At 43.0% G+C, this 70,023-nt stretch overlaps 3 protein-coding genes across 3 annotated transcripts; 1 reads left to right on the forward strand and 2 right to left on the reverse strand.

The window, feature by feature from the left end:
- Positions 1–557: 557 nt before the first annotated feature.
- LOC139473010 (insoluble matrix shell protein 5-like) lies at positions 558–11,274 on the forward strand. The gene is made up of 5 exons (XM_071255511.1): positions 558–681; positions 5,668–5,713; positions 8,942–9,075; positions 10,443–10,610; positions 11,145–11,274. Exons 2-5 carry the CDS (start codon positions 5,673–5,675, stop codon positions 11,204–11,206), a joined length of 405 nt encoding a protein of 134 aa, XP_071111612.1. The 5' UTR covers positions 558–681; positions 5,668–5,672; the 3' UTR covers positions 11,207–11,274.
- Positions 11,275–12,836: 1,562 nt separating this feature from the next.
- Positions 12,837–36,046, reverse strand: LOC139473004 (sodium-coupled monocarboxylate transporter 1-like). Its single transcript, XM_071255502.1, has 15 exons — positions 35,184–36,046; positions 31,287–31,352; positions 30,250–30,301; positions 29,377–29,444; positions 27,812–27,966; positions 27,313–27,453; positions 26,575–26,704; positions 25,833–25,921; positions 24,765–24,889; positions 22,095–22,165; positions 21,258–21,344; positions 19,983–20,203; positions 18,927–19,027; positions 17,271–17,380; positions 12,837–13,906 (listed from the first exon to the last, which is right to left on the reverse strand). The coding sequence occupies exons 1-15, from the start codon at positions 35,577–35,579 to the stop codon at positions 13,526–13,528; spliced, it is 2,193 nt and encodes a 730-aa protein (XP_071111603.1). The 5' UTR covers positions 35,580–36,046; the 3' UTR covers positions 12,837–13,525.
- Positions 36,047–49,035: 12,989 nt separating this feature from the next.
- Positions 49,036–66,767, reverse strand: LOC139473039 (sodium-coupled monocarboxylate transporter 1-like). Its single transcript, XM_071255554.1, has 15 exons — positions 66,049–66,767; positions 63,956–64,021; positions 62,862–62,913; positions 62,198–62,265; positions 61,290–61,444; positions 59,298–59,438; positions 58,744–58,873; positions 56,923–57,011; positions 56,350–56,474; positions 54,397–54,467; positions 53,703–53,789; positions 52,542–52,741; positions 51,259–51,359; positions 50,975–51,090; positions 49,036–50,065 (listed from the first exon to the last, which is right to left on the reverse strand). Exons 1-15 carry the CDS (start codon positions 66,391–66,393, stop codon positions 49,907–49,909), a joined length of 1,905 nt encoding a protein of 634 aa, XP_071111655.1. The 5' UTR covers positions 66,394–66,767; the 3' UTR covers positions 49,036–49,906.
- Positions 66,768–70,023: the final 3,256 nt, after the last annotated feature.

Consider the following 70,023-nt stretch of genomic DNA (forward strand, 5'->3'; position numbering starts at 1 on the left):
ACTCACTCAATCAACCAGACACTCACTCATTCAATCAACCAGACACTCACTCATTCAATCAACCAGACACCCACTCATTCAATCAACCAGACACTTTCTCATTCAATCAACCAGACACCCACTCATTCAATCAACCAGACACTTTCTCATTCAATCAACCAGACACCCACTCATTCAATCAACCAGATGCACACTTACTCATTCAATCTACCACATACTCACTCATTCAACCAACGACATGTTCACTCATTCAATCAACCAACCAGATGGTCACTAATTCATTTAACTCTCATTTAATCCCCAAAAATAATGTGCCATGTTCTTGCAGAATATATTAAAGTGTTCAAAGAATGCAGTCATTATATAACGATATTATTTATTTAACAAAGTTAAACACATGTTACTGTTGGAAAAGATAACTGAATTCCTACACAGGACAATAATGCTGACCTCAAACGAACCCTCTCACCCAGTGATCGCAACATCCACCCATCCCTTTATTACACGCTGCATCCGGGGTTCAAGAACTTTCCTATGAACACAACCACGCATTCCGACTGTTCCAAGTTGCCCAGGACGCACGACGTCAGACAGTCTGAAGCCTAGCCGCCTTATCGTGACCTAACAACCGTCGTCGCGGCATCTGTCTGTTCTCTCGCACAGTTTGGTCCTGATCATAAGGTAAGAACTGTGTGCTTATATGTTAGTTACCAGTGACACATTTGAAAACAAAGAATATTTATTGAGCGAAGGCATCAGATCCATGAGTATATGAGTGTCGTTACGCTTAACTCCGGCGTTTTCTTTGAGTTGTAATTTTTTTTCTAGGATGGTTTCCAATCTCAAGCATAACTGAGAAGTGTGTTTTATTTAGCTTAGAACGATCCAATATGTCAAATCAAACAGAAAAATATCTTAAATATCGAGCAATGGTAATACGTTGGTACCTTCCTCTCTATAAAAGTAGACTCTCCTCGACTCAATTTCGCACGTGCAGCACGAGTTTCTAGTTACATTTAAAGGCATGCAACTTTGTACAATTTAGATGACAGTCGTCAAGTTCAAATTCTTTCAGATGAAACCTCACGAAAACAATACAGAAAAGGGTTGGTGGGTAGCCTAGGGGTTCAAGCGTTCGCTCGTCACGTCGAATGGCCGGGATGGATACCCAAAATTTGTACACTGTTTGAAGCCCATTCTGGGTCCCCCGCTGTCATATGTCTGAGATTTTGTAAAAGTGGTCTGTAAATCTTGCTCACTCTCTCATAATGCCAGAATAAATAATAACATCTACAAAGAACGACTTCAAAAACATTTCCTCTCCAATCCCTGGTGTCGTGAATTTACATTAATTAAGTGAAAATGTCCTGCGGGTTCGAACGGAAACACTTTTTAACAAGTTAATGCAAGTATAACAGATTAGAATGTTAGAGGCAGAGGTATATTTGAACTTGGCAGAGAAGAAACATCAGTAAAGACCTACATGTATATCGGCGGAGGTACGGGTTATCATGACGTTATATATAACCTACTTGAAGACAGGCACACACTGAAGCAGCCAAGCAACAACGCAACGCAGGCCTGAGCGTTGTGGGGTTTTTTTTGGAGGGGGGGGGGGGGGGGGGGGGGGTGTTTTTATTCTAAAAAACACATTCAGGCAGCGTTTCGAAGCAGCGATATAGAAAGACATCATCAAATATTTTTGAAGGTATAGCTATTCAGAAAAATAAATCATCAATATATACTGTTAAGAAATAGTAGGGGATCATGAAATATAAATGTTACTGCCAAGTATGAGAACAAAGCTGAGTGTTGACAAACATCATAATGTGTACAAGAACAATGATGTCTGTAAAAGGTAACACGCGTAAACACATCTTATAGTTTGCACGTGCCACACGCACGAGTGACACACACGTGCGCTGGGTGTTATTCCTGATTTTAACAATTTTCTGGATGGTCGATTAATCTCTGTTCGTTGTTTAACGCCGCACTCCGCAATATTCCAGCTATAAGACGGTGATCTGGAAATAATCGAGTCCGGACCAGACAGTCAAGTGATTGACATTATGAGCATCGATCTACGCAATTGGGATACGACAGGCATCAACTAAGTCAGCGAGCCTGACCACCCGATCCTGTTAGTCGCCTCTTAAGACAAGCATAGTTTGCTGCATACCTATCCTAACCCGGATCTTCACGGGAAACACGATCATGCATTTGTTGCAGGGTCGTGCATGACACCACATACATAAAATACCACAGGTGTTCGGTACCACAGGAATTTTGCCCCTTAGTATATACGGGGTAGGCAGCAACCCATACGTGCCGTAAAAGGCGACTATGCTTTTCCTAAGAGCCGACTATGCTTGTCGTAAAAGGCGACTATGCTTGTCGTAAAAGGCGACTATGCTTGTCGTAAAAGGCGACTATGCTTGCCGTAAAAGGCGACTATGCTTGTCGTAAAAGGCGACTAACGGGATCGGGTGGTCAGGCTCGCTGGCTAAAGCATGTCATCGTATCCCAATTGCGTGGATCTATGCTCATGATGTAAATCACTGGATTGTCTGGTCCAGACTCGATTATTTACAGATCGACGTCATATAGCTGGAGTATTGCTGAGTGCGGCGTTAAACACCAAACAAACAAACAAACAAACATTGGGTAGGCTGTTTTGGAAAAATCTTGTTTTAAATTAGTTTTTTTCAAAACTGACAGGGTAGGGAGGTAGGCTCTTACTTCGTTTTTTCCTACATCAAGACACGTCTATACCATATGACTCCAAATACAAAAAGTCAAGATAAGATAAGAAAATTCTAGTAATTTCATAATTGTGTTTTTGACCCGGATCTGCCGACGTACGCTCGGTGGATAAGTCGTCTACGGCGCACAATTCGTTGTTTAGAGTTACGTCCCTTAGTTAGCCCCGTATCCTCTGATCGTGAGTTCGAATCCCATATTCGCCCTGGTAATGTTTCTTAGTTTTCTTGGTGTAAGGCCTACATCACGACGACCTGCCACGCTCATATCAATAAAATGTGATTAATGGCGCCGATATTAAGACCTAACTCACTCACTCATTACATCGTCACCCGTACCGCCTCTGTGGACCAGAGGTAGAGCGTCCGCCCGGAGGCGAAAGGTCCGAGTTCGATCCCCGGCCGCGTCATACCAAAAGACGTTAAAATATGGTACTTGTTGTTTCACTGTCTGGCGCTTGGCATTAAGAGGCTTAAACAAGTCAGTATACTGTGTCTGATTGGGGTGTTCATGTTAAACGGCGGCATTGTATCTCAGTGGGCTAGCACTATAACATGGCATCCGTCCGGACTAGTACAAGCAGCCACACACACACACACACGCGCGCGCGCGTGCGTGCACGTCGCTATATAAGTGCAATAATCTTGGAGGCGACGTTAAACCCAATGTCACCTAACCTCTCCTCACATCCTAACCCCGTTAGGATTAGAACTGGTTCTCAGAAATCTATGCCTCGTTAGGGGTAACTTAAGTCGTGATCTTGATGGATGACGTGTCATCGTACCCCGACTGTGTGCATCGTTGCTCGCACTATCAATCACTGGTTTATTAGGTCAAACTCAGTTATTTACATACTGCCGTTATATAGATGGTATATTGTTGGGTTTGGCTTACAACAACAAACAAATAAACAAGCTCTACATTCTAATGTGTACAGTAAGTTCGTAAAGATGTTTTCCCAAAATTCCAAATTATATTTTCCGTGTGCAGTTATGTAAATTGCGAGATTATAACACACGTCACGTTTTAAATGCCGCATTTAACTTCTGTTATCTTGAAATTTTTAAAACCTTCATCTGGATCTGGATAAGATAATAAACGACCAAAACGACACGACGTTCCTTGATTATAAAGAAGCAATGCGCCTTTCTTCCCTTGACTAGGGGACCGATTATTTAAATTATTGAAATATAATTTGATCTCAGCCCGCCCCAGTTTGAAAATTATAATTATAAAATTACTAATTTCAAAATGTTTCTAATTTTTAAACTATGATAGTTTTGATTTGGGAACCTCTTGGAAGTTAACAGGTAAATCGTGAAAAGCTGTAATATGTTGGCGGAAATATCCTTAAATGAAAAATCTAACATCCGAGGGATATCAATGCTTGTATCTGCTAGAGAAGAAACAAATATATGACACTCACTCAGTGTGAAATAAAGACACCAGGTGTGTCAGTTTTGGGGGGCAGTTCAAAAGTATTGTGAGTGAGTGAGTGAGTGAGTTGGTTTTAACGCCGCTTTTAACAGTATTCAAGTTATATCACGGCGTGCCGATTTATAGTGCTAGCTTACTGAGATACCATGCCGCAGTTTAACATGAATACCCCACTCAAACACAGTATACTGACTCCCAGCCGACCAGTCCTTGTTTTAGCCCCTTAATGCCGAGCGCCAGACAGGGTAACAACAAGTATCATCTTTCAACGTCTTTTGGTATGACGCGGCCGGGGATCCAACCCCGGACCTTCCGCTCTCCGGGCGGACGCTCTACCACTAGACCACGGAGGCGGTCTCATAAGAGGGTAAAAATACAGACAGAAAGAATGTGCCAAAAGATTGTAAGGACACCTTGATGTATACATATATTTACTTTCTGAACGAATCTCAAAAGCATATGGGGCGCGGGGTAGCCTAGTGGTTAAAGCGTCCGCTCGTCACGCCGAACACTTGGGTTCGATTCCCCACATGGATACAATGTATGAAGCTCATTTCTGGTGTCCCCCGTCGTGATATTGCTGCGTAAAACCATACTCACTCACTCACAATCATGTTAAGGTAAGGAATACTTTTATTGACATCGGACTTTTGAAATGGTCCCTCAAGTAAAAGGTATTGTTTGTGCCTAAACACATGGTGCTTGAATTATGACAGGTGGTGTATGTCGGCATGAAAAACTACAATTGACTGTCACCTTCCTGATCATGAATAGACAACATGCGTGCCGAATCGGGGTCAGAGAGCGGAACGACATTGTCGCGATTCGAGAGTGTGTGGCATTCTTGTCACGTACGATATGCACTTAAGTGACGCCGGAAATAAAAGAACAATATAATAATAATAATATATTTACAATCAATTTAAGTCGATATATCATAAATGAGAAGCTGCCTATGCTTATTATGTCCATACCATAGTTTAAGGAAACAATTAGTAGTATATGTTGTTATTGTTGTTGTTGTTGTTGTTGTTGTTGTTGTTGGCACCGAGCAATACCACAGCGGCCCGGGGTCAGATAAACCAGTGGTTATTGCTACGAGCAAGAACCAAGCTTAGGTAGTTATTTCAGGGATAATTAATTTTGACATTTGTCAAACACGGATCACAAGTCCCCAAACTGAATTATTAAATGTTATCAAACATACGCTGACAAACACTGAGCCGGACTGCTGAAGGCGTCTCTGCTCGCCTGATGCCGGAGACCCGCTCTACAGTCACTTAACAGCTGTTGTGCAACAAATTCCTTTATTACGTCAGGGTTTGTTTTTTTAGAAAAAGAGTAACATTTTAAATTCAGTGGCTTCTGCAACTTTATTGTATCATCCGCGTGTGAAATATATTTTAAAGTGATGAACTGACGCGGTTCAGAAGTGTTTCCCGACACTGAGCTATCTCTTGTATATTTCAGCAGTCATGTTGACTCTAGCCATTTTTGCGTCCTTTCTGGCAGTGGGGTGAGTTATCTACCTTTCATTTTGAATTATATCTCATATTCTCATACGTGTGTTTTGCTGTGTTTCACGTTCTAGTAACAATGTATTAATTGGATATTTCATTCACAAATACGGGTGTATTCTATTGTTTCGATATAATACCCGTGCCTGTTACCTTTCAGGTTCTTCTGCCTCAAATTTGATTATTTACAATGTACAAAAAGTGTATGGAATGTGAACACAGACAGGACATGTTTAGATCTAAACATGATGAGGAATGTGTATAAATACTAAACGGAATACCTATTTGGTGTGTTCTATCTAAACGCATTTAGGTCTAAACACATGAACTTAGCTATCATCTCACGGCCTAAACACCACCTAGCACAACATCCCGTAATTTCATCATGTTAAGTATTAAACACGTTGAAACATGTTTAGATTTTAAATACATTTGAACATGTTGAGAATTTAACATGTTTCGATTTTAAAATTTAAACATGTTTCGAAATTAAATATTTTTAAACCTGTATCAATAAAGTGCATACCATTAGGAAACAAGTTGAATATGGATAAGATGTACCATATATATTGAAATTAGATGTGCAAATCAGATTCACAGGCACATGCATAACACATACATGTATACCAACAGGACTTACAACGAACATGGTACAATATTAACATGAAAATGTACAACTTAACATACTCGGTTAATGGTGACTAAGAAAACTGACACAGTCTCAGGTAGCACAGGTGGCAGCGTAAAGGGCTACAAATCAAGAGGTTGCAGGTTCGTTTTCCGCCGAGGTTTAAAAGTATATGTGTTATGCGTTGTTGCTGTAAGACTAATAGCATTTCTCTAATACCATCTTCCCGAGGTAAGAGTTAACTGACTATGAAAGTCCAGTTTCCACCCTTGCCGAACTAGGCTGGTATTATGGAGTTACAGAGAGAGAAGAGAGAGAGAATAATGTTTATTTTAGTGTCACATGTTATATACACTTCGTACTAAAACACGTACACGAACAGTAAAATATAACATCCGACCAGGTATGGTCTACGAGACACTTAGACATAAAAGAAAATTATAACGCCATGATCTGGGTAAGGTAAAATAAGACATATACTAACACAATGTTTAAAATTAAGGTTAGGTTATGAACACGCACGCTCGCACGCACACGCACACACACACGCCAAATTACTTATAAAGTCACGCACACAATCATACACAAACACGTAGGTACCCACACACCCACCCCACACCATACCACGCACAAACACACACACACACAAGTACACGCACACACAAACACAAACACACGCACGCACACACACATACCATACGTACATTATACCATACACACGCACACACACCATACGTACATTATACCCCACACACACATACACACATACACACGCACGCACTCACGCAACCCCCCCCCCCCCCTCTCCACCCCCACACAAACACACACGCACGCACACATACACCATACGTAGATTATACGCCCCAACACACACACACACACACACACACACACACACACACACACACACACACACACACACACACACACACACACACACACACACACACACACACACACACACACACACACACACACACACACACACATCCCCAACACAGGGATGCATTTATCCTCACCGACACTCAACATAGGCATTACAAGTATAACATTGATCACAAGAAGAAATACTACAATTCGCAAGCATAATGACACACGTGCAGAAAAGCGCACACAGAATCAAATGAGTGACGTCTTTGGAACATTTGATCAATCACTTACAAAGAGTATAACACTCGTGTTCACATCTGAGTAATGTTATAAATTTCTCGGTTGAAGATAAGTTTTTAAAATCTGGCATACATTCACACATAGCGTTCATTACATCATGACGTAAATCATCATACATGTTACAATCAATTAAGAAGTGGACCTCAGTCTCTACTGAGTTAAAACAAAAAGGACAAGTTCTATCCTGAAGGGGGACAGGGGGACGACTGTACCTCATTTTTTCAATGTTAATGGGGAGGCTGCCACTGCCTTAACGTGCCAAATATTTTCTGGTGTTTCTATGGATATAATTTGATAAGACATATGGCTCAGGCGCTAGATCCTTCTTAAGCAAAGTTACATTTTGGCTGGACTAACGAGTCTATGCAGAACCTAATCAAAATCGCGCAACGAAATCGAAATCCGGTTCGTAAACTGTCATTCAGATTTCGGTCGATTGAAGGATTTGCAAAACATGTGCACCGCCACCTCGTTGTCAACAGATATTTTCTCAAACTTTTCATGTTTTTAATCAAGGTGCTCACGTGATTTGATGCACTTTGTGGTGTAAGACTCGTTTTATCACAATATAGATCTTGATTATCGATCAGATCGTCTTGACTGGACGCCGCCATTTTGTTTGAAGCAAATGCAAGTGATACTAGAGGCGAATCTGATTGGTCCATAGGAGAGGCATGGAAGGGACATAACTCGTTATAGCCACAGGTTTCGCTACGTTCGAACCCAGGAATTCCAGCCTAGTTCGACAAGGGTGGAAACTGGACTTTTAAAGTCAGTTAACTCTATTGCCTCGGGAAGATTCTCTCATACAGGAAGCTGACAATGAACGTATATCTGATGTTACTACGATAGAAGGGCGGTCGGGCAGCCAAGTGGTTAAAGCGTTCGCCCGTCACGCCGAAGACCCGGCTTCGATTCCCGACATGGGTACAATGTGTGAAGCCCATTTCTGGTGTCCCCCGCTGTGATATTGCTGGAATATTGCAAAAATCGGCGTAAAATCAAACTCACTCACTCACTCTCTACGATAGATCCTTACAGTTTTAGTTACCACCACCCACCCATCTCCAAATTAATCCATTTTTACTGCTACCCCCCCCCCCCCCCCCCCCCCCCCCCCCCACACACACACACCTAATTAAAACGCTAATAAAAACCCAGAAAGCACCCTTTTTTAAATGACCTCCAATTGATGAAATTCAAGGGGTACACACTTTCATACCCTAAACACGTTTCGCTAATAAACACAATCCTAAACACGTTGAGACCTGAAAATGTCACAATTACGGGACAATGTCCGAGTTCAAGTCTGTGTTTTGGATCTTAACACATTTTTACAGCGTAAAGACTGATGTCATGTAGCTGGAATATTGCTGGGTGCGGCATAAAACAACAAACAAACAAATAACAGCGGTGGTTTGTGTTTCAGACTGTGCTATCCATCAGGTCACGTGGGTGATAGCAAGGAGGCGAGAAGGTTGTTCAGGATATCAGATAAAGATGGCGACAATATTCTGACACAAGCCGAATTTCATGCCATTTTTCTGGAGTTCGACTTAGATTGTAAGTTGATGTTTGTACAACGCTTACCTGATACTGCAGTAATCTAGAATTGCCAAACTTTATAGACTTGCTTGGGCTGTATTGGATATATTTGTATCAGGGTCTGTATGACAGACTATCACCCCATCTACTTCGTACTAAAAAATATTTTTCGCCCTTTGTTGACGTGGGGGCACGGGTGGCTCAGTCGTCCAAGGCGCCGCGATTCGCTGTGCAGAGTTGTCTCCCTTGGGCACACCAGAAACCTATGATTGTGGGTTCGAATCCCGGTTCGCCCCGATTCTGTTTCTAGGTATGTCAGCACCATACCCGTGCTCGTGGGTTCCACCGAAGTTGTAAACGTCTGAGACCTGCATCACTTCGGGCTTTCCTCCAACATTAAGCTGACACGCCCTGATATAACTGGAATACTGTTAAAAGAGGCGTTAAACCCAACTCACTCACTCACCTTTGTTGACGTCATGCAATACCCACTTCCGTACCAAGACTTCCATACGGTCGACCAATTTTTTTTGGTTTTTTTGTTTGGTTTGTTCTTTTACGCCGCACTCAGCAATATTCCAGCTATACGACGGCGGTCTGTAAATAATCGAGTCTGGACCAGACAATCCAGTGATTTACATCATGAACATCGATCCACGCAATTGGGATCGATGACATGCATCAACCAAGTCAGCGAGTCTGACCACCCGATCCCGTTAGTCGCCTTTTACGACAAGCATAGTCGCCTTTTACGGCAAGCGTGGGTTGCTGAAGACCTATTCTACCCCGGAATCTTAACGGGTCCGGTCGACCAAGTAGCTCGACTACAGGCCAACGAGATATAACGATTTCTCACGCCCTTCACAGTCCGTTCAAGATATTGCATGTTTTCCATCTGTTTTTCTACACATCAAGATAAACATATGTTTCCATTTTCGTTTGTATCCGTTGTCTTCATTGCTTGTGCGACTCACTGTCATCGCCGCCCGATGGATAGCTAGCGATGGCGATCTTCACTTTAATGTGATGCATGACATCGTATCCCAATTGCGTAGATCGATGCTTATGATGCCAGTCACAGGATTGTATGGTGCAGGCTTAATTATTTACAGACGCTGTCATAGAGATGGACTATTGCTGACAACTAACAGATATGACATATTATTGTCATACGCCGGACTGTCGCAGTTTTAGTAACATATCAATACAATCATTCAAATCTAAAATGTAAAGCGCTGTGAAAGGCATGCGTTAGGCCAGTCACGTGATATGCAAATTAATGTTTGCTTTTGTTTTGTCTTTTGTTGTTGTTGTTGTTATGATGATGATGATGATGATGATGATGATTATTATTATTATTATTTGTCTTGATCTTTTCCGGTCAGCGGACCATAATATAACCAGCAATGAGTTTGTGACAGACTGGGCTATCAAGGACCTCGGGCCGCCAAGCGAAGCCATCGTCCTTTTCCACAACATCGACGTCAACAAGGACGGCGTCATCACCGAGGACGTGGATCTGCCCTACATCTTCCACTACTTCGACCAAGACGGTAAGCGGCCGGCCGTTCTGTGAGTCAAGGGTTTGTCAGTGGACGTTTTTAAATGTTTGCCATTAGCCACTGGTGTGCCTAGCACAGTCCCGATCATGTACAGACAGCTGTGACATAACCGACTGCGGCAATAAACAATATTCACGCACTCACGTTCCTGTCTGCTGTCAATATCTTGAGTGGACAGATGTGAAAATGCAGGAATAACTCTCCTCACGTTCGATAAGGAAACCCCTGACGGCCCATGTGAGTGAGTGAGTGAGTGAGCCACTTTTAATAGTATTCTAGTTATATGACGGCGTGTCAGCTTAATATGGGAGGAAACCCCAAAGTGATGCAGGTTTCAGACGTTTAGCACTTCTGTGAAACCCACGAGAAACCTAGAAACATAATCGGGGCGAACCGGGATTCGAACCGGGACGCAACTCTGCACAGCGAATCGTGGCTCCTTAGATGACCCGGCCACGACCCGCATCTTCACGGGCCCAATGATTGGTATACATTGGTATTAACTCGTGATACATTTTCTTTCAGAAAACAAGTCTGTCTCAGAAGCCGAGTTCGTCGTGCAGTGGGTGAAGATGTCTGTGTCATAGACCCCAGCAAGACAAGTCCCGAGGATGTCCGATCTAAGCTAATAAAAAATCACTTCGGTTAAAAAGAACACCTAGCTTTTTTCTTTCCACCACAATTCGTTTTCTGAGAACATGTATAATATTTTCACAGTTACAATGACGCAGCGAAGGGTGAGAGGGGGAGAGGTTGGGGGGGGGGGGATGTTTAACGCCGCATTCAGCAATATTCCAGCTATACGACGGCGGTCTGTAAATAATCGAGTCTGGAAGAGATAATCCAGTGATCCATATAATACAATGATATGCATCAACCAAGTCAGTGAGCCTGACCACATAATCCCGCCAGTCGCCTCTTACGACAAGCATAGTTGCCTTTACCACAAGCACAGCCGCTTTTTATCGACGAGCGTAGTCGCCTATTACGACAAGCATGCCTAGTCGCCTCTTACGACAAGCATAGTCGCCTTTTACGACAAGCATGGGTTGCTGAAGACCCAATCTACCCCGGATCTTCACAGGTCCTGTGGCAGAGGTACTGGGTCTAGGTTGACCGCAAGGAACTCTGGGTAGGAGAGTGTACAAACCTGGCTGTACTGACAATCACGTGACTCATGCGATAATGAAAAATATTCATTGTGGAATAGTATTGTAAGCTCAAACGTAGCCTTCATAAAGATGTTATCAATGTGAGTAGCGTGTATCGGTTTACAGGAGGTGGTCAAACGGAGGCCTGTCCACAAAACGTATCTAGCAGTGTGTACGGCTCTCTGTATCTACGGTTATATACTGGTATCCGTATCTACAAGTGCGTACGGATCGCCGTATCTGATATTGTATTCTGGCCCGTATCTACTATTGCATATGTGTCTCCTTATCTGCACGGAGGAGCACGGGGTGGCCAGTCGTCTAAGGCGCTGCTGTGCAGAGTTGCGTACCTGTGATTGTTGGTTCGAATCCCGGTTCGCCCCAATTATGTTTCTAGGTTTATCAGCACCATACCACCGAAGTGGTAAACGGAAAGAACTGCATCACTTCGGGCTTTCCTCCCACAACAAGCTGACACGCCGCGATATAACTGGGATACTGTTAAAAGCGGCGTTAAACCCAACTCACTCACTCACTCACCAAATGGCTGTTTCTGTTGACAGTTTACACTGTTGACTATTTGTCCAGGAGAGCTACAGTAACGGAACGGAGTTGACAATAAGGCCAAGGAAAGCGTAGGAATCGCGATTCGGCTTGTCCCGGTAAGACACGAGTGGTCACAATTGCCTCGTACGTTTCGCAGATGCTACTCCTAATCTGATATTCTCTCTACGGATGAAAACACAGGTGGCAGCAGATGACGCAGGTTTGAATCATTCGATACTTCACTACAATATGAACTGAGTGAAAACGAACGCAGCGAGCTCGACATACGCAAGTCAGGATATGTAGCATGTGGAGATATGCATCATGTAGAGAGATGCATCATGTCGCGATATGCATCATGTCGCGAGATGTGTCACGATATGCATCATGTCGCGATATGCATCATGTAGAGAGATGCGACATGTCGCGATATGCATCATGTCGAGATATGCATCATGTAGAGAGATGCGACATGTCGCGATATGCATCATGTCGAGAAAAAACATGTTTGAGTCAAGTGTACCACCAACAGTTTAATTGCAATCAGGATTTTTCTACAACTAGCTATTCAATACAGACATGTCAAGGCAAGAACCTAGCCTGCTTAACCCGACCGACTGTTGACCGGGTCCCCGTGGCCAATCTAACGGTACATGTCACCGCCAACCGACTGTTGAACCGTGTCCCATGGCCAGTATAACGGTACATGATTTTACCCACCGATTATTGACCCGTGTCTCCATGGCCAGTATAACGGAACATGTCTCCACCCACAGACTTTCGACCCGTGTCTCCATGGCCAGTATAACGGTACATGTCACCACCCACCGACTGTTGACCCGTGTCTCCATGGCCAGTATAACGGTATGTCACCACCCACCGAGTGTTGACACGTGTCCCCCATAGCCAACACAACGGTACATGTTACCACCCACCGACTGTTGACACGTGTCCCCATGGCCAGTATAACGGTACATGTCACCACCCACCGACTGTTGACCCGTGTTCCCGTGGCCAGTATAACGGCGCATCTCACCACCCACAGACTGTTGACGCGTGACCCCATGGCCAGTATAACGGTACTTGTCCCATGGCCACTGTTTCCACAACTATTCAGATTTCCTCCTGTATATGAATCTACAAACGTCTTTATCAGAGTAACAATACTTGCATCAATCCCCCAGGCACAAACAACCTATAAAACACACATCACAATTTCGTCATTGTTTCGACGTATCCATGGGACGGTTGTCTCTTTAGCCTAGGTAGAATACCACTCATTCCAGCATGTAATGTATCTTTTTCAGCAGGCCGAGTGTTCATTTCAGAACCTAGGTTGTTCATTTCAATAATTTCTGACGTATTTTCTCCTTTTTGTTTGACGTTTCCATTTTGATCAGGTGAGCTATGTTTCTTTGGGGTGATAAATGCATCATCGATGACGTCATTAACCATCTCTGTGACGTCGTAGCTATGGACACTCAGTTGACTTGCTATACTGTCGTCGTCGTCATCGTCGTTGACCCTCCAAGGCGGCACGTGTCCCGTGTCTTTGAAAATCCAGTCTGTGTTAGACATGTCAATTTCGTCCTGAAATTTAAAAAAAATTATACACTCGCGAATACACTGACACATGGGTCATTCATTCATTCATTCATTCATTCCAAGTGAGTGTAGGGGGTTAAGATAAATGCACGTGTGTGGCTGCTTGTACTCATCCGGGCTTCTGTCTGTTTTATAATGCTAGCCCACTGAGATAACATGCCACAGTTTAACCTAGATACCCCACTCAGACACAGACTCTGGGCTCAAGTGCCCTTGTTATATCCCCTTAATGCTGAGCGCCAGGCAGGGTAATAACAAGTACCAGCGTGTGGGGGTCTTTCGTTGAGACGCGACTAGGGGAACGTACCATCGATCTTCCACTTTCAGGGCAGATGCTCTATCCACTGGACCACGGAGGCGGCACGTGGATGGGAAGTCCAAAGTGACACGGGCCGATTACACAGGTAAGGTGCTGACAGACCGAGGATCATAATCAGAGCGAATCCTGGATTTAAACCCACTAACAGCGGATCCTTGTACAGCAAAGGAACGCAACTCTGTTTAACGAATCGCGACACCCTTGAGCCGCTCCGCTCACCTCAACCCCATAGTTAACCTTGATCAGCATGCAGTAGAATCTTTAATGAAAGTGGCTAGTTTCACTATTCCACGTGATAATCACATTACACAACACAATCTTGCTGCAGTTATGACCCTAATGTAAATTGAATCGCTAATTTCTATTAACCATGAAAAAGAGATTTTGCTAAAGAGATCACAATTTTGTCGTCATTTTGCACGGACTTAATGCGATGGGATCTGGCGTCAAAAGGGTTACTGTAAAATCACGCCACATCATTACTCCATTGCTGCCCCAGGGGGCATGGGTGGCCCACGGGTATCGCCGTAATTTGCAGTGCAGAGTTCCTTCCCTTGGACACACCTGATTTCAACTGCAGTATCCCAACCGACATAAAAATGAAAAAAAAACCTTATTTTTTGCGACCGATCTTAAAAACAATTTCTGATAAAGTCTGTAAAGTTCAATGCACGACGCGGGGCCAGTCGTCTAGGCTGCCGCAATTCGCTGTGCAGAGTTGCGTCCCTTGGACGCGCCAGAAACTTATAATCGTGAGTTCGAATCCTGGTTGGCCCCGATTATATCAACATCATACCCGTGGTCGTGGGTTCCACCGATGTTGTAAACCTCACTGCATTACTTCGGGCTCTCCTCCCACATTAAGCTGACCCGCTGTGGCATGTCTGCGTTAGAACCAATTCACTCACTCACTCACTCACTGCGGCCCGATGTATCATTCGTGAGCGAAACGGATATGGTCACCCCCCAATATATAAGTACTCGTCTAACCCTGTTTATGTGGACAGTGCTGCGTACAAAACAGAAAGCGTGTGTTTAGGGGGATAGGGGGGGGGGGGGGGATGTTGTTGGGGGATTTACCCGCTGCGTTATGATCTGAGGCAACCACCCTTTAAGGTCACGTCAGGTGAACTTTCTAATCAGCCATTCAGCGTCGATGTCTCTAATTTTTTCGGTCCGAGTGAGCGAAAAAGGATTTCTGTACCTCGAAAACAAATATAACCAGGGAGTTCCGAATGCCAATAAATACAGACGCTCTATTATATTGTGAATAGTTTATATACACTGTCGTTTCTAAGGCATGGCATCATGGCCCACTTGCACAAATCGATCTTTGCGCTACAACTATTGCAAGCCTATGTTAAAGCATGGGAGTTACGATCACCTTAGCTCTAAGATCGTTTTGTGCAAATGGGCCCTGGACCCAAAACGGTGTACAGTCGATGGTGTCTTTGTTTTCTGGGGCCAAAGTTTCGGAATTAGGTGGTAATTAAAGAAATGAGGTCGAATCATTTTACAAAGCTGAGCGGTAGTTGGCTCATTAAACCACGGATCCTTAAATTTGAATTGGGGGCTCAAAACCTAGAAGGGTTCAATAAACGGTCCTCAGATCTACACGTAGAGGGGTACGGTATCCGAGTAAAATACATGATTTAATAACTCACACTCAGACTTAACTCGCAGCAAACAAACGTTACATCAACACTTAAACACTGTTAGATGCATCTTCCCCAGGCAAGAGAGTTAACTGACTTTAAAAGTCCAGTTTCCACCCTTGCCCAACTAGGCTGGAACTCCTGGGTTCGATCATAGCGCCACCAGTGGCTGTTACGAGTTATGTCCCTTCTAAGCCTCTACTATGAACCAATCGGATTCCACCCCTGTGTCACTTGCATTCGCTTCAGACAAAACAGTTGCTCCCAGCCAAGACGATATGATCGATAATCAAGGTCCATTATGTGATAAAACGGGTCTTATATTGCGAAATGCATCAGATCACGTGAGCACCTTGATTAAAAACATGAAAAGATATGAAAAATATCTGTTGACAACGAGTTGGCGGTGCACATGCTTTGCAAATCCTGCAATCGACCGAAATCTGCACGACAGTTTACGAACCGGATTTCGAGTTGGTTGCGCGATTTTGATTGGACTATGCATAGACTCTTTAGTCCAGCCAAAATGTAACTCCATAATACCAGCCTAGTTCGGCAAGGGTGGAAACTGGACTTTAATTGTCAGTTAACTCACTTGCCTCGGGAAGATGGGTTAGATGTGAGTGAGTGAATGTTGTTTTACGACATTCAGCAACATTCCAGCTTAACCAAGGCGTCATGTGAAAACAATCAAATCTGAGCGTGGCAAACGTTTCAGTTAAGAATAGACTCCAGACTCCGATTGATAAAGATTGGGCGGTTACAGTGTGTGACCTGTCTGATAGTGTTTCATCGTGCACCATAGGGGCGGTCGGGTAGCCTAGTGGTTAAAGCGTTCGCTCGGCACGCCGAAGATCCGGGTTCGATTCCTGACATGGGTACAATGTGTGAAGCCCATTTCTGGTGTCCCCCGCCGTGATATTGCTGGAATATTGCTAAAAGCGGCATAAAACCATACTCACTCGCTCACTCACTCGTGCACCATATAGCGAATGTCGTCAACCACCGGTATGCATTAGCCGGATTCGGCATGGCTTGAATATCGGTGGATGTGGCGTAAAACAACATTCACTCACTTGTTTCGGGGCGGTGGGGTAGCCTAGTGGTTAAAGCGTTCGCTCATCACGCCGAAGACCCGGCTTCGATTCCCGACATGGGTACAATGTGTGAAGCCCATATCTGGTGTTCTCGACGTGATATTGATGGAATATTGCTAAAAGCGGCGTAAAATCATACTCACTCACTCTTTTCGGTTGAAATCAGAGCTCCACATTTCACAGCGAAAACAATCATACACACATTAAGCATAAGCAAAGCGTTTACCTGGGAGTAAGTTTGAGGGATTCGGGGTAATTTCGGTTTCGAGTGATTCTACCTCTTTCTCCTCCCTGTTGACCTTGACACAGGCCAAGGGGAGATAACAGCATATCCGGTCACATGCTTGATGAATAAAACTTGACGTCACCTTGCTGGGGGTGTTGAAACCTTTCAAGAGAAACATATGTATGTATAAACAACGTATTAATATATTTACCCGGCTCATTTCTTCCTTCTTCTTTCGATCCCATGTCGTAACGTGCACGAACAAAGTTTCCAGCTTTCTATAAAACAACTCACCCAAACACATCCCAACATCACCATGGTCACCATCCAAATAAACATGTCACGCACTGTAACCCCGTGCATAGCGGCTACACGACCTGATCATGAGAATACCCATCAATCTCTTTCTCAGAGCTGAGAGACTAGATGTGCTGTGATGCGGGGATAACAAGAGTTGGTCACGAATGGGGCATATAGTGAGTTGATTTTACACCGCTTTGATATCCGCTTTAATATTCCAGCATTCCGGCGAGGGACACCAGAAATGGGCTTCACACATTGTACTCATGTCGGAAATCAAACCCGGGTCCTCGACGTGACGAGCGAACGCTTTAACCACTAGGTAACCCGACCGCCACGGAGGGCATATAGCATGTGCGATAGGATAAGTATATAAATAGACAATTTATTATACAATTTTATCATTTTAAAACTTCCACACTTATTGCATTTATCTCACAGTTGGAAATCGCCAGGACGACTGATCATACGGAAATGTGGCGGTTCGTCTCGTTATAACACGTTCAACAACTCCATGTTGAAAATGAGGCGAAGCTTCTGTCTGTCTTATTTTCGGGACTAGAAACCCCGGTTTGTAATTATTGTAACCATGGTAACATTGCCCGAATCACGTGATCTGTACATGAAGGTCGCTATGTACGGGGTTAATGTTTGTTTGGGTGGTGACTATGGTGGTGCTGAGTTGTGTTCGGGTGAACTGTTTTTTAGAAGCTGGAAACATTGGTCAAGCACTTTTCGACATAGGATCGAAAGAAGAACAAAGAAATGCACAGTGTGAGATAAGTTTAGGATAAGTTTAGAAATACATTTATATGATTGAAAGAGATTGTGATTTTATTCTATTTTCGAAAGCAGTTGAGCCACACTCATTCGTAGTGATGTCATCCGCAGGTTAAAAGTCATGAAGATATGCCTATTGTTTTTCGGTTTGTTTTGGTTTTCCCTTTAGTTGTAAACCTCTAAGACTTGCATCACTTCGGGCTTTCCTCCCACATCAAGCTGACACGCAGTGATTTAACTGAAATACTGTTCAAAGCGGCGTTAGGCAAAACATTCTCTCACTCTCTCACCGCCTCCGTGGTCTAGTGGTAGAGCCGCGTCATACCAAAAGACGTTAAAAGATGGTGTTTGTTGTTACCCTGTCTGGCGCTCGGCAAGAAGAGGCTAAAACAAGGACTGGTCGGCTCAGTATCAGTATACTGTGTCTGAGTGGGGTATTCATGTTAAACTGCGGCATGGTATCCCAGTGAGCTAGCACTATAAATCGGCATCAGTCCGGACTAGTACAAGCAGCCACACAAACACACACACGTACATGCACGTCGCTATATAAGTGCAATAATCTTGGACGCGACGTTAAACCCCACTTCACCTCACCTCTCACTCTCTCACTCAACATGAACGTCACCTGTACACGGGGACGTGATGAATGTCACGAGGACCCCGGTGAGGACGGATATGAGGACAGCGTACAGCGCGTACCACAGATAGGACAGGTGGTAGATCCAGCTGAAATATACACCAAGGGTGTCAAACATTCACCGAAGTATCGATGTATCGCGGTGAGGTGAAATGGGGTTTAACGTCGCGTCCAACATTATTGCACTTATATAGCGTGGTCTAGTAGTGGAGCGTCTGCGCGGAGAGTGGAAGGTCGGGGATTCGATCCCCGGCCGCGTCATATTAAAAGACGTTTTAAGATGGTACTTGTAGTTACCCTGCCTGGTGTTCGGCATTAAGGGACTTAAACAAGGACTGGTCGGCTGGGAGTCGGTATACTGTGTCTGAGTGGGGTATTCATGTTACACTGTGGCATGGTATGTCAGTGGGCTAGCGATAAATATCGGCATTAGTCCGGACTAGTAGAAGGAGCCACACACACATACACACACGTGCCTGCATATCGCTATATATAAGTGCAATGACCTGAACGCGACGTTTTACCTCATTTCACCTCACCCCACCTCACCTACATAAGTGCAATAACCTTGAACGCGACGTTATGCCCATTTCACCTCACCTCACCTCACCCCACCTCACCTACATAAGTGCAATAACCTTGAACGCGACGTTAACCCCATTTCACCTCACCCCACCTCACCTCACCTACATAAGTACAATAACCTTGAACGCGACGTTAACCCCATTTCACCTCACCTCACCTCACCTACATAAGTGCAATAACCTTGAACGCGACGTTAACCCCATTTCACCTCACCTCACCTCACCTCACCTCACCTCACCTCACTTACATAAGTGCAATAACCTTGAACGCGACGTTAACCTCACCTCACCTCACCTATATAAGTGCAATAACCTGAACGCGACCTTTTAACTCATTTCCCTTCACCGCATCGGCTCGAAGGTTTGACATGATACACACGTGTCTCGAAGTACGGAAAACTCGACTTGTCAACATGGCCCCCTACTTCAAAGTGTCACTGCAAGAAAACTTCAGTCTTACAAGTCCTCTCCCTTCGGTTCTGTAGAGGGAGCAGCCATTGTAGAATTGAGGATGGACGCTATCTGGTCCTCGCTGATGCTGCAGTTGCGGAGTACGCCAACCCAGTCGTCACAGGCGCTGATGCTGACGTTGCTGACTGAAGGAAAGGGGAGGATGAGCGTGCCCCCCACGCCGGCCCAGAACGCCAGCACCGTGGACAGAATCAACCCACAGAGTGCACCCTGCATAAACAAACAGACTCAATAAAACGGACATCTTTGTCTGTCGATATTCGGAGATTCTCAATTATACACTTCGAGCGTCAGAACAATCTAATTAAAATCAAATCTTTGTTTTTGCTACGCTAAACAAGGACAATTTATTACAGGTCACGTCAGAGTGAGTGAGTGAGTATGGTTTTACGCCGCTTTTAGCAATATTCGAACAATATCACGACGGGGGACACCAGAAATGGGCTTCACACATTGTACCCATGTCGGGAATCGAACCGGGTCTTCGGCGTGACGGGCGAACGCTTTAACCTCAAGGCTACCCCGCCGCCCCAAAACCGGTATAAGTTTACACTAGTACAAACAGCTATTTTTACTTCGATGAGATTCACTTCTGGTTCAGCTATTTTCAGTTTGACTTACTACTGTAATTTTGTACTTAAGTTGGTTATTTGAGACATTCGATACACCCGGTTCGTTTTAACAGAGGTCATATACTGTGAAAAGTTGAACGAATGGGACCCAACCGGTTCCACACAACCAAGAAATCGATTTATTAGATTTCGACACAATGTTTTGGGGGGCAGTTCAAAAGTATTGTGAATGAGTGAGTGAGTGAGTTGGGTTTAACGCCGCTTTTAACAGTATTCCAGTTATATCACGGCGTGTCAGCTTAATGTGGGAGGAAAGCCCGAAGTGATGCAGGTCCTAGACGTTTACCACTTCGGTGAAACCCATGAGCACTGGTACGGTGCTGACCTAGAAACAATCATAGGTTTCTGGCGTGCCCAAGGGACGCAATTCTGCACAGCGAATCGCGGCGCCTTAGACCACTGGGCCACCTGTGCCCCCAGATTTCGACACAAATGTGTTCAACTGTATGTATACATTAAACTACGTTTATAACGAACTGAGGGATATAACGAATTGTTTATATATATGCTGTATATATGCTGAAAGTATGCCCAGAACGATCTTCGGTTATAACGAACTTAAATTAGTAGTCCCTTTGAGTTCGTTATAACCGTAGTATACTGGTTATCCCAGTAAACATAACACGCCTTACCCATGCGTTGATGAAGGGTATGAAGATTCCAGAAACGAACAATCCGAGCAGGGGTCCCCCACTTACTCCGAAGATGCTCAGCACGATCTATGAAGAAAGCACGCACGGAATTATGAAATGGCAGAAGTATCCAACTAATTACCAAACTAATAAACCTACTGAAGAGACTTGAAGCTGCGGATCTGTAAATCATCTATGTATCTCGTACTCTGTCGGATCCAGAGCGCAAACTCTATTGGGGCTGAGCTGTCGTTTCGCGTGAATTCATACATTCAACTCAATGTTTATTTGACCCGTGAAGATCCGGGATAGAAAAAGTCTTCAGCAACCCATGCTTGCCGTAAGAGGCGACTAATGGATCGGGTGGTCAGGCTCGCTGCATGTCATCGATCCTAATTGCCTGGATTGATGCCCATGATGTCAATTAGTGGATTGTCTGGTCCAGACTCGATTATTTACAGACCGCCGTCATATAGCTAGAATATTGCTGAATGAGGCGCTAAACAACAAACAAACAAACAATGTTTATTTTAGCAGGTCAGCCTCGCTTCATTATACATAAATAAACTGCTGGGAAGAAGAAGGTATACACCAATGTTTGATGGTGGCTAGAATTGAAACAAACAAGAAATGGTTGTCCGATGATGATGTATTTAATACGGGTATGACAGGTGTGTTTTGGACCTTAAGTTTTCAGTGTCACGGCGACCGTTTTCAGCCAAGTAACGTTTTCATAACGTTTGTATTTTAGGGTCAAATACAATTTGCAAGTGTATACTTTCTTTGGCTCGACATTTCAGTATTTAAAATGTCGATGAGCTGTGACACCCCTACTACCTGCAATACGGTTTGTCCAAGAAGACGTGCCAGAAACGCAACGCCAATGACGGCACCGCCAAACACCAACCCTAAAAAACAAACATGGAAACAGGTCAGGGATAAACGCTACCGTCACAGTGTGACAATCGGGACATCAGTCAGTTGAACCTTGGTATATATATGTAACATAGAGCTGTTTTCATAGGGAATCACAAATAACACCTTCATAATGCATGTACAGTAAACTACGGTTATAACGAACACGCTTATAACGAACTGACCGATATATCGTACTTATTTTTTAGTCCCGGCTACTTGTTGTAGTCATGCTGTATATGTACTTATAACGAACTACGGTTATAACGAATTACAATTAGTAATCCCTTTGAGTTCGTTATAACCGTAGTTTACTGTATATCAATATAAACTGGGTGGCAGAAGAAAGTTTAGGTCGAGTTCCATGATCGATAAAAAAAGTAACAAGAAGAGGTTTTTTTATGAATTATAATTCCCATCTAGGGAGGGGTAACAAATGATTGATCAATCACAGTTTGAATGAAATTGTGCAATCACAGGTAATGTAAGCTCAAGGTAAACAATGGTGGGGTAAGAAATTTCATTTTCAAAAGTTGTCTTAAATGTCAACAAAAAATTGTCAGACACACTACAAGTTCATTGTCGACACAGTTGACTTCAATAGCGTGTATGACCTCCAGCTGCCTCAATGCATGCTGTGATACGTCGCCTCATCGATGACGTCAGTCTTCTGATGAAGTGGACTGGAATCCGTTGCTACTCGTCTCTCAGGGCCTGCTGCAATTCTTGTCTGTTGACGGGAGGCTGATGGCGTGCTCTAATCTGTCTGTCAAGATGGTCCTACAGATGTTCAATAGGATTCATATCGAGTGAGTGGGCAGGCCAGGGCAAAACGTCAACGTTCTGCTGGTTTAGAAACTTCCGAGTCAGTCTTGCAGTATGGGGCCTGGCATTGTCGTGTTGAAACAATGTCCCCTGCTGTTGGTTTTGTAAGAACGGAAGCACAACTGGCTGCAACGCTTGGTCTCTGTACTGCACAGCGTTCAGGTTTCCCTGTATAATCACCAAACCAGTCTTCTGATCTCCACAAATACCGCCCCACACCATGACACCTCCCCCGCCGAATGGATGGACCTCTCGAATACACGCCGGAGCCAAACGTCCCCCTCTGCGTCGATAAACTCGTTCTCTGCCGTCATTTCGAAACAAGTTAAACCGACTTTCATCAGCAAACAGCACTCGACGCCAATTTCTCACTTGCCAGCGTCGAACCTGCCTCGCCAATCGCAGTCTCAGGCGTCGATGTTGTGCAGTCAGTACCATTCCTCGGAAAGGACGACACGCTCGGATTCCAGCAGCACGAAGTCGTCGTAGTACAGTACGTTGGCTAATGGGATGTCCCAATGCTGTTGCTGCTGCCGTCGCCGTCACGAATCTGTTTCGCAGGTGAATGAGCCGTATCTGACCGTCTTCCAGTGGTGTTGCCACTGGGGGTCGTCCTGTTCTAGGCCTGTCCCGTGTCCTCCCTGTCTGCCTGTACCGTTGAATCAGCCTTGCAACTGTCAATGGTGTACAACCAAAGCTTCTGTCAATTTGGACCTGTGTTGCCCCCATTTCGGCCATACCGATGTCTCTCTCTCTCTCTCTCTCTCTCTCTCTCTCTCTCTCTCTCTCTCTCTCTCTCTCTCTCTCTCTCTCTCTCTCTCTCTCTCTCTCTCTCTCTCTCTCCCTCCTGTCGTGGCATCTCTTTTGTGTGCTTTCATCACGTGTGGTTATACCCTGCAGACGAAGGCATTTAAAAGCTAACATGCAAATTGCCAACCTCTACTTTCTTCTGCCGCTCAGTTTATATCAATACCTGGAATTGTGTCAGTCATACCACTCAGCGGACACTGTCATATCAATTATATATCAATAAAAATATAAAAACAACAATAAAATGAACTTTTTCATTTTACAAGATTTAACAATAAAGAAGCTTAAGATATTATCTCTTGGCATTCTTTAATAGCTAATGGAACAGAAATTGTTACTGGCTATATTTTTTTTAGAATTTTTTTATCCCCTTTTTCTAACAGATGATTCTAATAAGCCTTGTTGGGCGGTGGGGTAGATCAGTGGTTAAAGTGTTCGCTCGTTATGGAAGGCCAGGGTTCGATTCCGAAATGGGTACAATGTGTGAAGCCCATTTCTGGTGTCCCCTGCCGTGATGTTGCTGGAATATTGCTATACACACTCAATCTAATGGTTAATTTGTTATGATGAAATTATTTTTTGAAAATGTAGATGAAAAAACTCCAGAAAAGCACACCAAACAAAATACAGCGTACATCCGACTAATATCCAAACAAAATCATTTAGGGTATCGCTAAACTGTCTGAGACCTGAACTTAGGACTTTCCTCCAACAATAATCTGACACGCTGTGAAATAACTGAAATACTGCTTATAACAGCGTTATAGCCAACCCACACTCACATATGCCGATACCTTTACGAGCGCTTCCAGTAGCCATGATTTACCACTTTGGAAATCAAAATCAGAAAAAGTTCCGTTTTAAGGCAAATGATTACTACGCCGACCTAGTCGCTAGCCTGTAACACCTGGCACCCCTTCGTATAAATACATGCAGTGACACTGTCAGACTACCAACCTATGACCTTGGCTGTCCTATTCAGGAAGACGGGAGACGGCACCCAGTTCCTGGCCTCCCACACTAGCTTGAGAATATCCTCCAGGAACACAATGGAGAGAGCATTGAGGCCTGACGAGATCGAGCTGTGAACAAGGGAGTCAGACTTTGGTTATATCCATGAAATGAATATGGGGAGTTAACATTTCTAAAGGATAAAGTATTTACAATAGTTTTAATTTGGAGTTTAATTTGTGTGTGTGTTTCTTTTGTGTTTTTTTACTCAATCTTTACTTGTTTTGTTGTTGTTGCTTTTGGGTTGTTTGTGTTATTGTTGTATTGTTTGTTTTGTTTTTTGTTTTGTTTTGTTTTTGCGAGGTGGGAGTGTTTTTATCTTATCCCACGGGCAAGTAGCCATAAATTGCTGAAGCACTCGTAAAATCTCTTGGTTAAATGGTCAATTTCTATTCGAGTCAGTGAATGTATGTTGTTGTTTGCCTCACTGGGCAGTATTTCGGCTTTCACGGCAGTCTGTAGGAACTGGTCTGATGAGCAATTCATTGGATCAGCATCAGTACCCAAGCAGCATCTGACGGAAACAGTTGTAAAATGTACAATTCTGTTCATTCCCATGCCACGCGGCAAGGTGAATGTCATTCTCCTCCATCGACGGTATTCCAACTACGTCAATTCAGCGTGTACATAATCGAGTCTCGGTCAAATAAAGTCGCCCGGGTACACATAACAACCACCCGTCTCCATACTGCAACTTGCATGTTTACCCGTTTATATCCCATAATAATAAGTCTTCAGCAACCTATGCTTGTCATATAACGGGATCGAGTGATGAGGCTCGCTGACTTGGTTGATGCATGTCATCATATCCCATTTGCGTAGATCGATGCTCATGAAATCAATCACTGGATTGTCTGGTCCAGATTCGATAAATTACAGACCGCCGTCAAATAGCTGGAATATTGCCGAGAGCGGAGTTAAACAACAAACAAACAAATAATTTAGTGCGGCATTAGAAAACATGTGGTAGAGATTCGTATTTCCCCGGAATAGCCAAGGGGGGTTTCGTCCTACCTGAGAGACGCGCTAAACAGGCTGGCAACAAACAGTCCGGCCAGGCCAGGTAGAATGGTCAGCTTGTCCATGACCAGGAAAGGTAAGAGCTGAGTGAGGGAGAGTAAAGATGAACGGATGAAGGAGTGAATGAATAGATAAACGAATGAATGGCGGCATCTTCGGCAACCAGGGGTATATTATCCACGTAGTTCCGACTGTGGATCGTGGAGGAAATAGTAAACTTCTCACAAAACTCCCCATTTTTACACACATACATGTTACAAGGGTTTTAGCGACACCTTAGACGACTGGGCCACCCACGCCACCCACCCACCCACCACAGACAGTTGTCTACTGTCATATCAACTTAATTAAACGACCATGCATAAACATACACATCACTATAAATAAAGACAGACTTCTTCTTATGTACAATATATCGAAACTGTATATGTAACATAGACTTAAGATCAGGATAATATCGAAACAGGGCAAAGCATTTGGAACCCATCTCATACTAAATAGTGAGTGAGTGTGGTTTTACGCCGTTTTTAGCACTATTCCAGCAATATCACGGCGGGGACATCAGTAATGGGCTTCACACATTGTACCCATGTGCGGAATCGAACCCGGGTCTTCGGCGTGACGAGCAAACGCTTTAACCACGAGGCTACCCCACCGCCCCGCAATGTCTGTAGAAGAATGTCCGTAGCATCATTGACCTCCTTTGACCTCCATTGACCTCTCTTGACCTACTGACCTGATCCCTGGCCCTGACATGACCTAGGATGTAGGGGTCACAGTCGTGGTAGACGGCGAAGATGACGAGGCCCACGAAGCAGACGAGACAGGATAAGATGAGCGTGGGCGGGATGCTCATGTAGAGGGCCCTGGAACATATCAGAGAGTGAGTGAGTGAGTTTGGTTTGACGCTGCTTTGATCATAAATCAGCTTAATGTCCGGATTGTCCCTAAATGATGCATTTTGGGGTATTATCAATCCTTCGTTGAAACCAACTAGCAAAGGTATGGTGCTGACAAACCACGGATCATCATCAGGTCGAATCAGGAATTGGAACCCACGAGTATAGGATCCTGGTACTCCAAAGGGACACAACTCTGCACATCACATTGCGGTGCGATAGACAACTGGGCTTCACGTTCCCTTTGCACCACTCTGCCAAGAAACGATTACATGTGTGATCACCATGTGTTTTGCATGTGCATTTCAATGAAAAAATGAATTCTAAACCGTTTTACACCAATCCCATTTCACTCAAATCTGAAAGGCTAGCGATTTTATTCCGAGGAACCAACTAAGAGAGTGGCCTGTTCGAGAATGCCCAAATTAAATCTTAAAAAAAAGCGTATCCACTCAAATATTGTTTTTTTTATTTACCTCGGGGGGATAATGATTCTGAAACAAACTGCTGCTGCTACTGTTGCTGCTGCTGTTGTTACGACAGATCTACGCGACAACTGTTAAACTCACACTTACTTTTGCGAATTGCGTATCTTCTTGATGGCCAGGTATCTCTGGATCGTCGTCTGATTGGCTGCATATATTGTCAGCTGACCTACCCAGGAGCCAATGAAGAGCGACCAGACAGAATGGCGCACAGTGGGATCTGGGTCCCAACTATCGAATGAAAAAAAGAGATGCCAGATTTGTACTAAAAAAGTGCGCATTTTAAACCTTTTATATTCATTTACATTTAGATATATTTAAGACATATTCAACATGTTTAAATGTACACACACATATTATATAGTGCCCCTAAGATAAGATGCGGTTAATCTATCGGATGGTAAGACATCCCATTTGCGTAGATAGATGCTCATGAAGTCAATCACTGGGTTGTCTGGTTCAGACTTGATTATTTGCAGGCCGCCGTCATATGGCTGAAGTGCGACATTTAAACACAATCTAATTCACCTATTCTAACCCAGGTCCCAAAGGGGCGACCACAATTGGTCTCGTGACACCAGATACTCACTCAAAGAAGAAGATCCGTCCCTTCTCGTTTGCAATCTGCCACACCCGCTCGACCCCGCCCACCTCCATGGACCCCCGTACAGCCACTGCAACCAGGCCCGCCATCACCACAAGTGTCTGGAAGGTGTCTGTCCATACCACGGCTCGCAGACCACCCTGTCAGACACAGACATAGACACAGATACAGACAAAATTATTTACTTCAGTCTAAAGTTGAGAAAAGTGATATTTTCACTGCAGTGAACATAACACTTGATTTTTCACTGCAGTGAACATAACACTTGATTTTTCCCCGCATTGAACATAACACTTGTTTTTTCAATGCAGTGAACATAACATTTGATTTTTCACTACAGTGAACATAACACTTGATTTCTCACTACAGTGAACATAGCACTTGATTTTTCACTACAGTGAACATAACACTTGATTTCTCACTACAGTGAACATAGCACTTGATTTCTCACTACAGTGAACATAACACTTTGTCGGATCTTTTGACATACAAGAGCCACCTCACCGCAAATTGTCTCCCTTTATCGGAAGTGTCTGACCCGTACCCAAACTGTTGACTTCCCTATTTTGTTAGTTCCACATTGACAAGGAAAAATAACGACAGATGGTCATTTGTGGAGTTAATATCGCTTCTTGCCGTTAGTTATTCTCTTGAAAATGTTTCTTTATAACTGTAAATTTCTCATTTAACTTTTCAATCGAGACCGATCGTTTCGCAAATCGCCATTTTTGTTACTTGACCAGAGTGTATTCCTGCGCTTCCAACTGCGATGTCGTAGATTTTAAGAATATCTATTAGCTGATTTTGTATAGAATGATATCCAAATGTATAATGAATAATTTGCGTGACCTCAAATAGTTTTTTGTTATTTTGCAAACTCGGAACTACTTTTTCAGTCGCAATTACAATGGCTGGTGAAACGTCCCTGCTTATAAGGGAGTGAGACTGCGACTGTGAGGCGCATAAAATAAAACATTATATCTGTATATCTTTCATCACACACACACATACACACACGCTCGCGCGCGAGCGCACACACACACACACACACACACACACACACACACACACACACACACACACACACACACATAAAAGGCGACTAACGGGATCGGCTGACTTAATGGATGCATGTCATCGTATCCCAATCACGTGGATCGATGCTCATGATGTTAATCACTTGATTATCTGGACCAGACTCGATTATTTAAAATCTGCCGTCATACGGCTGGAATATCGCTGAGTGTGGCGTTAAACAACAAACAAACAGAATAATCATGATTGAGTGGGTTTGGTTGCACGCCGCTTTGAACAGTGTCCCAGGTATATCACGGCGTGTCGGCTTGATGTGGGAGGAAATCCCGAAGTGATGCAGACCTCTACACGCGTGTATGGTGCTGACAAACCAATAAACGGCGAACCGGGATTCGAATCAACGACCACAGGTTCCTGGAGTGCCCAAGGGAGGCAACTCTCCGGGCGGACGCTCTACCACCAGACCACGGAGGCGGCCTGGCCATATTCCTCGCGAACCGGGTACATATACTCACCAGCGCTGTATAGAACGTGCACACGATACCAATGATTGCTATACACAGCTCCAGACTCAACCCGGTAACTGGAAGTAAACAGCAGACACATACAGTGACACCCGTTAATCCGGACGAGTCCTGACTCGGTGCAATCGTTTCTAATAATATAAGTCCGAGTTAAAGAGTACAAGTCACTAGGTAAGGAACTATATGCATGATACACCCCAAACAGTGGTTGTCCGGAAAACAAGGTTTCCGGATAAACGAGGTCCTGAATAATGAGGGTTTCGCTTAATCTAACACACTACAAGAGAGCTTTGAATAACATATTTAATTGATTTGGTGATTGATTTTTCCACAGGGGAGAATGTTATCAGTGGAATTATTTTGAGTAATTTTCATTTATAATTTGTATTTCTTGCTGATTGACTAGCTCGTTCCAATATTGTTTATTTGTTTTCGTTGTTCGTGAAGAGATCCATAACGGTTTAGTGTAGTCGTTATAGGACATTCACTCGTTAAAAGATAGAGGGTTTCTCAAATCTCTACGCAAGGTTGGTTTGTTGTTTGGTTTGTTGTTTAACGCCGCACTCAGCAATATTCCAGCTATATGACGGCGGTCTGTAAATAATCGAGTCTGGACCAGACAATCCAGTGATAGATATCATGAGCATCGATCCACGCAATTGGGATCGATGACATGCATCAACCAAGTCAGCGAGCCTGACCACCCGATCCCGTTAGTCGCCTCTTACGACCAGCATAGTCGCCTTTTACGGCAAGCATGGATTGTTGAAGACCCATTCTAACCCGGATCTTCACGGGTCGCTTCACGCAAGGAGGTATCGTATCGGAGTAGAAAATGTTGATGAGACTGGTAAGAAAGCCTACCTGAATTAAGCGCCAGAGATGGAGCATAGAGCACGACCCCCATAAACAGAAGCTGCAACAGACATTTTGTGGACATAAATTATAATAAGAACGCAGTTCTAGTCATAAATATTGATTTTTTATTAAAATAAATATACTGAAAAATTTAAAAACATGTTTTTTCACAATATATATAATTTATATATTTTATGTAGATAGATTTCAAAGGAAATATTTTGAATTTTTTCTCAATATTTGCCATTCTTTCAAATAATCGTGTGTGTGTTTTTCGTCAAGTACATCAAGAGAGAGAGAGAAGGGGAGAGAAAGAGGTCGTCTCCATTTTCATATCTTTGTGAAAATAAATATTTTTAAATCACAGAGAGAGGGCGTCTCCATTTTCATATCTTTGTGAAAAAATCACAGAGCGAGAGAGACACACAGAGAGTCGTCTCCATTTTAATATTTCTGTGAAAATAAATATGTTTAAATCACACAGAGCGTGGTAGAGCGAGACAGACAAAGAAAGAGTCGTCTCCATTTTCATATTTTTGTGAAAATAAGTATGTTTAAATCACACAGAGCGAGAGAGAGAGAGAGAGAGAGAGTCGTCTCCATTTTCATATTTTTGTGAAAATAAATATGTTTAATTCATTGAGAGAGAGAGAGAGAGAGAGAGAGAGAGAGAGAGAGAGTCGTCCCAAAATTTTTTGTGAAATTAAATGTTTAAGTCACAGAGAGAATGAAAGAGAGTCGTCTCCATTTCCATATCTTTGTGTGTGTGTGTGTGTGTGTGAGAGAGAGAGAGAGAGAGAGAGTGTGTGTGTGTGTGTGTATCGTCTCCATTTTCATATTTTTGTGAAAATAAATATGTTTAAATCAGAGAGAGAGAGAGAGAGAGAGTCGTCCCCATTGTCATATATCTTTGTGAAATTAAATGTTTTAAGTCACAGAGAGAATGAAAGAGAGTCGTCTCCATTTTCATATCTTTGTGTGTGTGTGTGAGAGAGAGAGAGAGACAGACAGACAGACAGACAGACAGACTAGGCATACATTACCATGTTGAGCAAGAACAGAAGGGAGGCACACACTCGCACGGCCCGGTTGAAGCGATTTTCTAAATACTGAAATAGACATGGCGGAACGAGTATTAGCAAAAGGAGTGTGTCAACAGCAACGCTAAATGCCCAAGGGGTCATCTCAAAACAAATAGTAGCAAGATCAAAATATAACGGTAGCCCTTGTGATCGATAGAACAAGATTTCCGTCAAACATTTATTTAATATCTATCACTCACAGAAACAATAGACAATCCAATGACAATCAAGTCAGCGAGCCTGACCACCCGATCCCGTTAGACGCCTCTTACGGCAAGCATGGGTTGCTAAAGACCTATTCTAACCCGGATCTTAACGGGGGGGGGGGGGGGGGGGGGGGGGGGGTGTGTGTTAAGTGGGGGAGTTGCGATTGTCTTAGGGGATGCGGTGGGTAACCTAGCGGTCAAAGCGTTCGCTCGTCCCGCCGAAGACCGGGGTCCGATTCCCCACATGGGTACAATATGTGTTGCCAATTTCAGGCCGTGATATTGCTAAACGCGGCGTAAGACCATACTCACTCACTCAATAGTCGCAGTGCTATAAGATCGCTTAGTGGAACTGGCCCCAGGCATTATAACGAATTATTGTTTAACCTCGGTTATTAAACCGCTCTGAATCCCGTCTGAGAACGTCTTTCAATTTCCATCATAAATGCCATTCCCCTTAAGGGCCGGTCGGATAGGTGAGGTGAGGTGAAATGGGGTTTAACGTCGCGTCCAAGATTGTTACACTTATATAGCGACGTGCATGTACGTGTGTGTGTGGCTGCTTGTGCTAGTCCGGACTGATGCCGATTTATAGTGAGATACCATGCCGCAGTTTAACATGAATACCCCACTCAGACACAGTATACTGACTCCGAGCCGACCAGTCCTTGTTTTAGCCCCTTAATGCCGAGCGCCCGACAGGGTAACAACGAGTACCATCTTTTAACGTCTTTTGGTATGACGCGGCCGGGGATCGAACCCCGGGCATTCCGCTCTCTGGGCGGACGCTCTACCACTAGACCACGGAGGCGGTCTCGGTGGGATGGCCTTGTGGTTAAAGCATTGTCTGGACACGCGGAAGACCAGAGTTCGATATTCCACCTGGATACATTATGTTGAACCTATTCGCGGTGAGCTTTTTATTAACTCTAACGTTGCTAACAGGGACAGGAAATTCAACTCATTCAATCACTATCCCAATTCAGCCTGCCGAGAGAATAAGTCCTGCCGGCATATATAATGATTAGTATATACAATAAACTAGGGCTGCAACGATACAGGAAGGTCACGATACGATACGCATCTCGATATTCTGGTCACGATACGATACGTATCTCGATACGCAATGATAAATAAAACAAGATTATAAGAACCACAAGTGTAGCATTTTGGTACTGGTGATTGCTGTTGCAGGATGTTTTTACGTATGGAACAATTTGATCAGTCACCCTAGGGACTTCCCGTGCTACATGTATTTCGATTGCGAAAACCTTATGTTGACATATATTCGCCAAATTGCCACACACATGACTTTTAAGGAGTCAAAGTATGGCATTTTTAATATATGTATCCATTCTCTATCAACTAAAGTTCGTTTCAATACGTCAAAAGCGGTAATCTGACCGTGGTTGCAGTATCTCTTCACACACGATTTCACATAACTTAATGAAAAAAATATTAAATGAAATTTTGAAAATTAATAAAATATATTACAAACACAAGTCCAGATATATAATGAACACGTTTTAATAACAAGATAGTATAGTAATGGTATTTAATTGCGTACTTCAGTTCGGATTTGCTGACAGGTATTTCCGGTGTTATGTGCTTGCGGGGATCAGCTGATAATGTTTTTTGAGATGGGGAAAAACATGTCGGTGTGAAACCTGAGCTTATTAAAAATGTAAGTACGTTTTGGGGAGCCATGCGTTACCGCGCGCTTTAACCAATTTAGCGGTTTATTGAAAGGCACAATAGCGAGGAAACGCTTTACTTGAGATTTGCGTTCCGTATCGTGGCGTATCGATAAATGGGCCCACGTGTATCGTATATCGTATCGTGGGTCAAGTATCGCGATGCATCGGAATATCGGTGTATCGTTTCACCCTTACAATAAACTACGTTTATAACGAACACGCTTATAACGAACTGGCGGTTTAACGAACTGGTTTTGTGGTCCCGGACATTTGCTGTATATATGCTTATAACGAAGCACGGTTATAACGAACTAAAATTTGTGGTCCCTTTGAGTTCGTTATAACCGTAGTTTACTGTATTTTGTATGAATACTGTTATGAAGCATGGCCCGAAGTAACCGTGCACTAGATTATGTTTGAAATAGACAAGCATGGCCGTGTTATCGACATGATAAAGCAACCGACAGGCGAGAATTGTTATCAGAGAAACTGGCGAGTGATTGTACACTACTGTTTATGTTTTCACAATACCTCATTTATGAGGCTTCTTTTGAACTAACTTTACGGATTTTCGTCCGAAATAGAAGAATTTAAAACTGTCGGTCAACTTAAATACTAGGGAATGGAGAACGTTTTTATTTTTAAAGGAAAATCCAAAGGGTTACTTCCTTTCTTGTAATGACCTATTTTCAGGGGTGAGATACTTGTAAATTATTCTATGACAGTCACAAAGTTGCTTCCCTTTTACGCGTCAGGATCAAGTCAACGTGAGTTCGAATCCCAAATATAGACATCGGTCTGTCAGATTGATTTTATCGTCAGTGGGTCGTACATTGAATTACTTAAAGTCTTCGAAGTGAATCACATTGGGATCTGATTCATGATCAAGTTGAAATAACGTTCACACCTCACTCACTCACTAAGTACCGGATAAATACAACCGTATATTGACAGCCGCACAAAATGTGTAGACAATGGAGGTAAGTTGAAACAAAAGCAACCTCTCTCTCCTTATATGACGTGTACGGGAGAACAAGTCGGTCCCTAATCGTGCCAGGATCCTATGAATGTGGGTTCGAATCCCGGTTCGCCCCAATTATGTTTCTAGGTTTGTCAGCACCATACCCGTGCTCGTGGGATTTATCGGTAAACGCTGAAGACCTGCATCACTTCGGGTTTTCCTCCCACATCAAGCTGACGCGATGTAACTGAAGCACTGGTCAAAACGCGTCACAGCAAACTGAAATGTGGTCAACTGAAACAAAATTGTTTAGAAAAACCCGGCCCCTTCTATGGAGTCCTGGTCTATACATGCTGACCAGTGACTGAAAGAGGTAATTGATGATTTCCCCATAAGACAAACATTTGCTGTGCAGAGTTGCATCCCTTACGCGTGCCAGGATTCTATGATGGTTTGTTCGAAGCCCAGACTCGCATTAGTAATGATTCATGGCTTGTGTGGGAATATATCCGTGCCCTTGGACCCTATCAGTGATAAACAGCAAAGACGGGCTTCCTTCTATATTAAAGGTGCAGTTGGGTAGCCTAGTGGTTAAAGCGTTCGCTTGTAACGCCGAAGACCCAGGTTCGATTCCCCACATAGGTACAATGTGTGAAGCCCATTTTTGGTGGCCCCGACGTGATATTACTTTAATATTGCTAAACTGGGCGTAAAACCATACTCACTTACTGACTCCCATAACGGGATCGGGTGGTCAGGCTCGCTGACTTGGTTGATGCATGTCATCGATCCCAATTGCGTGGATAGATGCTCATGATATCAATCACTGGATTGTCTGATCCACACTCGATTATTTACAGACCGCCGTGATATAACTGAAATATTGCTGAGTGCCGCGTGAAACAACAAGAATCAAAACATTAAACTGACAAGTTGTAAGATACTGAAATACTGTTCAAAGCGGCGTTAATCACACTCACTAACTCACTCTCACCTCATAGGCACTTGTAAGGTTGAGCTTGTGGAAAAAGGGCAGGAATACGTGGTTTGTCATGACAGCGGTTGGTATCATTGCCCAAGAAGCGATCCAGAAACTCGTATTGTTGTTATACATCTCCGTGGGAGTCCCAAGCACCGTAATGGCGGACATGAAACTAGCCATCAAGGACATCGCGATTGGAAACACGCCTATGTCCCTACCACCCATCAAAATATCGTCTGATGTGGCCTTTTCAGCAGCCCTTGCTTCGCGAATCATATAAAAGACTCCGATTCCAGCCGAAATCAGCAACATACTCACAAACAACACAATGTCCGGCCACCCAAAACTTCCAATGAGCTCGCCTGGACACAACTCGCAGGCGTTTTTGCAGACGTCGTTTTCGGCCATCTTGAATTTTCACGTCTTGTCTCACCGAATTATTTTCATGTAGAAAATATATCAGTCGATAATCTCAACAGATTATAGACCGATGCTGTTGAAATTAATATGTCGCAACATCGATGTCTTGTCAGAAAGTCTCCTTTTTGCGTGACAGTGGGTGGACAAGCTGTGGCCGCTTCTATTTCATACCGTGTGTGTCATTTCTAAGTCATGTCCAACCCACCTTTGGTCATGTAGTAGATCCCGCCAGCGGTGGACAAGTGATAGCAGTGCCCTGTCAATCACAGACGCAATATAGGTTAAATCTCCAGAATGTTGTTAGTGAAATATACATAATCTTGTCAATTTCACTCACGGGTGTTTCAAACACTGTCGTTAGCATGTTCACCTATACATCCATATCAGCTATGCTGCATCTTGAAATGACCGATGAGACTTGGTTGTCGATTTCAAAATCGAAGCCTTAATACGGAGTTGTGAGTAAAAGCTTGCTTGGGTCACCCGGCCGAGTCATATCTGAAGTATGTTATCTCGCATACGTGCGTCTCCAGATACAATGTCACAGATACAGACAGATTATGAAGGTAAAGCTAACAGACAACCACTGCTGAAATCGGATGGGGGTTTGTCCGACCTGTTGAAAAAGATAACACGGAAATTCAAGGATGTAAATGCAATGGTGTAATAGTTATTTATAAACAGAATTACAGGGGCGTTAAGCTCTGTTCAAATTACACTCCTGGTATGTTTTATTCAAGTTGTACAAAACCAATTCGTTTATCTGGAAATCCGAGCATTATTATGTGTTATGAATTAGCAGTTAATGATTCTCTAATTGCATTGAGACAGCGTCTCAGTTCAAACATGACTCTTGCTCAAGACGTGAGTGAGTGAGTGAGTGAGTGAGTGAGTGAGTGAGTAGAAAATGCATTCAACCTATAACATCTACACGTGCCCTAGTTAGCGTCACACAACTCCAACAAACATTTTCAATAGCATTCCAAGATAATTTATTAGAATCATTTTTGACTTCCTAACACAGACGAAATTTATGCTGAATTTTAAACGTCAATATGACCTTCAATCCTACATGAAATCCATGAAATATTAAGGAATTGAGTCATATTATATAACTGAAATATTGTTAAAACCCAACTCACTCACACATCCAAGCTGAACACAGATTGCTCAGCTTAGGTTTACTGCAGTTTTATACCATTGTAAAACACACTCAAGATTGTTCCAATGAGTTTTGAAAATATTAGCGTTTTTCTGATATAATTATTAACTAAATATAATGGAATTATCATACTGTTTTCATTTACTACAGTATAACTACAAGCAATCAAACCCGGTAGACGTTTGCGTGTCTGACTGAACAGTGACAACTACAGAGCAGGCTGACCCGTAGATCCGGGTTAGAAAAGGTCTTCAGCAACCCGTGCTTGCCGCAATAAGCGTCCACCGTGCCGTAAGAGGCGACTAACGCTGACTTGATTGATGCATGTCATCGTATCCCAATTGCGTGGTGGTGGGATCTAGTGTCTGACATGATTCTTCGTGTGAGGGTGTCAATACCCTGAATTTCTTGTTTCAACAACACCAAAACAATATGAAAGGATGGCTACAGCTTTTTTGTGGCTTTAACTTTATTGCGAGCGTTCAGCTCTGAACTTCAGATTTTCTTAAGTCTACATCTGTATTCTGCCCGAAGTTTTTCCTTGATATGGGCATTCTGGTGTTTGTCCCTAATCTGCATCCCTAAGTACGTATAGGCCTGACCTTCCACGAGATTGTCAATAACTCCTCCAAGTAAAGTGACTGATCATCCCTCTTCTACCTTGCAACGTGTTAGATGACGAATGTTGCACTTTTGAGTCCAAAGGACATGCCGATATCATTAGAAAAGGACTCGATATGGAAAATCTGTTTGTTTGTTTTTTAAATTATGATGATTATTATTGTTGTTGTTGTTGTTGTTGGTAGTAGTAGTAGTAGAAGTAGTAGTAGTAGTAGTAGTAGTAGTCGTCTAAGGCGCCGCGATTCGCTGTGCAGAGTTGCGTCCCCTGGACACGCCAGAAACCTATGATTGTGGGTTCGAATCCCGGTTCACCCCGATTATGTTTCTAGATTTGTCAGCACCATACCCGTGCTCGTGGGTTTCACCGAAGTGGTAAACGTCTGAGACCTGCATCACTTCGGGCTTTCCTCCCACATTAAGCTGACACGCCGCGATATAACTGGAATACTGTTAAAAGCGGCGTTAAACCCAACTCACTCACTCACTCCTTCATTGTGATCGTAACCCCACTCAAAACATGGCAGCCTTTGCCGCTTCACTCAGTATATTCTCAATAGAGTTCGCGTTTAATTTTGTCATGGTGGTATAGTGGGCGTTATTCTAAAGCGCTCGTTTCCAAATTAAAATTAGAGGTATCTAATCTATAATGGAATTACCTCCAATTTCTAAGGGGCGATTGGGTAGGCTAGTGGTTAAATCGTTCACTCGTCAAGTGAAAAGTGCCGGGGTCGATTTCCTGATTGTGTACAATGTGTGAAGCCCATATGGGTGTTCCCCACCGTGATATTGACGGAACAACGCTAATGGCGGCGTAAAACCACAATCACTCAATCACTCAGTCACTACAATTTCAAAATACAATATCTTAATCTTGTTATTGATATATACTATACTAGTTAGCCATTTAATAATTGTCATTTAATATATGGGTAATTTTTGTCAAAGTTTCTAAAATTTAACATTACCGGAAAAATGAAATTTTATGATAAAGAAACAAAGCAGATGACAATAAAACCGATCGCACAAACGCATCACGGCAACGGTCATGGTAACCTGATGCATGTGACTTCCGTGCAAATTGAAATGCACATGCGTTCCCCCATTTCTTGCCCTATAAAAATCCACCCAGATCGGATAACATTCATTCGTTATTGAATTGCTACCACATACCAAGATTGACAAGAAATCAGCGACTTCAAGCCCTTGGACGATTGCAAGCTGGACAAACCGCCTGGCAAGTAGCCAGTATATTTCAAGTCCACGTAAGGACCATATACAGGCTCCAGCAACGGTACCAGACCACCAACATTACAGATGACCGACACGGTAGTGGAAGACCAAGGGTTACCACCCGTCATCAGGATCGACAGGTTGTGCGACAGCGTCTTCAAGATCGCTTTGTTACTGCTGGGATACTGCTCGACACACCATGGGGACACACCAGCGACACTGTGCGGACACCGTGCGTCATCGACACCTCCACTGCCACAGGCCACACCGAGGACCCATTCTGACACCACGTCATCGCCGGAACCGTCTTCAGTGGGCAACACAGCACCAGCATTGGCGCCACCAGCAGTGGAGAAGAATCCTCTTCTCAGACCCGTGCCAACACTGCGAGAGCAACAAGAGACCTCCTCCAGCAAAATGGCATCAGAGCCATGCAGTGGCCTGCACTCAGTCACGATTTTAATCCCATCGAGCACCTGTGGGACGAGATTCAAAGACGGCTGAATGACGTCCGACCAAGGATGACAATTGCAGCTGAACTGCGTCAGGCTTCCTCAGAGTGTGGGCTCAAGTGCCTATGGCCTTCATCAACCACCTCATCCATTCCATGTATCTACGTTGCACGGCAGTCATCAATGCACATGGCGGACACACGAGATACTGACTTGTGATGCCATTTTCTCAGAGGCTGGTGTTGTTTCACTTTAAGAACATTTGACACTTTAATTTTAACCTTGATGATCAGTTTTGCCAAGTTTCATCTTTTTAATATGTCTCAAAGTATGTTTACAGTGTTTGGACAAATAAGGTTTCTCATATATCTATCCACGGTGACGTGTCTTTTGCGGTTCAGTATATAATAACACACACAGAGAATATCACATGGCCGGTATTTCACTTATTAAGATTAACGCGAGTGTTTCAGGTGAGAATTATCCTCAGCATCCACTATTGTCATCAATTGTCTTCATTCATCAACACATCAGTTGATAGAAACGTGATAATTTTTCCTACGCGTCACTCGAACAATGCGTCGTGAGGTATCTAATTATCATATTTAGGTGTGTTTTCATCATACTTCGCAGGAGCTCCACGGTTTGTTATGTGGGCACTGCCCGTGACGGGAGCGTCAGTTGTTGTTTGCAACATCACGGGGACGGAAGAAGTGAAATACTGTCAGAACATATCCTACGTCTGGACTAAGCCAATTATACCCTATTCGTCGTCCGTGGAAACGGGAAAATGAGAAGTGAGTATATATTTTCCTGGAATACATTCTAGAATTATATTATATAATTTTTTATTTGTTTGTTTGTTTCTTTGTTTAATGCCTCATTCAGCATATTCCAGTTATATGACGGCGGTCTTTAAATGGTCGAGTCTAGACCAGACAATCCATTAAATGACAGCCTTACGAAGTTATGTACCTAGCAAACTATCCTTGTCCTAAAAGGCGATTTAATGGGTTGGGTGGCCAGGCTCGGTGACTTGGGTAATGCAATGTCTTCGTATCCCAATTCCGTAGATCGATGCTCATGATGTCAATCACTGGATTGTCTGGTCCAGACTCGACTATTTACAGACCGCCGTCATATAGCTGGACTATTGTTTGAGTTCGGCGTTAAGTGCGGCGACAAACGAAACACTTAACATCTTTATACAAAAGTCATGACACAAATATATAAAATCTTGATTTTCTATTTAAACAAATTTTACCTTTCTTTCAAGGGGAAAATTAATCTAACGTTCATCAGAAGAAATGGAACAATTTCTAGAGATTTGAGAACATGGAACCTGACGACATTGCATTGAATTTGTTTCCAAACTCGAGCCATACACTGTTCACTTGAGAAGAACTGGAAGTCAAGGGTTAAATGTTCTTTAGAAGACGTGTCTTATGTGATTCCAACGCACCTTAATCACTTAAACATGCAGTCTATTACTGACGGACATAAAGGAGTCCATCTAGGTGGCATATGTTTATTGATACACACATCCCTCTCTTATAGCTTCTGTACAATGCCTCTTAACACTGTTTTTCAATGAGCGTTGGAAAGATTGCTCGTGGAAATGAAGATAGCAGGGTATCCAAACGTTTACCCAATAGAAGAGTGTGATAGTTTGCACCAGAGATGTTATTTGCATAAACAAATGACATGTTTTATAAGCACGAGAGATAGACGTGTTTTGTTTGCAACCGATATTTGTTACAATACTTTTTTTGATTGAAGTTTTACTTGAAATATTTGTTTCTTCAGTGATTTATTGCAATAATCACCAACTTCAACCATGAACAACACAACGCTAGCTTGTGTCATACCTGATCGTATATCCGGGTTCTGGCTTGTAGTCGTCGTCTGTGTTGGAAGCGTTGTGAGTTTCGTCAGCGTTGTCGGTAACGGCATCATACTGTACGTTTTTTTGAAAACGAAGTCTCTGCGTAAACCCTGCAACGTCTTTCTAACAAACCTCGCAGTGGGTGATTGTTTGTACGCCATGATCGGTTTCCCCATGTACTTCATCACGGACTTTGTACACGACTGGTGGTGCAATTTGGTATTTTCTTACCTGAGAATATTTATCCTTGCCATTTTGATCATGGTGTCCATAAACAATATAGCACTGATTGCACTAGAGAGATTTCTTGGAATTCGGTTTCCGTTTTTCTACGCAGCAAATATAACCGTTAGCAAATGTTTCCTCGTGGTGATAGTTAGTTGGGTGTTTGCGGCCGTCAGGGCGATGTTCTTTGCCGGGACTTATTTCGCGAACCTTACGCCGGCGGTGTCCACAGAGGTTTTCATCATATCTGTGTTGCTCACATTTACTGTCATCATATACTCATATGTGTATGTCGTCAGTAGACGCCACTTACGGAGAGATAAAACGTACGGGATAAAACAGGAAAGTAAATCGCAGACTGTTGTCTACATTGCTATAGTGAATGCTCTGTCTTGGTTGCCAGTCATAGGGATTCGATTTATTGATACGGTTATTATTGACACTCGTTACTGGCGACAGGCAACATTTTTGTCCCCCTTTGCAGGCACTTGTTTTAATTTGCTGATCTATACTTACAGAATGAGTGACTATAGACGAGCAGTCATGAAATTGTTAAGGTGTGTATCCCGGGTTCATCCACATCATGATTATTTACAAAGTTCAACCCACTAATCAGATGAACAGTGGAAGGTCGTTTACCTGTACTGAGAACCGTCGAGATTATATCGGTTTATCCGTAGTTCGAGACAGGAGGAGGTTAGCTGAAATGAGGTGTGTCTGTTTTATCGCCAGGCAGGGAAACAACAAGTTCGATTGTTTAATGGCTTTTGGTGTGATATGGGCAGGGATCGAACCACCGAGCTTTCGCTTTCCCGCGGCCGGGAATCGAACCAATCTCCGGGACTCCCCGGACAGACTCCCTATCCACTAGACCACGGAGACAGTTTGGGGCAGAAGGAAACGTGATAGACCGCTGTTCCGAAAATTATTCAACCAGGCTCGAAAATAATGCATTATCTAAAACGTTTCTTTAAAGGAGTTATTGATTCATTGAGGTTTCATTCTATTAGTCTTTTATTAAAAATTGAGTAAAACGATATATACAAAACGGATTAACAGGATGAGTAAAAATACGCGACATTTAATTTGCATGTAACCGCAGTGCTGTTTGTGGAATAGACAGTAGACCCCGTAAATCCAGACGCTATTATTCCCTGTATGGTATCCGGGTTAACGAATGTCCGGATTAGCGAATCATGGGTACGAAGTTACAGCCCCTTGTTTATGTGTTTTCGTTCCTTGTATAGATATACCGTATTCGACGTAATAAGCTCCCAGTGCGCTATCAAAATTAGAAATAGTGGGCTCTCATTTGAAAATTATTTTGGTGAGAAAGATAAATTTCGTGGTTTACGCTGACAGCCTGAAATGTTTATGTACGACAGATATATTTTTCCAAATTAAATGCCCATATTTAAGTGTGCATATAACATACGAGTGCGTATTATACGCGAATAAATAAGTCTTGTGCACATTGATCAATCGGAAGGGGCGCTAACTGGGATTGTTTACTAGCCAATATCTCAGAAAATGTCGTCGTGGGCGCTTATTAGAGCGGGGCGCTTATTTCGTCGAATACGGTAACCCTACTATGGGATAAATTGAGTAATATTGGTGTGAATGAAAATATTCTTATGAATTTTATCTTGTATGCAGTTTTTGTATCCTATGTTGAGTTTGATTTTAATAAACCATCTTTCTGTCTATCCGTCCATGTTTAAAGCTGGTTTGTCACTTTATGCAAATGTCAAATGCTCTGTACGCATTAAAGTCATTATATACACCCTGGTTGTTGTATAATGTTATTTCAAAAAGGGCTGTTTGTTATCACCCTTACTTTTTGTATTTGTATATTAATTATTTTAATCTAACCGATAGCATTTATCATTGGGTGTATATAATAGTCATTTCAAGGTTCCCGCCTGTACAGACGATATTGTTTCAATCGCTGAAAGTGAAAACGAGCTAAATGTCATTCGCGATTGTGTACATAATTTGTATGTCTCCAACAAAATGGCGAAAATAGTTCTGAATCCAAAGGACTGCATTATACGGTCTTCGGTGGTGATAAGGGCGGTCGGGTAGCCTAGCGGTTAAAGCGTTCGCTCGTCACACCGAAGACCCGGGTTCGATTCCCGACATGGGTACAATGAGTGAAGCCCATTTCGGGTGTCCCCCGCCGTGATATTGCTGGAATATTGCTAAAAGCGGCGTAAAACCATACTCACTCACTCTTCGGTGGTGAGAACTAATGTTTTGTTTTCACGTGGAAATATTTAGTTAGAAATTTTTATTATTATAACTATTTAGTTTAACTTTTAACTGAGCATTTAGATTATGCCTGTATGGCTAAATGTGTATCAATATCACCGAGCAGAGCATGTTTCTCACAAAATGTGTCTCCTCTGATATGGTTTTCTAGAATATGATAGCTCATTTCATGTGTTTTGACCTAAATGCATTTAGCACACACTAGATGATGTGTATTCCGTTAAGTATTTAAACACATTCCTAATCATGTCTTTTCTGTGTTTACATTCTAACACATTGTTCTATCATGACGTCATTTCCGGAGATTCGAACATGAGCTCGCAACTTGATGGCGTCGTAGTTTGGACAATGTTATTTTTTAAAGGAGCGTGTCTAGTGAGCTGTTCCCCATAGATGTAGTTGGGCAACAAAGATAAACGCATCCAAAACTGGGACGGATATGACAATCGGTATTGGGAGAACAAGGAAAGGCAATCGACATGTGGATTGTGAGAATATGCTGGAAATATCCACCTATGCATAAAATGGTTTAACTACATTGTATCTGGATGCCATTTGGACATATATGTCCCTAAAAAAATGCAGTTGCTGTGCCAGAGGGACATATATGTCCTTCTGAAACATCATGTTAAAAGAATTGAAATAATTATTGTGGGATCACCCCAAGCCCGTATCAATTACAAGATCGTAAAAGGTGATAAATTTCCAAAACATTTGTGTCATTTTTACAAATCTACTGTCAATACATAATGCATATGAATCAAGTTAGTCAAATTCCCCTTGTTTACATTACACTCAAATGTGACGCCATTGAATTTTATTTTTTATCAGTTTGAACAAATTGCACCGACTAATTGAAAATACAGATGAGAAGGAATGTTTGAAACCTTCAAATATATATTGGTTAAAAGTTTGAAAAGGATCAAATCTCTACGAATCTATGTATTAATAAGCTTATGAAACCCATTAAAAGCCTAGTTTATCGATGGTGGATGGAGCGTGTTTTTTTCTTCACTGTGTTTGTGTAAGGCTTCGTTTTTCTTATCCAGTCCCAAAGCGTATTAAAAAAACATTCAGACTGTATTACATACCTACTCGCATGTATAAAAAACATTCCGTGTGAAGCATTGCCACTTCTCATATTGACACGTATACTTAGAAGTTCCATTAATGCTTCCTAAACTTCAAAATCTCTGCAAAAACGGTACAGCAACTTCTTCGCCAAAACTTCACACAAAATGGCGACCGAAGGTGAAGGTCGCTTTGCGGTACCTTTTTCATGAGAGAAATAACCCGAACGCATTGTTCTCAGAAAAAACAAAACCGCTCATGATTAACTTTGACACCACTTTTTGGATCATTGCTGTTCATGTTTTGTGACTGATTATATTTTAGTCCCCTTTCCGTATGTTTAATGAGATGTGTCAATGTGTGAAAAGACGTTGAAGAGTAATATGGTAACGACGGCATATCCAGAGTGTAAAATGTATTGTTTATGTCAATGCAACAAGAAACTAAATGTGAATTATGAACATGTAGGCCAAATGAGAGTTAAACGTACTGAACAATTAATATTCTCGTTTCCTATTATTACCTATAAACATAATATTATATATAATATTGCTGAAGGTGCCCGGATGTGCGAGATAGCTCTATGGCAGAAAAATTGATACTTTTGTCGCCGGCAGCCTCATTTCCACTTTTATCCATCTTAAGACTGCGCCTCCACTGTCTACATATAAGGAGTTGTACGTGCTACCCGTACCTGGCTTAAAGGGGCACTGATCTAAAGCAATTAGCAAAAAGCAATTATTGGTTGTTGCCTTTGTTATTGTTTTTTCCCGTGAGTACCCGGATGATATAGCAGAAACCTAGACTAGTTCGCAACCTGTGTTGCGCAATTCGTAAGCGCATTTGTCACTTTTATTGATAGTATAAGGGCGTATGGTCACATTGATCAACAAAATGAAATACAGTTTTGGAAATAATAAGGAAATGTAGGTATCTTTGTGGGTAGCATCGGTAATGGTGACGAAGTTTTGATAGGTCACTTGCTTGGTAATTGTGCGATTTTCGTTTACACTATTTTGACTTGCAACACAAAGTAAATATTTCTCCTGAGCATTGCTTATTTTATCGTGTTTATATTTTTACAGTCAAAATGTGCAAAATTTTCACTTAGGAAATTTATTAAACGCCAGAATATTCAGTTATTTTACAAATTGACTGAAAAATATGTCCATCTGTATTATTATGACAACGAATTCCAAACACTTTTATGTTTAATATCATCACCAAGAGACTGAAAATGTTACGATGAAAAGTACATTTCTATATTGTTTGGCTTCTAATCCTACATAATAATCTATTGTGATATATTCTGACTTCCATCTGGTGTAGTTTTTCTTCACTGTAACATATCATGTATGTAGTGAATAAAACGACGGGGGTGAAATATAACCTGAATGAAAATATATATTCTGCTAATGTCTATTTCTATACGACCATATATAGCTGCCCAAGGGTAAGGCTCAACGTGCGAAAACACATGGGCCTCTCGTTGATTTAGTGAATTGGACAGGGAGAAATTAGCTGACAGACATTAATTTACACCCGATGAAACGTGGCCTTCGTTCGATTGAACCTGTGTATTAATCACGGATGGTGTAATATCATGCTGGCACGATAATTAGGTGGTAACTAAACCACAAAGCCAGTTTGCTAAATACTGATTCCATCGGAAATTAGGTTATGGGCCGGGAAGGCGAAAATCAATCCCTCAGAGTTAGAAATTACGTTCGCCTTCCCGGTCATCCCAAAAATTCTTATTATGGCAGATGATCGCCTTCCCGGTACTTGTTAATTACAAAGAAAACACCAATGAAATGAGGACACTATTTAATGTGGACAACAAAGTCAATATATAACAAGTACAGTATAATATATCATATATCATGCATGCATTTGAAGAAGTATATAGACATACATTTTATCATTTATGTAATAATTCAGTTCATTCCCAGTGCAGTAGATCTGCCACATCGTCAGTGTAGTCCATTGTTGTCGTCAATTGGTTCAACAGATCTTCTTTCAAGGCACGGAGTCTAGAGTCAATCACTCGGTATTTTCTCTTCCGAGCAGGCGCTCTTGGGTGAGCGCCTAGCTGCTCAACCCTCAGTTCTGTTAGAGATTGTTCACGTTTCAGAAGATTCACTACCTCGAAGATGTTAGGGTGAGTCTTCTGGGCGCTCAGGTGATGATGCCATCCTTCAAGGTTGTTGTTTGTTCTGCGTCCCTGGTTTTCTCTGAGTTCAATTTTAACAATTTTAGTAGATTATCTCTTTCTTTATTTTTCCGTCTCACGAGTTCAATGGAAGTTAGTAATCACATTCTCTGAGTTCAATTTGTTTTATCTCTTTCTTCACTTTTCGGTACTACTGGTAAACAGATTTTCGACTTCCCGAGTCGACACCGGAAATTATCGCGAAAAAATTCGGGGTGATATTTGTCAACATGAACAATAGTTCCTCTACCTACTTACATATTGGGGTATTACAATTATGACAGGTACGTGTATCGATAGGGAATGTATTAGAGAGTGTAGCGATATCAACTTTTCAGTTACAAACACACGGGAAATATGTCTTTTAAATCTCACGAAATTTCAAGGAGCAATAAGCCACAATCTACATAGGATTTATGAAGGCGTTGCCCCTCGGCCTTGATGTAGATGTCATGTCGGACCTCATCGCTAGCACTGACTACAAACGGTCTTGTTTCGTCTGACATAGACTAACATTTAGTCTCTGAAATCTTATATTACACAATATCCTTCTTGACTAATTTTTTTTAAAAATCCCTGTGCTGATTTCATAGAGCTAGCTAGAGCTGGCTAGACTTGCTTTGGTATGCGTTTCTAGATTATTTTTTTTCACAGTCATCGTGCAGGACTACGTCTGACAAGGCGTTCATGGCTATCGGGGCGCACTGATGGCCCAGGCGTCAAAGGCGCCGCAATTGGCTGTGCAGAGTTGCGTCCCTTGGGCACGCCCTAAACCTGATAGTGGGTTCGAATCCCGGTTCGACCCGATAAGGTTTGTCCGCACAATACACGTGCTCGTGGGTTTCAGCAAAGGGGTAAAGGTCCTACATCACTTTGGGCTTTCCTCCCACATTAAGCTGACATGCGGTGATATACCTGGAATTCTGTTCAAAGTGGCGTGAAAGTGAAATCTCGACTGCAAACTAGAGACGTGACGTTCGTCAAATTTATACCCTGCTTACAATGGCCACATGTCATCTCAGATGCCTATTTTCTGCATTCGGGTTGAAACAAGCCTTCTTAAACCCATGCTTGTCGTAAGAGGCGATCGGGTGGTCAGGCTCGCTGGCTTGGTTCATGCATGGCATCGTATCCCAATAGTGTGGATCGATGCGCTTGATACCAATCACTGGATTGTCTGGTCCAGACTCGATTATTTTCAGACTGCCGTCATTTAGCTAGAATATTGCTGAGTGCGGCGTTAAACAACAAAACAACAACAACAACAACAACAACCAATAGAAATGTCCGCCATCGAACGGTAGGAGTATTTTGGTTGGATGGTTAGATGTTTAACCATTAGGCTACCTTAGTGACATAGGGCGTCTCAGGTCACAAACATCTGGAATAGATCCGCTGGCATTTGGTTTCCCCCAAACCCAAGGGAATAGGTTCGAATACCGGTTCGCCCAGGCTCGGTGACTGTTGATTGTGTGTATCGGTTGGTCAGGCTCTGTGACTTGATTGCGTGGATCGGGTGGCCAGACTCGGTGATTTTGGATTGTGTGGATCGGGTGGCCAGACTCGGTGATTGTGTATTGTGTGGATCGGTTGGTCAGACTCGGTGATTGTGTATTATGTGGATCGGGTGGTCAGACTCGGTGATTGTGCATTGTGTGGATCGGGTGGTCAGACTCGGTGATTGTGTATTGTGTGGATCGGGTGGTCAGACTCGGTGATTGTGGATTGTGTGGATCGGGTGGTCAGACTCGGTGATTGTGGATTGTGTGGATCGGGTGGTCAGACTCGGTGATTGTGGATTGTGTGGATCGGAGGGTCAGACTCGGTAATTGTGTATTGTGTGGATCGGGTGGTCAGACTCTGTGACTTGATTGTGTGGATCGGGTGGTCAGACTCGGTGATTTTGGATTGTGTGGATTGGGTGGTCAGGTTCGGTGGCTGTTGTTTGTGTTTATCGGGTGCTCAGACTCGGTGACTTGATTGTGTGGATTGGGTGGTCAGTTTCGGTGGCTGTTGTTTGTGTTGATCGGGTGGTCAGACTCGGTGATTTGTTTGTGTGGATCAGGTGGTCAGGTTCGGTGGCTGTTGATTGTGTTGATCGGGGGGTCAGGCTAGCTGACTTGATTGTGTGGATTGGGTGGTCAGGCTCGCTGACAGTGTGTCACCGTAACCCGTCGGCATGGATCGTTGCTCACAATATCAATCCTTGGATTATCTTGTCCAGACTCGATTATTAAAAGACCACCGTCATTTAGATGGAATACTGCGACGAGTGCGACTTTAAACAACAAACAAGCATAAACGGCACTGTCGCAGGCTTTATGGAAAAATAACACACAGAGCAAGCACTATACAAAGCTGTTTGGAGATACAATCAAGATGTACTCTGATATCCGAAGAAAGAAAATTTCATGTATTGATGACTATCTCTAACACCGATGTTGTCACTTTTCTGACATTCGACACTTTGTGTCAACATTTGGTACGTTAATTCGAACATTCGAGTATTAGGATGATTTCCAAAGGAACGGTAGCGCCAGGGTTAAGGGTGAGGTGAGGTGAGGTGAAATGGGGTTTAGCGTCGCGTCCAAGATTATTGCACTTATATAGCGACGTGCATGCACGTGTATGTGTGTGTGGCTGCTTGTACTAGTCCGGACTGATGCCGATTTATAGTGCTAGCTCGCTGAGATACCATGCCACAGTTTAACATAAATACCCCACTCAGACACAGTATACTGACTCCGAGCCGACCAGTCCTTGTTTTAGCCCCTTAATGCCCAGCGCCAGACAGGGTAACAACAAGTACCATCTTTTAACGTATTTTTGGTATGACGCGACTGGGGATCGAACCCCGGACCTTCCGCTGTCCTGGTGGACGCTCTACCACTAGACTACGGAGGCGGTCCGAGGGGTTAACGGGGAATCAATAACAACCATCTGAGAAAAATATTTATGCAACGTCTCAGTTGTCCTGAATGTCCTACGATCAAGAGTGGGAAGAGTGGTTCTGTCTCTCGAGTTCCTACTCGATAAAGATACGAAACAAGTGTCTTCACATAAAGAGCTCAAATTCTTCATAGATAGTACCACTTCTCACTGTCATGATCTCACACAAAACGATGAACAAATAAATGCCATATCTTAACTGAATTTGGACGAAAACGGCAGTAGATTTTTCTCCGACTAAAATGGGCTTTCCTCGCCGGATTCCGTATTTCCCATGCTTCGGATGTCGGACGGAATAAGTCTCGCCGTTTCTCGTGACGTGGTTATGTTCCGGTTTGACGTCACTTCCTCTTCTTCATCAAAAGGACCAATGTCGTTGTCACCCAAGCTAAATGGCTAAAAACATAGTTTACCATTAGTTTTATTTTATCAATAAAGTGTTAAATATTAATAATCCATTTGTATTGCGCATATTTTCACACCACTCAGGGCCATGCTCAAAGCGCTATTACTACCCGGTCACTGGATCGGTGTGCACTCAACAATCATTCTCAGCTCCCTGGGGAGTATACAACCCAAACCGCTAGATGCTTAACAACCACATTGCAATCTCATCCTACCGGGTACCCATTCACTGATGGATGAACCTAGGTCAAGGTGACACCACACGTGTTACATGTGCTTCAGTGTTGGGCAGGACCGAAGCCCTAGAAACTCTCAGGAGCCAAGCAGCGACACGTGGTCACCCATCTAAAGACTCTCCACGACAGACGTTGTTTAACTTAACTTAACTAAACTTAGATTGGTGATCTATGCGATACGTGTCACCACGTGCCACCACGTTTACAAAGACGTGAAGTCCACAGTTATATGTCATGGTATAAACAATCGTCTTAAACAATAAAAATGCATATACTTTCCATGTAAATACCCACAATCTTTTCAGACAAGTATTACAGATAGATAGGATGATTCTGAGTGAGTGAGTGAGTGAGTTTGGTTTTACGCCGCTTTTAACAGTATTCCAGTTATATCACGGCGTGTCAGCTTAATGTGGGAGGAAAGCCCGAAGTGATGCAGGTCTCAGACGTTTACCACTTCGGTGAAACCCACGAGCACGGGTACGGTGCTGACAAACCTAGAAACATAATCGGGGCGAACCGGGATTCGAACCCACAATCATAGGTTTCTGGCGTGCCCATGGGACGCAACTCTGCACAGCGAATCGCGGCGCCTTAGACGACTGGGCCACCCGTGCCCCCAGGATGATTCTGATATACAATAGTAGTATTATGGCTAACTTACAAGTACTCGCTGATAGGAGCCGTAACATCTGTTGAGCAGACACTTGGGTAGGCAGCAGCACAGAGTCCCACAGACGGGGTAGATGTAGCGGGCGTCCACGTGGTGACCATTCCAACCTTAGAGATAAACGTGAGTGAGTACATGTAAACGCCACGTCGCGAGCTTGTTAAAGGAAGTCATCGATCGCTACATAAAGACTGGAGGACCTAAAGTAACACGTGACCGACATACGGCAAATGGATTTTCCGTTTTACCCAGGGACCCCGGAGTGGATAAATACTTACAGGTAAACCAACTGACGATGACACCGGTGACAATGGACACCCCAACAGACACCGTCGGATACCAGAGGAAGGATAGACGGTAGATGAGTTTTATTCCCGTCCTGCAGGCACATGTTGTTATTTGTAAGTAAATAGCGCGCCAATCTCATTAAAATCAGATCTAAGTTCTCGCTGCCGCTAAACAAAGATCTGAGGACATCCCATTACCTGGTGAGTGAGTGAGTGAGTGAGTTGGGTTTAACGCCATTTTTAACATTATTCCAGTTATATCACGGCGTGTCAGCTTAATGTGGGAGGAAAGCCCGAAGTGATGCAGGTCACGAGCCACGGGTATGGTGCTGACAAACCTAGAAACATAATCGGGGCGAACCGGGATTCGAACCCACAATCATAGGTTTCTGGCGTGCCCAAGGGACGCAACTCTGCACAGCGAATCGCGGCGCCTTAGACGAATGGGCCACCCGCGCCCCCTGATCTGGTAAGCGACGCTTTGATCGGATGAAAGGTCGTTCTGACGTCACCCGTAACGGGATGTCCTCAGATCTTTGTTTAGCGATAGCGAGAACTAAGATCTGATTTTAATGAGATTGATAGCGCTCTTGCTGAATAGAAAAATCAGAAGTTAAAGGATTGTATCAACTGCAAAACAAAATATATACCCATGTTTCATAGTGGCTAAAAATGAAACAAACAGGAAATGATGTGATGGTTATGTATTTGATAAAGGTATCATTGCTGTGTTTTGGACCTCCTTAAGGTAACCGTGTTTCGGCCCAATAACGTTTGTAATTTTTTGGTCAAATTCAAGTTTCAAGTGAATTTTTTCTTTTGCCCGGCAGTTCATGTCATGCTTTAGCAAATTTATATTCCAGACAAATTTCAGTAAACTACGGTTATAACGAACACGCTTATAACGAACTGACCGATATAACGAACTTAGTTTTTAGTCCCGGCCATTTGATGTATATATGCTGTATATATGCTTATAACGAACTACGGTTATAACGAACTAAAATTAGTAATCCCTTTGAGTTCGTTATAACCGTAGTTTACTGTACTAACTTTCCGGAAAAATTATATGATTGAATTTACACTGAATCCTCATTAATACAGAAAGAACCATTCCCGTTGACGTCATGATTAGCAATATCTACAATTGAGAATCGTTGTTGTTCTTTCCATTTCGTTATACAAGAGTCAGACGATGCCAAATCCCCCCCCCCCCCCCCCCTGCTTTATATGCCGGGGGAATAATAAGGATAAATATGTTGTTACACCAATACCAGTTTTCTTCAACCCCATGCGCTTGAGTATGCGAAATGGCCATCGATGAGTTGAGGTGGCTGTATGTCAAAGTCTCATTGTGGACAACACATCCTGAAGTGGATAGCGGTAACTCTGGTTGAGGCGTATGCGTTACAAAAGAGCCAATCGCAATCCAGAACGTCACTGCAGTACTGATTATCGTTGCACTTATTGCTCCCTGAAACAAAATCAAATTCATCCATCAACTTTACAAAAACAATCAGTTCACTGCATTGAGGCTCATCTTCCGGAGGCAAGGGATTATCAAAGTCTAGTTTCCACCCTTGCCGAACTAGACTGGAATTTCGAGGTTGGATCGTAGTGTCACCAGTGGCTATTACGAGTTATGTCCCTTCTTTGTCCATCCTACTGACCAATCAGTTTCCACCTATTATATCACTTGCATTTGCTTCAAAAATGGCGGCGCCCCTCAAGACATCCTTATCGATAATCAAGATCTATATTCTAATACAACGGGTCTTACATGGCGAAGTGCGTCAAATCACTTGAGCACCTTGATCAAAAACATGAAAGGACTTGCAAAATATCTGTTGACGACCAGTTAATGGTACACATGCTTTGTAAATCCCGCAATCGACCGAAATCTGCACGGCAGCTAACGAACCGGATGTCGCTTTTGATTGGACAATATGTTAGTCCAGCTCGTCAGTTCAGCCAAAACACAACTCCGAAATTCAAGCTTAGTTCGGCAAGGGTGGAATCTAGAATTCCGCATTGGGAAAATGTTCAAGGCCTATGAGAAATGATGGCTCCAGTATATCGCGGGTCAAGATGAATCCCTACACATGGTATGTTTGTCTGTTCGATTGCAATTAATTGTGAGACTAACATGGTGCCGTATATGTAACTAGAAACAACAATAAATATTGCTGGGACTGTCGATTTCCCGAGTCTAGTATCTCTTTAGGACATATATCATTCAACTATCGTGTAGTTACCTTAGTGAGTGAGTGAGTGAGTATGGTTTTACGCCGCTTTTAGCAATATTCCAGCAATATCACGGCGGGGGACACCAGAAATGGGCTTCACACATTGTACCCATGTCGGGAATCGAACCCGGGTCTTCGGCATGACGATCGAACGCTTTTACCACTAGGCTACCCGACCGCCCCAGTTACCTTAGAGTTACACCCGGGGCAAAACATGCCAAGCAGAAACAGCCCCAACAGGGGGCCACCCGCCATCCCTAGCGCCGTGATCATGATCTGAAACAAGAGATATTTTGTCAGCAGTGACGCGATCCTCGATTATCCAGTGTTTTATAGCTTCATTCTGTGATTCATTTTCGCCATTCGCCACCACCCACGTAGGCGCCAATGTAGAGGCCATAAAATATCCGAATCGCGGGATGGGATTTGAATCACGAACCTTCTGATCTGAGGTCGGAGGCCTATTCCACATGACCAAAAATAGTGTTTTCCTGTTTGTTGTTTAACGCCGCACTTAGCAATATTCCAGCTATATTGCAGCGGTCTGTAAATAATCGAGTCTGGACCAGACAATCCAGTGATTGACATCATGAGCATCGATCTACGCAACTGGGATACAATGACATGCATCAACCAAGTCAGCGAGTCTGACCACCCGATCCCGTTAGTCGCCTCTTTCGACAAGCATAGTCGCCTCTTACAATAAGCACGGGTTGCCGAAGACCTAATCTCTACCCGGAACTTCACGGGTCTTTTTCCTTTTTGATAAAGATGGTCGAGTGTATTGTTTCAGGAAAATAGTCAAATACCGTACGTATACATAAAACCGAAATGGTAATGTACGTGAAGCGATGCGGTTTGGAATAGAAGCTCTGCATCTCACCTGTAAAACTGTGTTCCCTAGAATTGATGATAAAAATGCCAATCCGATGACAATCCCGCCTCCAAAAACGCCTGTTCCAAAATACATGTATCAGTGAGTGAGCGTGTGGGGAATATCGCCGCATTGAACATAACGAACATTTCAACGTGTTTCAGCTTGAGTGGGTGAGTGAGTGAGTGAGTGAGTGAGTGAGTTGGGTTTAACGCCGCTTTTAACAGTATTCCAGTTATATCACGGCGTGTCAGCTTAATGTGGGAGGAAGGCCCGAAGTGTTGCAGGTCTCAGACGTTTACCACTTCGGTGAAACCCACGAGAACGGGTATGGTGCTGACAAACCTAGAAACATAATCGGGGCGAACCAGGATTCGAACCCACAATCATAGGTTTCTGGCGTGCTCAAAGGACGCAACTCATTCAAACACATTCAAAGCGAACCGGATTCGAACCGTCCGGTTTCTGGGACGCATATGGGACACAATTGGCCCGTATTGCTGTCAAATATAAACTGTCTACCAAGAGAAAGTATGCACGAGTGACTAAAATTGAAACCAACAATAAATTATATTCGATGGTGATGTATTTGCTACGGGTATCATAGTGTGTTTTGGAACTTGTATGTGCAGTGATTCGGAAACATACTGATCAACACATATTGTGCGTTCTCAGCTATTAAGTCTGTTCAACTCACAAATCCCTGACCGCGGAAGGCCCGGGGTTCGAGCCCCGCCCGCGTCATACCAACAGACGTTAAAATGGTTAAAAGTCACGTATTTTTCCCCCATATATCATATATATTACAGATGTTATTTAAAACACCTAGGGAGTTACGGTATAATAAAGTATGATTGACGATATTTAACTGTATCTTGGGTATATTCTTAGATGCATGGCATGTCAGATAAAAAAAATATTCCAGAGGGATTCTTTGACGAAGTTCTTGAAGTCATACACGCATTCTGATTGGTTTGTCGTATTTTCGCACATAACATTCATCGTTAGGGGGACGAGTCTTCTTGTAGGCTACGGAAAGGGGCGAGTGGTGACGAGGTGAGGTGAAATGGGGTTTAACGTCGCGTCCAAGATTATTGAACTTATATAGCGACGTGCATGCACGTGCGTGTGTGGCTGCTTGTACTAGTCCGGACTGATGCCGATTTGTAGTGCTACCTATATGAGATATCATGCCGCAGTTTAACATGAATACCCCACTCAGACACATTATACTGACTCGAGCCGACCAGTCCTTGTTTTAGCCCTTTAATGCCGAACGCCAGACAGGTTAACAAAAAGTACCATCTTTTAACGTCTTTTGGTATGACGCGGCCGGGGATCGAACTCCGGACCTTCCTCTCTCCGGGCGGACGCTCTACCACTAGACCACGGAGGCGGTCGAGTGGTGACGAGATGCTTGCTGTTCGCGAGGCGTCGACATTTGATTGGGTGATCCTAGCCTCAGCGTCTTCCATGTCATCATATCGACCACTATGGAAGTTCTCACGCGTTCACTGACTGGTTTGTCTTGTCTAGATTATTGACAAGCCACCGTGATATATACTGATTCGCAAAAGAAACGTCAACCCAAGTAACATTGCTTGAAAAGCTGTCATTTAAATATCTGGGTAACTTTTGTCAAAGTTTCTAAAATTTAACATTACCTTGTCCGGAAAAAATGATAGAAACAAAGCATATGACAATAAAACCGATCGCCCAAACGCATCACGGCAACGGCCATGGTAACCAGATGCACGTGCAAATTTCAAAATTGATGATAAGTTTTGCCAAGTTTCATCTTTTTGATATGTCTCAAGTATGTTTACAGTGTTTGGACAAATAAGGTTTCTCATATATCTATCCATGGTGACGTTTCTTTTGCGGTTCAGTATAGTTGGAAAATAGGTGACTGAGGCTTTAAACAACATTCACAACATTCTCGCGCCTCTCCTCCCACTTTACCTAGTAGTTTGGCCAGCCAGGCCTCTGTGTGGGGGGACAGGGATTTCTTGCACCCCTCGAGACACGGCTTAATAATGTCCTCCAATAAGGTGATTGACGTCGCGTTCAGGCAAGATGATATCGAGCTGTAGAAAAGTGAAAGAAAATCATTATTTGAGAAAAATTATTTTGTCATCGTCATTGGGTCACTTGAGTGAAAATAAATTTCATTTGTCGATAGAACTGAATTGTAGTTAAAGATTTTGCGGAAGGTTAAAAAAAAACACTTTTTAAAATTTATTTCCTTCATACCTTCATATATAAAAAAGACCCGTGAAGAGCTGGGTTAGAATAGGTTAGAAACCCATTCTTGTCGTAAAAGGTTGATGCATGTCATCGTATCCCAATTGCGTGGATCGATACTCATTATATCAATCACTGGATTGGCTGGTCCAGATTCGATTATTTACAGACTGCCTTCATATAGCTGGAATAGTGCTGAGTACGGCGTTAAACAACAAACAAACAAACAAAATCATATATAAAAATACCGCAAAACAAGTAAATTCGTCTGGACCTGGGACTTTCACACACCTGAGAGCGGCCGCGAAAATACAGGCCACAAACAGGCCGGGTACGCCTTTCATCTGACCGAGAGTGTCCATCGCGAGGAAGGGAAGTAACTGAGGAGAGAAAAGAGGAGACGTTAACTAGGACATAGGCATGTTGGTTGTTAACGCCGCTTTGAACAGTATTTCGGGGGCACGGGTGGCCCAGTCGCCTAAGGCGCCGCGATTCGTTGTGCAGAGTTGCGTCCCTTGGGCACGCCAGAAACCTATGATTATGGGTTCGAGCCCCTATTATGTTTCTATGTTTGTCAGCACAATACCCGTGCTCGTGGGTTTCACCGAAGTGGTAAACGTCTGAGACCTGCATCTCTTCGGGCTTTCCTCCTCATTAAGCTGACACGCTGTGATATAACTGGAATACTGTTAAAAGCGGCGTTAATCCCAACTCACTGAAAGGTATTTCAGTTATATCATTGTGTTTCAGCTTGATAGAGGAGGAAAGCCCGAAGTGATGAAGGTCTGAGACATTTACTACTGACGTGAAACCCGCGAGTAAGGTGGTCATGTCCCGACCCATCTAGGATTCGAACCACTGAGATGACACAGCTATTTGTGAATTTTACGATGTCGATTCCAACTCCGATGTATTTTTTAGTTAACAATAAACTCGACAAAAGAACTTCATTTTTTTAAATTTTAGGTCAAAAATATTGAGGACAATAAAAGTTTGGCATTTATTCCAGACAATCCAGTGACTGATATCATGAGCACCGACCTCCGTCGCCGTTGTACAACCAAGACACCATCCTGACCACGTGATTCATTATGTCGACTCTCATGCCAAGTATATACAATGTAGGTTACTGCGGACCTATTCGAACCCGTGAAGACCCGGGGTAGAATAGGTCTTCAGCAACCCATGCTTGCCGTAAAAGGCGACTATGCTTGTCGTAAAAGGCGACTAACGGGATCGGGTGGTCAGGCTCGCTGACTTGGTTTATATGTCATCGGTCCCAATTGCATGGATCGATGCTCATGATATTAATCCCTGGATTGTCTGGTCCAGACTCGATTATTTACAGACCGACGTCATATAGCTGGAATATTGCTGAGTGCGGCGTTAAACAACAAACCAAACCTATTCGAAACCGGAATCTTCAAGGGGATATACATGGATGCTGATCATTTTTTTTAATTGTTGAACGCTGCACTTAGCAATATTCCAGCTATATGACGGCGGTCTGTAAATTATCGGTCTGGACCAGATTATCCAGTGTTTGACATCATAAGCATCGATCTACGCAATTGGGATACGATGACATGCATCAACCAAGCCAGCTTTAGCCATCCGGAACGTGGAAATTTAGCGTGGATTGCTGAAGTCCTATTTGACGTCGGTCTGTAAATAATCGATTCTAGACCTGACAATCCAGTGATTGGCATCTTGAGCATCGCTCAACGCAATTGGTATACGATGACACGCATCAACCAACTCAGCGAGCCTGACCACCCGATCCCGTTAGTCGCCTCTTTCGACAAGCATAATTGCCTTTTACGGCAAGCATGGGTTGCTGAAGACCTATTCTACCCCGGGTCTTCACGGATTTTTTTTCCCTATCGGTTTATTGCATTGATAACACTATTCATTCCACGACAATAAGTAAGTTTTGTTTCACACAGGCTTTAGCCATCCGGAACGTGGAAATTTAGCGTGGATTGCTGAAGTCCTATTCTGACGCGGATCTTCACGGGTTATCTGTGTACCAGTGTTCGTTTACAATTTCTGTGAAATCCATGATCACAGAGTACAGAAGTACTCATGAGTCCAGTAAACTGAAAGAAGTACCTGATCATTTGAGATTATCTGCCCATTCAACAAGGGGTCACAGCTCCGGTAGGTGGCGTAAATCACAAGGCCGGTCAAGCATACAAGGGAGATAAGTAGGAAAGTGGCTGGAAGGCTGATGTAGAGGGCGCTGACGAAACGAAAGTTGTCATTTGAGAATAACGTTGCAATTTACAATCTGGTGACAAAAAAACAAATAGAAATAGCAAAATCAACATTTAAACAGATGGCTAAAGGAGTCCAATAGAATGTAAGTCTCTGGACCATTGCCTTTAACATACCGACACACTCACAAAGAAAATTGCGACTATTTTACAGACTTTTGAAAGGCGGAATTTTGTTTTCGACAAACAAATATTTACATAAAAAATAAAATAAATAAGGTCAAAATTGATATTAGCTTTATCAACCCCTCAAAACACACAGTTCCACTTCATGAAATTAAATGAGAAGTAGAAAGTATGTTAATAAGCGTATCGGGTTTTTTTTAGAATAAATGAAATAAACAAAACAATGTCTACTTGAATTATCTTTCAAGCACAAATCTAACTTACATCTGAGAGTTCTTCACATTCTTGATGGCCATGTATCTCTGTAGCATCGTCTGATTGGCTCCATAGATTGTCAGCTGACCAATGAAACTGCCGAACACAGCTCCCCACACCGTAAGTCTCGTAAAGGGGCTCGGGTCAAAACTGATAAAGAGCAATGATAGTTGTCATGATGTGAATCAATAGCTCGGTGTGAAGTGAGGTGAGGTGAATAAGGGTTTAACGTCGAGTCCAAGATTATTGCTCTTATATAGCGACGTGCATGTACGTGTGTGTGTTTGTGTGGCTGCTTATACTAGTCCGTACTGGTGCCGATTCATAGTGCTAGCTCACTGAGATACCATGCTGCAGTTTAACATGAGTACCCCACTCAGACACAGTATACTGACTCAGAGCCGACCAGTCCTTGTTTTAGCCCCTTAATGCCGAGCGCCAGACAGGGTAACAACACGTACCATCTAACGTCTTTTGGTATGACGCGGCCGGGGCTCGAACCCCGGACCTTCCCCTTTCCGGGCGGATGCTCTACCACTAGACCACGGAGGCGGTAAAATGTACTTGGAATGAGGTGGTTTTACATATCCTCGGGGGACAATAAGTTTACGCTAAGTTTGACAACATGACATCAATTGCATGTTGATAGAATTGGACAGGGTGTCGAAAATCAGGCGAGACACTGTTTCTACGACGAAGTGTCCGTCAGGTGATGCTGAAAGGTTATTGGTTTTGTCTGATAATGTTTCTGCGTGTTTTTAAGTCTTCATTAGAAAAACTTAACACAATTATTGTATCGTCAAATAACGGCATCCATATCACGTGACTTCATATCCGCGTCATCGTTATCTGTGCTGTCGTAGTCGAGACAGGAAGCAGGATTTACCAAATAGGTACCCGGATTTCGGATGTGCGGTTGCGTTGGGAAACAGAATTGAAGACGATAAATCAACAAACCTTCGGATTGGTTGCATGAATTTAGTGACAAAAGCACGGATATGTGTGGAACTATTTAAGGGATACCCTAGACTAACATTTAGTCTATGAAATTTTATTTTACGCAATACCCTTCTCGACTCTAAAAATAAAAATAAAAAGTTTCCCTATGCTGATTTCATAGAGCTAGCGAGAGACTTGCTTTTATATACGTTTCTTCTTACGATTGTGTTTTGTGTTTTTTTCATAAAATAAATATGTTCCACAGTCATGGTGTTGGACCATGGATACCCCAACGAAACGCGTTTCATTCTCAACTTTATCTAACGTAAAATTTATATTGAACAGCGACCATTGTCCATAATACCTCTAAATGTTATTCCTTCATCGCGCCGATTCGTTACAGATGCCAGTACATTTATCAAGCATTTATGCGTTTCATTTTACGAAGTGAGGGAGTGAGTTGAGTTTTAACGCCGCTTTTAACAGTATTCAAGTTATATCACGGCGTGTCAGCTTAATGTGGGAGGAAAGCCCGAAGTGATCCTTGTTTCAGATGTTTACCACTTTGGCACCCACCTAGAGACATAAAAGGGATTCGAACCCACAAAAATAGATTTCTGGTGTGACAGAGAGACGCAACTCTTTACAGCGAATTGCGGCGCCTTAGACGACTGGGTCCCACGTACCACGCACTTAAAGAAGCTTAAATTCATTCATCTTGTTCTTGAAGACCTAAGGTAACACGTGACCAAAATCCTCAACATGCGAAATCCCTTTTGGCTCACAGCAGCAGTATATTTGATTAAACGTATCTCGCAGAATACCAATTATTCGAAAAAAACATTGTGTCGTTTTTGTTACACAAAATGTGATGCTACACCGCGCCGATTATGAAATGGTCACCCTTTAGCGAAACGTTTCATAAAAACGTAAAACGTCAATGCCAGAGAATACAAATCTCGATTACAAGCCGATATAAAATGGCAAAATAGCGCTGGAAATTACATGAAAAACTAAAAATCAGTGATGACACCAGGTGTTTCACAATTTTTTAGAACTAACTTTAAGAAGTTTATCCTCTCTCCAAGCTCAGCAACGCTCCATACGTGGGCGAGTCCTCCCAGGCGCTGGCACCCAATGACAATGAGAGCGATAAGTCCGCCAATGACAATAAATGTCTGGAAGGTGTCCGTCCACAACACTGCGCGGAGTCCTCCCTGGAAAGGTGAGTGAATATTGGTTAATGCTGGTTGTAGTCCTATTAAATAATAACAGAGGGAAGAATACCAAACAAGGGCGTCCGATGGTACCGATGTGGCGAATCAAACCCTGGTCTCGTGTGTGTTTCTTTTAGTGTGTGTGTTTTGTTTTGTTTTTTTGTTGTTGTTTAATGCCCCACTCACCAATATTCCAGGTATTTGACGGCGGTCTGTAAATAATCGATTCTAGACCTGACAATCAAGTGATTGACATCATGAGTATCGATCCACGCAATTGGTATACGATGACATGCATCAACCAACTCAGCGAGCCTGACCACCTGATCCCGTTAGTCGCCTCTTTCAACAAGCATAATTGCCTTTACGGAAAGCATGGGTTGCTGAAGACCTATTCTAACCCGGATGTTCACGGATTTTATCCCTATCGGTTTATTGCATTGATAACACTATTCATTCCACGACAATAAGTAAGTTTTGTTTCACGCAGGCTTTAGCCATCCGGAACGTGGAAATTTAGAAGCGGTCACAGTCATCACAGTTGAATATTGATAGTGAGTGAGTAAGTATGGTTTTACGCATTGTACCCATGTCGGGAATCGAACCCGGGTCTTCGGCGTGACGAGCGAACGCTTTAACCACGGCTACCCGACCGCCCTGGTACTGAATAAGTGAATGATATGGGAATATATTAGATTTGATAAATCAATCTATATTTAACTACTGACAAAATTCAAATCGAGGATACGTTACCATTGACGTGTAAAAGGTGACGACACCGCCGACGGTGACAATTGACACCCACAGGGGCAGTCCCGTCACTGAAAACAAAATGGAGGATTGTGAACTTCCTATGACAAGGTATTTAAGCATGTACGTGCACTGAAACGTTGATAATTCGATTAACTATCGCTATCATGTGATTATTGTAAGGCTGCCTTGGAAAATATAGAAATGAAATCGATCTAATAATCATAACAACAAACATGAAAGGATTATCATATATATATCATATAGTATTTCCTCTATTAAGGACCTCATCTGGGGTAAGGATTTAAGGTAGGAGACGGGTCTCTATAAACATCTTCCCGAGGAAAGAATGTTTACAAGCAGAAAATGAAGACGTTACCTTGATATAGGCTACTGGACATTCATTCCTCTAGGAGATGCTATTAAGGGCCGTTTCAGATATGAAGCTGTTTATTTCTCGAAATGTCATGGACCGGGGCTCTGATACGGTCCGAGTCAGAAGTATACGAAGTTTGTAAGAGCCCGGGCTCTTGTGATTTGTGAATAGCTGCAAAACTGCCGATGTGGCTTTAAACAAAGATGATACAACAAGGGGACATACTAGTTCCTATTTCTTTTTCCAAAATGGGGCAAATAACCCTATTCCCGCAATGAGATGGTAGCTTACCTTGATTCAGAGCAAGGGAGGGTGCATACAAAACCACAGCCATATAAAGTAGCTGAAAATGAACAAAATCTTGACAAGATATAATACATTGAGATCTCGCAATCAACATTTAAATCAGCTAGATTTGATACATTCACTCATCATTACCTTCAAACTGTAGTCACAGTTTCCATGTGTGAATTCGATAATATGCGACTACAGTTTGAAGGTAATGATGAGTGAATGTAGCTGTTAGCATTAAGATGTTTTCTTTGTTATCCATAAAAAGTGTGAGTGAGTATGGTTTTATGCCGCTTTTAGCAATATTCCAGCAATATCACCGCGGGGGACACCATGTCGGGAATCGAACCCGGGTCTTCGGCGTGACGAGCGAACGCTTTAACCACGAGGCATCCCGACCGCTCCATCCATTAAAAGAAAAAAATGTGCTTCAGAAACATTGTGATGGATGTAGATGACAATGTTTAGATCATTACTTTGACCTTCCCACACATTTTCACATATATTACATACACCAAAAATAATATCAACTTTAAATTAAAAAGTTCCGCTCTGTTTAAATCAAATGTAAAAGACAACCAAAATCGTCGTTTTCAAGGTGCCGGAATAATTTCCAAAGTTTTTCGTGTTTGTATATTGAGTCTTATTTGCAAAATATGAAACAAATTATGACATTTGTGGGCCAAGCATTGATTGGAATTGAACAGGAAAATCTGGAAAGTAACTGGACGTTTAGGAAAGATGTCGTGGGAAAGCTATGCAATAACAACAGGGCTGCGTAAAAAAATAAACATTTCTCGGCCACATTTTTTCTTTAAAAAAACAATATAAATACTTTTCAGTACTACGAGTACAAACAAACACAGTTGGCACACACTGTACTGTTGAATGGGGGTGCTTAAGCATGATATTTTAGGGATAACACGTGAGGCAGAAAATTTAAAAAATATTTCTGAAATTGGTAATGAAAAAGAGAACATGTAAACAAAATGGCCACAAGAACTTGTCTTAAAACAGGACACCCATGGTCTAAAGTGACGCCCCTTTTTTAGCCTTCTAACGCATAGTGACATAAGATATCGTAATGTACTTACCATCTCTATCGTAAATATAACGGAGGCGATATATCTCGCCGTTCGGCAGAATCTCAATTCTAAGTACTGAAACAAAATAATAATGATCTCATTCAAGTGTCGGTAGGGGGTGAGTGAATTCGGTTATATTACCACGTGGGTGAGTGAGTATAGAATAAAGCCGCATGTTCGATTATATTACGACTTCGAGTAAGTGAGTTAAATGCAAAGCCACTTCGGTTAAACATATAACAAGACGTCTATGCTTCAATTAATAGGGGGCACGGGTGGCCCAGTCGTCTAAGGCGCCGCAATTCGCTGTGCAGAGTTGCGTCCCCTGGACACACTAGAAACCTATGATTGTGGGTTCGAATCCCGGTTCACCCCGATTATGTTTCTAGGTTTGTCAGCACAATACCCGTGCTCGTGGGTTTCACCGAAGTGGTAAACATCTGAGACCTGCATCACTTCGGGCTTTCCTCCCACATTAAGCTGACACGACGCGATATAACTGGAATTCCAAGATGGCATTAAGGGTTCATTCATGTACGGGGGCCCAGTCGTCTAAGGCGCCGCAATTCGCGGTGCAGAGTTGCGTCCCCTGGACACACTAGAAACATATGATTGTGGGTTCGAATTACGATTCTAGGTTTGTCAGCACCATACCCGTGCTCGTGGATTTCACCGAAGTGGTAAACGTCTGAGACCTGCATCACTTCGGGCTTTCCTCCCACATTAAGCTGACACGCCGCGATATAACTGGAATTCCAAGATGGCAAAAAGGGTTCATTCGTGTACGGGGGCCCAGTCGTCTAAGGCGCCGCAATTCGCGGTGCAGAGTTGCGTCCCCTGGACACACTAGAAACCTATGATTGTGGGTTCGAATTACGATTCTAGGTTTGTCAGCACCATACCCGTGCTCGTGGATTTCACCGAAGTGGTAAACGTCTGAGACTTGCATCACGACCAGTTTTCCTCCCACATTAAGCTGACACGCCGTGTTATAACTAGAATACTGTTAAAAGCGGCGTTAAACCCAACTCACTCACTCACTCATTTAATGGGTTCATAAGAAAGCGCAGGTTATGAAAGGTTCCATTTTGGTGAAAGAAGCGATCACGGGTTAAGTGCTAACGTCATAATCGGTCGAATCTTGGATTCGAACACAGAACTAGTGGATCCAGGTGGGACTAAGAGACACAACATTGTAAAGCGGGAAAAAGGCACTGCTAAATAGCTCAGGACAAAAACAAAATAGCGATCGAATATTAATCTTGGCCAAGTCAAAATAGAATATATTCATCAAGAAATCTTGTTAGCGTTAAGATAGGAATGACGCCGGCCAGTGTCTGGGAGCCAAACAGACGGGGCCGTTTCAAGGGCGACAGAACGGAATCATCTCAATGGACTAATCACTCGCACAGGTCATCCAATATTCGAGAGATGACCTTTATTGGTGTATTTGACATACACTTCAGTTTGTTGTTGGTTCATTTAAGAGTTGCGAATTTATGAAATTACGTTATCCAAAAAATTATGTGTGTTGTTTATCTTATTGAGGAGTAGGGTTTCAGATCGTTTCATTTTCTAGGACAGTTTCTAATTGCCATTTGTCTGTAGCAAAATCAATGGAAGAAAAAGGAGCTATACACTTGAAAATTGCATTACAAACGTTACTTGGCTGAAAACAATCGCCTGTTGTGAGATACGCACTGATAAGATGCATGTGATATCGTATAGGAGAGTGCAGGCTAAAACGTCACCTCAGCAAAACGTCACCGATTTCTCGGACGAAAACGGCACCTCATTTGGCAAAAACGGCTGCCATTTGTCGGGGAAAACGTCACCTCTATTTTTAATAACAGTAAGAACGATTTATGTAGTAGTTTCTATGCTTTATTTACATGCTATGTTGTAGAATATATTATTTATATGATACCCGTTTTAAATACAGAAGATCGAATAAACAAATTTCCTTTTCAGCCACCATTAAATATGGATGTATACTTTCAGGTATTGATATTTCAGATACCCATACGTAATACGTTTTTTATAATATATTTGTAATATTACCTATTATTGTGTATTCAAATAAATGCGTAATGGAACGTTACCTGGTAAGCACTTGACAACCCCATGTCATGAAAAAATGGAAGGAAAATATGACAGGTGACAGGGTAGGTTAGAATACCGGCCAGCGCCACCATCCAATACCCGGTCCCGAACAGGTATATCTCCGTCGGTATCCCCAACACAGTGATGGCGGACATGTAGCTAGCGATGAGGGACATAGCAACGGGGAATATTCCCATTTCCCGCCCTCCCATCAAAATGTCGTCTGCTGTTGCCATTTTCGTCTGCCATTTTTCTTTGATCACATAATAAACTCCAATGAGCGCCGATGCTGCTAAAAGTCCGATGAAGATGCAGTAATCAAGGATGCCGAAGGTAGTCGCCATAGCTGTGATAATTTGATAATTCTTTCCAAAAAGAATTTCCCAGCTTGCGTGTTCGACGACGGTGTTCCTGAATATATTTCTGATCGTTCACTACGAAAGCATTATTCCAGTTTACACCGCCTGTTTTCTTTAAAACTCCTGGATCCAGATCACATGTTACGATATCTCGTTCCCAATTCATCACAAACATACACTAATATCCGTCCACGGAGTTTCCTATAGGCCTCTCTATACGCCGCTTGCTCCTCGATATAGCGCAAATGGAGCTTGAGACGTCACGTGTTTCGGGTATACTGCTCGTGTCAAGGAATTTACATGCTAAAGTACTTGCCAAGTTGTTTCGAGTGCTTATGTCTATAAATGCAAATTACAACATTGGCTGTAAACAATAGTATCGACAGTATTTGCAGAAACCTGTCCTATTGTCTTTGTAATCTGGGACAACCTTCACCTCGAGTCCTGAGCCCTATTAAAACGCGTGTTGTAATTGCTATGAAAGAGCCCATGTTGTTGGATAATGGGTTAATGCGAAAACAAATATAAGATCATTCAGAGGTTCCATGTGGAGATATTTATGATTCAACTCTATCTATGACAGGAGATTTTACTATCGCGGATGCCTTTGTGTAACGCTTTACAATGGACATACTTGGAGAATATCTAAAAGAAAATCCACTATACGTCGAAACTTAGAGGATTAAAAGAGATTAGTGTCACCAAATCAGTTGAGTCTGTGTCATTAAGCCTGCCAAATATAATTTTTGAATATTATTACTTATTATTACTGGGATTTCCTAAAAGCGGCGTAAAACAATACTCATCAAACCAACCATGTTATTACTTACATTGACATGTTTTATACCAATGCAACACATTTATTATCTTCGATAGCGTTGTGGTTAGACACCTGGTGGTATCGAAAAAAACCAGTACACAGAAATCCTATCAATTTTGAAAGAGTGAGTGAGTGAGTTGGGTTTAGCGCCGCTTTTAACAGTATTCCAGTTATATCACGGCGTGTCAGCTTAATGTGGGAGGAAAGCCCGAAGTGATGCAGGTCTCAGATGTTTAATGGTGCTGACAAACCTAGAAATATAATCGGGGTGAACCGGGATTCGAACCCACAATCATAGGTTTCTGGCGTGCCCAAGGGACGCAACTCTGCACAGCGAATCGCGGGGCCACCCGTGCCCCCCAATTTTGAAAGAGAGACATCTCATCAAAACCAGATAGAAATAGCATCAATACCCCTCCCAAAGATGCGGGTTTGCGTACTCAAACGAGGTCAAATGTGTACTATCAATAAATGTTGATCTCCCATCTGAAGTGCCACATCACCGCAGTGACTGCATTTTGACTTGATTTCTCTAAAGCATTTGTGGAGTTGCATGAAGGCATTGCTCACAATCAATGAACAACGGCACAAAGGGCAAGGTCGAAACCTCATGCATAGTTCACTGTCACCAGAGCTAGTTCCGACGGGCCCATTTCCGACTCAGCGGTGCTCCTCAGGGTCAAGTATTAAGTCAGCTCGATTCCAGATGGGGGTCGACCACAAAAGTCAGTACATCTAGTTTGTCGTTTGACAGCCCGCTGGGTTTCCTTGGCACCAAAATATCAGCAGTAAAACTAGTCTACTGCAACAAAATCAAAATGTCGTCTGGTCCGACAAATGTGACCTTGACCTCAAGCATCCCAAACCACAAGCATCCTATTCAAGTAACGCCAAATGCAGCACCAATTAAAAAAAGACACCAAAACAACCAAAATGCGGTCTGTGAATAATCGAATCTGGACCAGGTAATCCAGTGATTGATATTGTGAGCAACGAACCACCGAATTCCACATGTTGTCTATAAACAGTCAGTTGAAGTCTCTGTCGTACATGAATGGGTGAGTGAGTTGGGTTTAACGCCGCTTTTAACAGTATTCTAGTTATATCACGGCGTGTCAGCTTAATGGGGGAGGAAAACTGGTCGTGATGCAGGTCTCAGACGTTTACCACTTCGGTGAAATCCACGAGCACGGGTATGGTGCTGACAAACCTAGAATCGTAATTCGAACCCACAATCATAGGTTTCTGGCGTATCCAGGGGACGCAACTCTGCACCGCGAATTGCGGCGCCTTAGACGACTGGGCCCCCGTACATGAATGAACCCTTTATGCCATCTTGGAACCCGCCCTGTTTCGCTGACGACGTTCATTAATGTTGACAACTAAACTAAACAAACCATGCTTGTCGTAAGAGGCGACTAACGGGATCGGGTGGTCAAGCTCGCTGACTTGGTTGATGCATGTCATCGCATCCCAATTGCGTAAATCGATGTCCATGATGTCAGTCGCGGACTTGTCTGGTCCAGAATCTATTATTTACAGACCGCCGTCATATATGTGGAATATTGTTGAATGCGGCTATTGTGAGATACCCAGACCATTAATTTCTTATGACACAAGTCAGCATTGCGTGAAGCGCTCGTTAAATCTTCCACATTGTGCATGTTAGCAATTATATAACAATTTGAAAATCTTCGAACAAATGCACACGATCTGTTGCCAAGTCTCAAAGTGGTGACATAGGTAATACAAATAATTTGGCACCGTTTCTCGTTCTGTCGAAATATCGGATAGAAAATGATACTTGTTATTTTCATCAAACCGCTGTTATGAATCTGAAAAGGCGTAGTCGGGTAGCCTAGTGGTTAAAGCGTTCGCTCGTCACGCCGAAGGCCCGGGTTCGAATCACGATATGGGTACAATGTGTGAACCCCATTTCTGGTGTCCCCCGCCGTGATATTGCTGGATCATTGCTAAAGGCGGCGTAAAACCAAACTCACTCACTCACTATGAATCTGAAAGCTCCCGGCGGCTATGCTTGTCGTAAGAGGCGACTGACGGGATCGGGTGGTCAGGCTCGCTGACTTTGTTGGTGCATGTCGTCGATCACAATTGCGTGGATCGATGTTCATGTTGTCAATCACTGGATTGTCTGATCCAGAATCGATCACTTACAGACCGCCGTCATATACCCTGGAATATTGCTGAGTGCGGCGTTAAACAAAAAAACAAAACAAATGAAAGCTCCCCGGCTGTGTTTCTCTCTATACGGTTATCCTTTTCCAAGAGTAGGCACACAGAATGCAGCCCTTTACTGTGAGGGTAACAGTTTATCAGACATGCCAACTGTTGCTTCCGAATATCTCAGAGCTTTGCCACTTAAAGATAAGAGAGCGGGGATCTCTATGTACTCGAAAACCAGTGTCCTGAATCCTGCATGGGTCCTGTTACATTCGGAATGTCGTCGTCCTATCTTTACGGCATATACTTACTATGCTCTAGTTGCCATGACAACGGAAATACATAATTGACATGTCACTATGGATGATGTTACATTCATAGTTACGTTGACTCGTGAAGATCCGTGTGGAGAATAGGTCTTCAGCAACCCATGCTTGCTGTAAAAGGCGTCCATGCTTGTCGTAATTCGTCACCACTCGCCCCTTTCCGTAATTCCGCTTGTCCTGGAAAAACACGAGTTGGTCACGAATGGCTTGTCCTGAGAGGCAACTAACGGGATCGGGTGGTCAGGCTCGCTGATTTGGTAGATGCATGTCATCGTATCCCAATTGCGT

The sequence above is a fragment of the Haliotis cracherodii genome, unplaced genomic scaffold (genome assembly GCF_022045235.1).
Source record: "Haliotis cracherodii isolate W230 unplaced genomic scaffold, xgHalCrac1.p SCAF_26, whole genome shotgun sequence".
NCBI classification, from domain to species: domain Eukaryota; kingdom Metazoa; phylum Mollusca; class Gastropoda; order Lepetellida; family Haliotidae; genus Haliotis; species Haliotis cracherodii.

What these genes read in the sequence shown, in the direction of transcription:
- LOC139473010 (XM_071255511.1), top strand. Translation starts at nt 5,673, where the DNA reads ATGTTGACTCTAGCCATTTTTGCGTCCTTTCTGGCAGTGGG. An exon ending in TCTGGAGTTCGACTTAGATT is followed by an intron (nt 9,076 to 10,442) that starts GTAAGTTGATGT and finishes TTTTCCGGTCAG; the next exon opens with CGGACCATAATATAACCAGC. An exon ending in CCACTACTTCGACCAAGACG is followed by an intron (nt 10,611 to 11,144) that starts GTAAGCGGCCGG and finishes ATTTTCTTTCAG; the next exon opens with AAAACAAGTCTGTCTCAGAA.
- LOC139473004 (XM_071255502.1), bottom strand. Translation starts at nt 35,579, where the DNA reads ATGGCCGAAAACGACGTCTGCAAAAACGCCTGCGAGTTGTGTCCAGGC. An exon ending in TACCCTTCATCAACGCATGG is followed by an intron (nt 20,204 to 21,257) that starts GTAAGGCGTGTT and finishes TTGTTTATGCAG; the next exon opens with GGTGCACTCTGTGGGTTGAT. An exon ending in CATCACGTCCCCGTGTACAG is followed by an intron (nt 17,381 to 18,926) that starts GTGACGTTCATG and finishes TTCTCTTGAAAG; the next exon opens with GTTTCAACACCCCCAGCAAG.
- LOC139473039 (XM_071255554.1), bottom strand. Translation starts at nt 66,393, where the DNA reads ATGGCGACTACCTTCGGCATCCTTGATTACTGCATCTTCATCGGACTT. An exon ending in TCACCTTTTACACGTCAATG is followed by an intron (nt 61,445 to 62,197) that starts GTAACGTATCCT and finishes TCACCTTTCCAG; the next exon opens with GGAGGACTCCGCGCAGTGTT. An exon ending in AGATAATCTCAAATGATCAG is followed by an intron (nt 57,012 to 58,743) that starts GTACTTCTTTCA and finishes TTCTCTCCTCAG; the next exon opens with TTACTTCCCTTCCTCGCGAT.